Below are 72,089 nucleotides of genomic sequence, written 5' to 3'. Positions count from 1 at the left end.
TGAAATCTTTGTCTCATGGACTGCTTGTGAGAAACTCAAAATAGGACTTGATTTACAGAAGCACATGTCAAAAGCTGACTCCTCAGTGAGCTTTTATTTATTTATTTTTTTTCTTATCCTGGTTCCTCTTAGATTTGGTCAAACATGAATGAATGGGGTCTCACACACTGAAGACCTTGCTCCTTCTCTTCAGAGGATCTCAGTTGATCCTAAAGCATAGTGTAGCCTAAAAGAGAAGCAATGAAGCTCATTCTTTTCCAAAGCAGTTTCAGGGCACTGCCTTTGCTTAAGGTCTGTGTTTCTACCACCCCCACTTCCACCTGCTTGCTAGAGGGTCTCCAGGCAGAACCCAATGAGGTCTGGTTCTCACCAAGATGAAAGAGGAAAAAGTGCATTTGGGCTGGGTGTTCAGTTGGGCTGGGTGTGCAGCCGGGTTGGGTGTGCAGCCGGGCTGGGTTTGCAGCCGGGTTGGGTGTGCAGCCGGGCTGGGTTTGCAGTTGGTTTGGGTGTGCAGTTGGGCTGGCTGTTCAGTTGGGGTGGGTGTGCAGCCAGGCTGGGTGTGCAGCTGAGCTAAGTTTGCAGCTGGGTTGGGTGTGCCGCTGGACTGGGTGTGCGGCTGGGTTGGGTGTGCAGTTGGGTTGGGTGTGCAGCTGGGCTGGGTTTGCATTCGGGTTGGGTGTGCAGCTGGGCTGGGTTTGCAGCCGGGTTGGGTGTGCAGCCAGGTTGGTGTTCAGTTGGGTTGGGTGTGCAGCAGGGCTAGGTTTGCAGCAGGGCTAGGTTTGCAGCCGGGTTGGGTGTGTAGGTGGGCTGGGTTTGCAGCTGGGCTGGGTATGCGGCTGGGTTGGGTGTGCAGTTGGGAGGGGTATGCAGTTGGGCTAGGTGTGCAGTTGAGCTGGGTGTGCAACTGCCTCCATGACAGGAGCTCCAACTGGGGTCATGTGCCCAGCCCGCCTGAGCTGCTCCCCAGACCCTGACACTCTCCTGATGACTGAGTGTTTGCTTGGGCTTTGCCCCAGTTATCTTTGTCCCTTGATCTCAGTTTGCTTTTCTGGCCTCTGACCCCTCTGTCAGCCAAAACTTCAAGTGTTATCATGCTCTTTTGTCCTAGTCACCACTCTGTCCCAGCCACCTCAACTGGCCATCAACACCACACAAACACAGAATGGACAGAATGGGGGGTGGGGGGTGCTGGCAGGGATTTCATCTGGTCAATTGAGTGGCTAAAAAGACAAAAAGGTTACTTTTTTTTCTCCTTTTAAAGCAAGTAACTTGTTTAACTTGCATTGATCAACCATTTGACCTAATTGACTCACCGGTTCCAATGGTCAAGCTGATAGAAACAGGTAAATAAATCAGAAAGAGCAGAGGGGTTCAAGGCCTCCTGCCTTCCCTTCCTACTTCTGATCTGACAGTGAGAGAAGCCAAGTTTCCGGGCTTGTGCAGGGAGGGTCTACAGGCTGTCTTTGTCTCATGAAAGAGTCTAAATTGTCATGCTTAACTCACCTTTTTTGTAGTTTTAAAAACATTCTGTTTAGGAAAACAGAAACATTCTAACATTTTGTTTAGAAAACAAAAACAAATTCCTCCCTGAGGCATCCATGCTTTGGGTGGTATATTAGGTGTTCAAAAGTCATCTCAGAGGGGATTTAAGTGGGCCATTCTGAATGAGGTTAAGCCAACTCAAATTCCTGGTTTAAAAAAAAAATCAAAGGAAAATCCACCTATAGCAAGAGTGTAAGGCAAAACACGGAGGATATGTCTAACATGCATTCCATGGGTCACACGCACCAACGTGCTTTTCAATACAGACTCACAAACAAAGCTCAAGTGCTCATGACACATAAAAAAGTGGGGGGGGGGCTAAAAAGAAGAGAAACAGAAAATACTTTTAAATTAAAACATCTTTTAGTTAAATCTATACACAAAGCCTTAGTGCTGTATCTGGTAGAGTGGAGATCAGGAGATGTTTTTCATTCTCTCTTTCCAATAATGATGAAAATAAAAGCTAAACACTCTGAATATATAACCGGATTGATCGTCTTAACAAAACAGATTAATTAATATAACTTGAGAGTTTGGATAATTTCTTAAAATTTGTATCAATACTTTAATTTTTCTGAAAAGTAATTTGGTAATACTTACTAAAAGCCTAAAAAATTCATTCTCTTTAAACCAGAAATTGCTATTTTATAAACTTATACCAAGAAATTTTCAAAAATTCAGTCCCAGGTATGTGCTAAAAACATTTCCTATATAGCACGGACTGTAAACACAAACCTGGAAGCAACTCACATTCTAGTAATAGAATCGAACATAAAGGCAAATTATGGTATATTCAATGCTATAGAATATTATTTGGTCATCAAAATTATTATGAAAAAAATTTAATGCTCAAAAATTAATATTAACTAAAAATAAGATGTAAAACTGTATATTTGATATAATTCCAACTATGAGAAATACATGTGCATATATAGATACACACGCGCATGCGCGCGCACACACACACACGATCCTGACATTACAGGTGATATATCAATAATAGACACAAGGCCTGGAAATTTTTGTATATCCCTAAATTTATAATTACCCCCAGAGAATAGAACTTTTCTCAGAAAATAGGGCTGCTCATTGGTTGGCTAGGCTCATTCACTCGTTTAGCATATGATTCAAATCCACATCTTGACAATTTTACAACTTACTACATGCAGTGGATTTTCTAGATCTTTCAAGGATAAAGAAAACAAATTGGTGACTGTCAAAGACTCACTAAATACATGTGAATAAAAGAGATTGGAAGGAAATTACCCTTCAACAATGCATTTTTCTCTGGAGTGAATATATATATATATATATATATAAAAGACTATATATACACACACGTATAATTTTTTTCTCTAGTAAATCTATTACCATTCTTGTAATTAGAAAATAAACATTCCTTTAAAAATGCATTCATGTGTAAACCATTCTATCATAACTTGCTCAGTCCAATCAGAACTATCTAGTCACAATTTCAAGTTGCCAGGACCTCCAAAAGCTTCTAAATTAGTTTGTCACCTGGTATCTTGTATACTTTGGTAACTCTTAGGATGATTGGGATAATTATAAAAATTCATAGGACTTAGTCACAATAACAAATTTAAAGCCTTTTTACAGCATACAGAGAAATACTCAATAAATCATACTAATTAAAACTCCATTTATCTGGAATTTGAAATCATCTTAATCCCCAGACTAGGTCAGGCTTCCCGTTATGCATTTACCCTGGACTTCTCCTGTATAGCATTTATCACAATTATAACAATTGTCTATGTGTTTCTTTGTCATAAACAAGAGCAGGGATGGTATCTGCTTTGTGCCTGACTATATCCAGCACGAGCACCACGTGGCCTAGCAGACGCTGTCAATGCCCGGCCCCATATCACTTTGGCCCACCTTTGAGCTCACCCGCAGTGCAGGTGCACAGGCTCCTGCAAACTGGCAGCAGCCCACCTCAAGTAGCTGCTGCTTTCTGTTTAGGAGTTTGCTAGGAGTGTGCAGACAGCCAGAGGGGGGCAGAGTAAGTGCCCCAGCCCCTCCGTCCTCTGCGTGGACAATTCTGAGATGTTTCAAATGTTCTCAGTGTCCACAGGGGACTGAGCCCCACTCATTAACGTGACCTTCGTGGGCTCTCCTGCCTGGCTTGTCTCACTTTTCCCTCCCTTTCTCCTGCTTCCTGGGTTTGCCTCACAAATAAATCACCTGCACCCACGTCCCTGTCTCAGGCCCTGCTTGGGGGTGAGCCCAACTGAGACATTGGGTGTAAAGCAGATTTTCAATATTTGTTAAATGATGGATGAGTGAATACATTCTCACTGTGCCTAGTCTGGGTTTAACAGTGTGTAGCAAACCCCTTTCTCATAAATACTGTGAAATTCTTAGTATAAACAAACCCGTGAGAAGAATTAATAAGAAGAAATTTGAGAGCACACTTGCCTCTCTCAATTTTTATAAAACAGTGTGATGCTATTTACAAGTTATTCACATTGCTAAATAAAGCAGGTCTCTAAGAATCCAGGTCTTTGGATCGTGTGGTATATTCTTCAAGACCCTCATTTTGTCCAGGAAGAAAGTCACCCTTTTTAAAGGGGTTCAGTGGTCACAGCATATTTTCAAACTCCCTCGTTTCTGCACAAATTAAGGTCATGGATTCAACTAAATGGGGGTAGAGGCAGCATAATTCATTTTTTACTGGTTACACATCATTAAGAGAATATCCTCAGCTTCACTCTGCATGGGCCTCCTGCGTTTTCTTGATGGCCCCTTTCAACATCTGTGAACAGCTGGACACACTGGCTACATGGGATCGGTTCTTCTATGGCCTAATGTAAACAATCATCGGGACAATGATTAATTTCACAAGACTCAAAAATAATTAAAGTAACAATAATCCCTCACCCGCACAACCATTCAAGAGGGAGGTGGCTGAGGTCAGCCCGGAATCTCCATTACTGCCCTGAAGATTGTAACAATGCACCCCCTTGGCAGTCATCAAGGGAAAGGTCTTGCTGCCTGTACCAAGAGGAAGTGTACCCCGATGCCACATGAACCCTGAAGAAGTGTCCACCCAGTGTAAGCCACTTCCACCTCTAGTTTGTGAATTAGGGGAGATGGATATGACTCTGAGTCTCTCCTTTGGGGAAAAAATTTCTACTGTGAATCCACAGAAAAGACTATTTAAAGGTATATATCCCAAAGAATTGCAAGCAGGGTTCCAATATCTATACACCCATGTGCATAGTGGTATTCTTCATAATAGCCAAAAGGTGGGAGCAACTCAAGGCCCAACAACAGATGAATGAATAAATGAAATATGGTACAGTCATTCAATGCAATACTATTCACCTTTAAAAAGGAAGGAAATCCTGTTACATGCTACATACAATAAGGATAAACCTTGAGGACATTGTGACTGGTGAAAGGAGCCAGTCACAAAAGGACCACTACTATTCAATTCTACTTACATGACGTACCTAGAGGAGTCAAATTCATAGAGACAAAAAGTAGAGCGGTGGTGTCCAAGGGCAGGGAAAGAGGGAACAGGGATTTTTGTTAGTAGACATTGAGCTTCAGTTTGGGAAGGTGAACGAGGTCTGAGGATGGATGGCAGGGACATTATAAAATGATGTGAATGTATTTAATGCCATTAAGCTGTACACTTAAAAATGGTTAAAATGGTCAATTTTATGTTTATTTTACCACGATTTTTTTAGAAAAAGAATATTTGAGCACAGGCCTCCACACCAGGGTTCACAAACTCAATGCCTCCAGGGACCATGTGAGTATCTCAAATGATGAGTGGGACAGAGGCCACGGCATGCACTAGACAGCAGAGACAGGCCATGGCTAATGGAGGCAGCTGCCCCTCAGCTCTACAGCAATTGCTCAGGTACAGGAATGCCAGCCCAGAGTGTCAGGGACGGCCACTGTTTACAGTGTGGGAAACAGGCGGCTTAGGGCAGAGTCACCGAACAATTGCGGGGTAAACATCTGGCAATGGCAGCGTGTGCCGAAGGCTCCCGGTATGTGGAAAGACGGGGCAGCAGGAGTCACCGGGGAGGCTCAGAGAGGAAAAGGTGAGAGTGCGACATAGTCCCCAATAGGGGAGCTCTGAGAGCCCTGCTGAGAAGCTAGGGGGGGAGGACAGGCCCTAGGGGGTCACTCGCTGATGACTCGTGAGAGGCCATCAATGCATTAGATTCGGACCACACTGTCCAGACAGAAGGAGGCTGGACAAGAATCAAGAAGTCCCTGGAGGGGTCTGGGACAAGGTCCAGGCAGAGATCCTAGAGGAAGCAATGACAGATCAGTGCTGTGGGTTGAATGTTGGTTCCCGCCAAAGCTCACGTGGAACTTAATCCCTGGTATGATATTTGAAAGGCGGGGCCTTGAAGAGGTGGTTGGGTTGCGATGATGGCTCCGCCCTCATGAGTGGGTTAATCCAGTCATGGAGTGATGGATTATTACAGGAGTGGCACTTGTGGCTTTAGAAGGAGTGGAAGCAGCGTGTGAGAAAACACTTGCTCGGCCTCCTGCCATACGACAGGGAGAGAGCTCCCACTAGGAAGGAGGCCCTCATGACGTGTGCGCCCTGCCTTCCCAAACTTCCCAACCCCCAAGACTGTAAGAAATAAATTTTATTTCTTTATAAATTCCCCAGTTTCAGGTACTCAGTTATAAGCAACAGAAATGGACTAGAATAATCAGTGCGCGACAGAAACACGTTCACTTTTTCCCTGACCCTTTGATTCTTCCTACCAATAATGCCCCGTTTTCTTGTCTGCACTCTGGTTCCAGACCCAGCTTACATCCCACCTTACAAGCATGACCCCCCTGACCTCCTCGCCACCTGCTCGCTTCCAGTGATGCTGGAGCGTCCACCCCTCCACTGCCTGACCCTTATCCACGGTGTCTCTTGCTTGGCAACTGATCATGTACATCCTGTGACATTGCCCCCAGTGCTGTACTGAGCATTAATTTCAGGGATTGTGACTGCATTGTAGTGGACGTTTCCCAAAAGTATCAAGAAGCCTGGATTTCAACAGCTCTGATGTCATGTCCCCCTTCCTGCCCCTGTCCCACATCTCTGGGCCTCAGTTCCTCCATCTGCAAAATCAAGAGGTGGGTTCTGGAATCTCCAAGGGCATTTCAAGTTCTAACATCCTGCCATCCCCCCTTGTTCCTTCAACAGATACACAAGCACCCGAATGAATAACCAGGAGCACGTGCCTCTGTGTACCCTCACCCCTGACCTTGAGGTTCCCATGTAGTTGGCACCAACTAGTTGACTGATGGGCTAAAGTTCACTTACAGAGCCCATGAAAGCACATTCAAGGACGTTTAAATGATGGTATGTTTACAGGTCTACCTTGTGAAAGGGCAGCACTTCAGTTGTGGGTAAACAGTGCCAGCAATGAGTCAGCTTGGTCCTTGCAAATCCCCCAGGGCAGGGAGAAAACTGATCTTCTCATTAAATCCCGAGTAAATTCTGTCAGTCAATTCAGTGGTCCCATTTGGTGAATTACTGGGGGGAAATTAGGTAAGCGAGTCATTGGACGCAGTGGAGATCAGGTAGCTGGTTGGTTTGACACAGTTGTCTTATACACGTCCGTACTGCCATTATGCATATTCCAACCCTAGTTAATTCCAGAGTACATTAAATAATGATTGAAAACACAAACGATTATTGGCTTGATGAATAAAGACCAATTGTCTCTGCCAGTAGAGAGAACTGAGGCAAATCTGGAAAACAAGCCCAAAATGTTGTGCTTTTCAATGCACATGGAGAGTCTGCATTTGAACTGTGAGCTCGCTTAAGGGAAATAAACTAGGTATGAGGGGTTGCCTTTATTTTATTTTATTTTATTTTATTATTTTATTTTATTTAGCACTGAAGTATTTTATTTGGTGGAATATGTATAACTCTTAACTAAAAATTAAACAAATGTTTAATACCTCCTTTCATGAAACAGCAGCGGCAAGAGACAGCAAGTTGTTTGAAGGCCTCTTCAATCCACGTTATTCTGACGACTCTTTCAAAAAGGAACCTGAACCCATTCAGGTGCTTGATGACATGAAATCTTGAAGATATTTAGATGAAAGCATCTTGAAATTTGCAGGCACAAATCACTAAAGTATATCATCATATCAAACAAAGAAATGACCATTGCTATCCACAGAATAACATATTCATTTAAAAAATTATTAAAATACTGGCCTAAAAAAACAAAAGAACTGGTCCCAAAAAGACAGCATCTTGAAGATACAATCCACTTTTGGTCATGTGAGCTATCACTAATTTTTGTGTGACTTTAGCAGAGACACACCCAAACATTAGGGTAGAAAGGCAAGGATGCTTTTGGAACATGTTAGTTTTCATAGATCATAATTGCCAGTGTAATAATTAGTCCTGTGTGGAGTCCAAGTGACAAGACACTGGTGCTTGCTATAGGGGATCCATTCTTGCCAACACCACCATGGAGAATAACATGGAAATAATTTGAACAGGAAAATATCACTCCATCTACTATACCAAGAACTGTAAAGATCTTCAATTTTATTTCTAGAATGAGCATCAGACAGTCCCACATTGTTGATCCTCCAAGTGTAGACAACACAAAGACAATCACCAAAGCTACGTGAGATTCAGTTACATCCACTTTTCCAAATCTCAACTGAAACATGTCTGCTAATGGTTCAAAAAAACAATAACATCCCAGTAAAAGAGCAGAAAAACGAGCAGTCAGGATGAGTTCCTAAGCAAACAGCAGTCGAAGCTCTGACTGCCATAAATATTGTGGAAAGAGAGTCACAGCCATGGTCAAAAGGTTCCCCTAAAGGAGAACAAGAGTTTGTGCTTCTGGCTTGTTTCCTATCAATAGCATCCAGTGACTGGACATAAAGAATCCCAATCCAAACAAGTAAAACGTACGTCCACTAAGCTGCCTCCTTGGTAGCCGTTTAGATGGGGTGGTCAGGGCGGGTCTCTTGGAAACCTGAAAAATAAGACAGTACTGCTCCAGACAGAACACGGAGGAGGTGCAAATCCTAGAGGCAGAAAAGGACTTGGCCTGCTTAGGGATCAAAATGACACATGTTGCAGGAGATTAGCGAGCAAAGAGAGACTGGCACAGAGTGAGGCTGGAGAGGCTGTGGGATCGACCACATAGGGCTGTCAAGGTCAATGCACGAGGTTCAGATTTGATTCTAAGGGCAAGGGGAAGCCACTGAAAAGTTTTAAATCAAAGAGTGACATGATCCTATTTCAGTCTCAAAAATATCGCTGTGGCTATGTTGTGGCAAGTCCACACATATCAGCAGAGCAAAAACTTTGGAAAAACCTGTTTAACTCTGCCAAGTTCAGTGTTTTCCAAACTAGTTTGATCATAGAACTCCTTTTCTCCCTGCTTCCAGTCAAGATGGCAGAATAGACAGTCCCCAGTGTCAGTCTCTCCCACAAATCTGCCAATTTACAGCTATTACAAAGCAATGACAGCCAAGCTGGGGCCACTAGAGCTCAGGTGAGGAGGAGAGACCTACGGAGTGCATGAAGACAGGAGAAGCCACGATGAGAGAAAGAAAGGACCACTCCGACCATTTCAAGCCCCAGCTGCTTCAAGGCTGGAGCTGGTGAGCTCATGGAGCAAGAGCTGGCAAAAGCCACAGCTGGGCCCTTCGGATGAACGTGCTTGGAGGTGGCAGGGGAGAAAAGGGCCAGCAAGACCACTAACAGTGTTCCCGAGAACACACATAGGAGCAAGGAGCCACAACTACTGAATAAAGGACCCACTCAGAGGCCAGTGAGTCATTGCAAGGGACTGGCTCATGGCCCATCCCATGGGAAGTGTTTGGAGCATGGGCAGTGGGGGAGATGGGCCCACCAGGAGAACACTGGGGACAGCAAGGACAGCTGATCTGCCCCCCAATCAGTGCAGGACCACTCAGTAGAGACTGGTCAGGAATGCAGAACTGCAGGGGGTGCAGTTCTCAGAGAAGTCTCAGGCCCAGACCAGAGTTTCCACACAACCCAGGTGCACCAGACCTCACAGGACCCACAAGTACCTACAAAGTCAACCGTTAGAAACTGAGCTGCACAAAAAGCCTTTCACAGGGAATCAGCAGCAAAGCAGCAATTTAGCTCAACCACAGGACTCAAGTGCTGGTCCCCACAGGAGGTTCCCCCATCTTAGAAGTAAGCAAAGGACAACAAGTTAGTTCCAGCACAGAGTTTAAGTGGTGGGAACAGCAAATAATCCAACACAGAACTGGAAGAAAACACAAAACATCCACAGATCAGAGCCAAAGTCTGATATTAACTAGTAAAGGTCTCACATCACCAAAGAACACCTATAAAACCTAGAAGGACCGGAAGCCCCCTGGGCTCCCAAGCCAGGGAGGAGAGAGGGCTGGGGCACTAACCACACCTTCTGACACCTCCAACCAGCCCAGCGATGACCATTGAGCAGCTGCAAGAAGCACCGCAGGCTCCCAAGCTGGGGCAGGGGGGGCAAGGGCTTCAGCTACACTTCAGCTACACTCCCCACCCCCTGACATCTGCACCCAGCCCAGCTATGACCAAGCCACAGCTGGAAGCCCCCCGGTCTCCCCTGCAGGAATGAGGGGGGTCCCACAGGCCTCAGCCTCACCCCTCATCCTTCCTCCTTCTCCCACCCTATTTCCCTCTACTTCCCCTCTGTCCTTTCCCCCCAACTGCTCCACAACAATATCATAGAAAGTAAAAAAAATTAATATTAATAAATAAATAAAAATTTTTTTAAAAAGAACTCCTTTTCTCCTCACGGAGCACTTTGAAGTTTTATGACTCCATTCAGGTAAGACTGTGGTATAGGGTAGATCATTTCCCAAAGAGTTTTTTGTTGCTACAAATGTTTCAGGTACTCACACTGAAATCTTAAACCTTCTCCAGAGGATAGTTACAAGAAGAAAAACAATAAAGTCCAGTGTTAAATGAATACATACTTTCAGTCACCTGCTAAGGTGATTATTTTTGTCACCTTCATTTCTCAGATGAGCAAACTGGGGCTTTGGATATAGAGTAATGTTCTAAAAGTCATATAGCTAATACCTGGTACCATCAGAATTCTTAGCCACTTTATAATAAACACATCCTTGATTATTGCAATAGACAATCTTAAGACCCTGCTTTCTTCTACAGATTTTATTTGAGATTCATGGAAAATAATTATCTCCTCCTGCCACACCATCTTAATTTTCTTCTCTGAAAAGGCTCAGAGGTCCCTTGCTAGTGAGTTTACATGCATACAGTTTAGTGCATCCTTTCTAGCCTGTTCCATAGACACTTGTGAGTTACGCTCTGCCCTTGTGTAGAGAAACACACCAGCAGGGAACTGAGGAGTCCTCACCAGTGTCACCCTTGAGACTTTCACTATAATCTCCTATAGGTCATGTATGAATCCCTTCGAGACTGACAAACAGCTGTGTGCCTTGTTCAAGTGAACTGTTCTACGGATTTGTCACTGTGCCAAAGCTGTTTCATCAGACATCCTGAGGAAGCCAATGTACGGCTCTGTTTAGAAACCTAGCTATGAAAAGATCGCATATTTTTAAAAAGAACAAAACATAAGAATACATAAGTCACAAGAGATAACTAGAAATGGCCGATAAAGACAATAAAAGGTGTTCCACCCACCATTTGATCATAATGGGTAAACACAGGGGACACAAATCACTTTGCCTGCATCCAAGAACAGCCAAATTCTACTAAAAGATGCTCTACCCAACCATGTATTTCTAATGCAGATATTTCTGACCCTTCCCTGGCTCTGGGACAGGCATGTGACCCAAACTGAATGAATCAAGGTCTTCCCCCCAATTTTTTATTTTAGTGGGAGCTAGCAGGGAAGGGCCATTTAATCTCTGTTCATATCACTGAAGGTCTTGAGTCTGGAACTTCTCTTAGCCACATCTTCATACCACCCCTTCCCCATAGACACACACATTCACAGACCCACTCCCTGGTCAGCTGCGGGAAAGAATGAAGCCTCTACAGTCAGAGGCCACATTGAGAAAGTTGGAGCAGTCAGCTAATGAATAGCATTGGCGACACAGCTGCCAATGTCCTCAAATCCAACCCGATTTCTACCTTGGTGTTTTTTTGTTTGTTTGTTTGTTTTTGTTTTTTTGGCAGCTGGCAGGGATCCAAGTCCTTGACCCTGGTGTTATCAACACTGTGCTCAACCCACCTGAGCTAACCATCCAGCCCCACGCCTTAGTTTGGATACTTAAGCCAATATATAGTCCTGCTTTTCTCTAAGCTAAGTCAAGCTAGGTTTCTGTCACTTGCAACGAGCGTCCTGAAAAATATAGCAAATAAACACATCATTTTTAATCAATAAGACTGGTAGAGATTTAAGAGCAGTGAAACCCACTGTTGGTGAAGATGAGAGTTAACCGGTACCCTTGTACACTCTTGGTGGAGAAATAGGTGCATTCTCTTTGCAGGGGAAATTTCCTATACAGATCAAGCAGCTCAGTGTGTGTACACTTTGACTCAGAAATCCCATATGATGAATTTCCCCTAAGGAGATAGCTGGAAAGTATGCAAAGTAGGCATATCTATTGCAGTGTTGATTTTATGCTAGTAAAATATTGAAAACCACCAAAAGTTCATCAGTGGTGAAATGGTTAGGTAAACTCTGGAGCATGGAATTCCAGGAGATCATTAATAAAAATTCTATTGTTAGAAAGAAAGATGTTCACATTATGTTAGTGAGGGAAAGGTATATATTTCATAGAGCAATTTTTAGGGAATGATCTTACAGAATTGTATTCATACTTATATATATATATATATATATATATGCACATAAAAATATAACAATAGAGGGATATTAAGTGATTTCTACTGTTTGAACTTTTACAGTAAGTAAATAGCAGTTTCCTATTTCCTTCTATGTTCTGTTGAAACACATTTGTAAACAGCTGTTCTGAAAAAACCTACAACTCTTCTGAAAATAGCATACCTATGTTATTTTAAAAATACATTTGCAAGTGTATGTTCTGAAAGTTTATCATTTCTCAAACAAAGCTAACATGTGAAAAAGTTCACTTTAAGACCTGTGGCTCTTCCAAATGATCCAGGTTTACTTCTCAGATTACGTGCATTTCAAGGGCAAAAGTGAAACAAGAAGGAGCAAAGAGAGCATGAAACAGGAGTGGAACCCTTCACTGCCTGGCAAAGGACCATGACAGGGCCACCAGGGCTTCAGAGTGGCGCTGAAATGCCATTTTATCTCACCGTTTCATCTCTGAGGCAGCGAAGGGACAACTTAGGGTTAATTGGTAGTATTAAGAAGTACATTATTATTTTTACAAGTATAAATAATGTTATGTTCATAATGGTAAATCATGTCATTTGCACGTTTCATAAATATATATTATTTTTAAAATATGGTAGAGTAGAAAAGAAGCTAGTAATGTGTGTTCTCATTAACCGGTTTGACCCCCTTGCCCACATAGGCATGGAAACGTGGTCCACACACAGGCCCGGAGGGAGAACGGTACGGTGGGTGACTGTGGGTTCTAGGACCAGATGACCAGGATCAGCACTTGGCTCATCATCCAGGAGCCAGGACAAGTTGCTTTCATTCTCCAAGCCTCTGCATCCTCATCTGTAAAACAGAAATAATAATAAAGGTATATATTGTTCATAAGGCTTCTGATAAGAAACATAAGCTAGTGCACCTGGTATATATCATAAGCATTACATATAAGTTTAGCTATTATTATAAAAAAAAAATCCCCCAAATCATTCACCTTTGTGATAAGAGCCCACCAACCAAGTTGCTTGTTTGCACACAAATGACCATCTGTAGGCCACCTGCAGCCGCACATCACGGGTCCTGCAGTATCACTTGCATGCATTGCTTACCCATCTGCAGCATTCTTTTATCTTTCTTGTTTTTCCTTCCATCATCACCTATTTCATTCCATCAGATCATAACTCCAGTGTCCCCTACTCAAATATTCTCCTCACATCCTCAGATGAAGCCATGCCACTCTGTTCATAACAACCTGTGCTTGCTGTCCTAGTGATGGCCACATTTCATAATTGTGGGCATATTTACCTGTGGTCATCTCACAAATGCCCATCTCCTTCCAATGGAGCATCAGTGCATGAGGCCCAGGACCACACTAGTCCCGCGTGGCACTTTACAGCCATTGTGTGGAACACGCTCGGTCTTCAATAAGCATCTTCTGAACAAATTTATCAATTAAAACATTTTAAAAGTTAGGATGCTTAAAATTCTTTACTGTACTAATACAAACTTCAGTACTTTTCTCTTTAAAATTGAATGATTCTTAATCATGAATTGATCTAATCCTGGCCGTCCATCCAGCCTGAGAAAATCACATTTTAACTTACCTTGAACCTTTTGTTTGGACATGAATAATGTTAAGAAACCTTTGAGACTCCAGCACAAATTGTGTGCTCGCTTTAATAAGATGGGATCTTAGAGTCATTTGACATCAATAGAATTTCAAGGAGATAAAATGTAAAGCAATCCACCAAGTGAGTTGACCCTGAGTGCCTCTCACTTGGGTGAGAAGTCTTGAAGGATGAATTGGCACGTATAACTTTGATTTAAAACAAAAACAACTACATCAAAAAAAAAAAAGAAAGAAAGAAAAAAGTAAATCAAGAATTAAAAATAAGAGAAACTAGTGCATGCATAGAGACAGAGATGAGAACGATCGACCAGGCAGCACATAGAGAACGAGGTGGGGACAGGGGTCAGAAAACCCATCTGCGGGAATCCTTACTGTTTAAAAGTTTAAAAGTCCAACTAAGTGAGTTCGAAGAGATGATTCGTTCCTCACTAGAATATATCCTCCCAATTTTTTTGTGTGATTTTAGCAATTAAGGTAACAATGAAGACGTAATTTTATATTCTACTTTTTTCACCCAATACTATAGGAGAACCATTTTTCCCATATAACTATCACTAAAAAAGAGAGAAAACAATTGAAATCTTAATAAAAGTTACAAACTTTGATTCTGTACTCATCCTACTATTTCTAATTATATCTAAACTAAGAAAATAATCCAAAATAAGAAAGTATGTATGTGCAAAATTTTTATTAAAACATTATTTATAACTGTAGAAAACTGAAAACAGCCAAAATTTCCAATAATGGAAAAAAGGCTAAATAAATTATGGTAAATCCATGAGATGGACTACATTGAAGTCATTAAAAATTATGTTTTCTAAGAATGTTTATTGGTAAAGGGTGTTAAATAAATAAAGCAGGATATGAAACTATATATATTTTTATCCAGTTTTATAATTGACATTTATAAATTTATATGCAATTATGCAAAGAAAAAATTGAAAATATTATCCTGAAAGTATTCACCATGATTATTTCCAGGGGGTAGGATAAAGTGATTTTTATGTTCTCATTATAATTTTCTATGATGTCTAAATTTCATATAAGTAGGCATCAATTTTTTTTATCCAGAAGAGAAAGATATTATTTTTAGAAATCCCCTTGATTGAGTTAATGCAGAAAAATCATTAGAAGTTTTTTTAAAAACGAGGATAATTCTACTGCATTCATGAATGATAGCTGTAAATAAATCATAATTGTATGACAGTCCTTAATTAGGTGGAAATAGTAGTACTTAAAAAAACTTTCTTGGGTTAAGTTTTAAAGCTTTGGATTCATAAATTCCAAGCTAAGTACTAGAGCTGTCAGGCCCTCCAGATCAATCACTGCATATTCAGTACAATTTTTTGATGACATTTTGAAAGGTTATTTCACCAACTTTGGGACTGGAAACTATCAAGATGATAAAGAATTGAATTTTACAAACTCTTCAGGTCAAAATTTATTTTTTCAGAGACTTAGTTATGTTTCTGTCCTCTAAAATAAATGCAGTCCAGTCCATTCACAGCACAACAGGAAAAAGTCTCCCTGAGACTTCAGGCTGTCTATAACACAGTGACAAAGATTCTTACAACAGCCCTGTGCAGTACAGCCAAGTTCTTTAATATTGGCAACTGCTTTTTGTTTTTCATGTCAAAATCCTGGTGGGCCAAGCTGGACATATCTATGGATGGAACTGGGGAAGGGAGTGTGGTGTTGGGATTTAGAATACGGCCTGGGGGGCTACCTGGTTAGCTCAGTTGGTTAGAGCACAGTGTTGTAACACCAAGGTCAAGGCTTCAGATCTCCCTACTGGCCAGCCCTCCCAAAGAAAAGAAAGAAGAAAGAAAGAAAGTGGCTGGGCCATCAATCACTGGCTTGAATCCTGCCTTCTTGACTATGTGACCTTGAGCAAGTGGCTTGGCTTTCCTAAGCTGCACAGTCTGTCTCTGTGGGTGATAAGCCCGCATACCTCCCAAGAGTTTTAGAGGGTTAAATGAGATGATGCATGAATTTTGCACACTGCCTAATGTGTAGGAAGGACTCAACATCTACAGGAGCTATTATTTTCATTGCTATAATTGTTGAAAGTCTGCATGGAGTTGGCGAAGATGTCCCAGAGGAGGAAACACTTAAGGAATGCCTCAAAGAACCAGGAAGAGTTTGTGGAGTAAACATTTACACATTCCACACATATTTTGAGTGCCTACTACGTTCCAGTCACTGCATAGGTTCTGGGCACCCTGCAGTGAACTAGAGTCCTTGCTTGTATGCAGCTTACATTCAATTTGGGAGATATGAACTTTAAATAATATGCTTAGTGGCTCACAGACAAAATGGATAGGAACAAAGCAAGGGAAAAACCCAAATGTCTATTAACAGTAACATGGATGAATTGAATCTGGCGTATTCATGGAGTAGAAAGCTATACAGGAGAGAACAGGAAAGAACCACAGCTACACACACAATATGCACAACTCACAAGCTCAACACTGAGTGGAGGAGGCTGGGATCCATATTTATGGGGGAAACTCAAGAAAGTTGTGAAATGGTTATCACAATTGTTGGGATAATGGTAGCCCCTAGGAGGGAGGGGATGGGTTAGAATTAGAGAGGGACAAGCAGAGGGCTTCTGGGTGCTGATGATGGGTTTTTTCACCTGGGTAGATATCAACTAAACAGTTGTCAAAGTGTCTACAGATGCTTTGTGCATTTGTCTGCATGTATGCTTCACAAATTTTTTAATGTGGAGAAAGAAAAAAGCAGAAGTGAACAGAGAATGAAAGTCTATAGGGGAAAGAATTTCAGAAAGAAGGAACTGTCAAGCAAAAGCAAGAAGTTGTAATGGCATGTGCTGATTCAGAGAATCAAAAACATTCAGTGGAGCTGGGGCATGAATTAGGAGCAGAGGTGGTAGGTGATGAGGAGAGGAAAGAGCGAGAAGAGGCAGGCAGGGGCCAGATCAAGGCACACTCCATGTGACATCACATGATGAGGCATGTACAGGGATTCCTGCAAATGGTGGGAACCACCAGAGAATACTTCTGACAGCAAATCAGAAATATCCCAGCTGTGCTGTGAAGGATGGATTGTGGCAAGATGGGATCAGGGACAGAGAGACCTGGAAGGAGGCTTTTCAAGCTGAGAAAATGTGGGTCTTGCCAGTCAGAGAGCTGAGGAGGGCTACCTTAGAAGGTGGAATTGTCTGACAGAATAAACTGATGGGGGGTGGCCAATTAGCTCAGTTGGTTAAAGTGTGGTGCTGATAATACCAAAGTCCAGTGTTAGATCCCTGTACCAGCCAGCTGCCCCAAAATAAATAAATAAACAAACCAATGGATACAATTAGAGAACAGGCAATTGTACCACATTACTGTCATGGTTAATGTTATGTGTCAATGTGACTGGGCTAAGGGATGCCCAGATAGCTGGTAAAACATTATGTCTGGGTGCATCTGTGAGTGTGTTTCCAGAAGAGACCAGCACTTGAATCAGTAAACTAAGCAAAGAAGATCTGCCCTCACCAGCACTGGTGGGCCTCAGCCAATCACTGAGGGCTCGAACAGAACAAAAAGGCAGAGGACAGGCAAATTTGCTCTTTTCTTTTTTTTTTTTTTTTTTAAATTTTATTTTGTCGATATACATTGTGGCTGATTATTGCTCCCCATCACCAAAACCTCCCTCCCTTCTCCCTCCCCCCTCCCCCCCAACAATGTCCTTTCTGTTTGCTTGTCGTATCAACTTCAAATAATTGTGGTTGTTATATCTTCTTCCCCCCCCCCCGGTTTGTGTGTGTGTGTGTGTGTGTGTGTGTGTGTGAGTTTATATATTAATTTTTAGCTCCCACCAATAAGTGAGAACATGTGGTATTTCTCTTTCTGTGCCTGACTTGTTTCACTTAATATAATTCTCTCAAGGTCCATCCATGTTGTTGCAAATGGCAGTATTTCATTCGTTTTTATAGCTGAGTAGTATTCCATTGTGTAGATGTACCACATTTTCCGTATCCACTCATCCGATGATGGGCATTTGGGCTGGTTCCAACTCTTGGCTATTGTAAAGAGTGCTGCGATAAACATTGGGAAACAGGTATACCTTCGACTTGATGATTTCCATTCCTCTGGGTATATACCCAACAGTGGGATAGCTGGGTCGTATGGTAGATCTATCTGCAATTGTTTGAGGAACCTCCATACCATTTTCCATAGAGGCTGCACCATTTTGCAGTCCCACCAACAATGTATGAGAGTTCCTTTTTCTCCGCAGCCTCGCCAGCATTTATCGTTCATAGTCTTTTGGATTTTAGCCATCCTAACTGGGGTTAGATGGTATCTCAATGTGGTTTTGATTTGCATTTCCCGGATGCTGAGTGATGTTGAGCATTTTTTCATATGTCTGTTGGCCATTTGTATATCTTCCTTAGAGAAATGCCTCCTTAGCTCTTTTGCCCATTTTTTAATCGGGTTGTTTGTTTTCTTCTTGTACAGTTGTTTGAGTTCCTTATATATTCTGGATATTAATCCTTTGTCAGATATATATTTTGCAAATATTTTCTCCCATTCTGTTGGTTGTCTTTTAACTCTTTTAATTGTCTCTTTTCTTGAGCTGGGCCATCCATTTACTCCTGCCCTTTGACATTGATCCTCCTGGTTCTCAGGCCTTTGGACTCAGACTGGAACATACACCATTGGCTGCCCTGGTTTTTAGGCCTTCAGGTTTGCACTGGAACTACAGCACTGGCTTTCCTATACCTTCAGCTTACAGACAGCAGGTCGTGGGACTTCTCAGTCTCCGTACTCATGTGAGCCAATCCCTCATAACAAATATTATATTATATTTTATTACATAATATTATATTATATTATATTATATTGTATTGTATTATATTATATTATATTATACATATATTATATTATATTATATTATATTATATTATATTATATTATATTATATTATATTATACATATATTATATCATATATATGTATGTATATATATATTTTTTCTATTGTTTTTTTTCCTTCTGGAAAATAGAATTCTTATAAAACTGGAGAACTCTAATAAAAGTGCAAAATGCTAAAGTGCATTATAGGGAAAATATGCAGTAGGTGTTCAAAGAAAGAAGACAATGCCACGTGTACTTGAATCTTTGAAAGTGGATTAAAAAAATAAAAAATAGAGTCTGAGCCTGGCTGTGAAGGATGAAGGAACACTAGCAAAGGGGAGGAAGGGAAAGGGCTTCAGCTGGAGGCAGGTAAAAGAAAAGAAGGTGCATGTGAGGGAGGAGCCAACTAAGAGTGTTTCTCTTTGCAGGATGAAGGGCATCAGTTGAAGGGGACCCCCTTGTGAGGGATCAGAGTGCCTCATGTTAGTTGTTTAGGTCAGTAGTTTTTCCTCTGTGACCTCAGATTTAACAACTACCTTCCCACTTTTGCAGGCACAGATTGAGTCAACAATTGTGTCATCTCCTTACACCTGGGTGACTGGGTGACCTTCCTACCCACAATGTCCTCACAGTCTCCTCAGTGGTGAGAGGTAAGAGCAGGATGAGAGACACTGGGGGGCACGTGGGTGGGGGGTGGAGGTGGGGAAACTCACCTGGCTGGGTGCTGGTCCCACAGTGCTGTGGGTCAGGGCCTCACCAACTCTCCCTGGAGCTTAATCCCCAAGAGGGGCACTGCATGGAGCTGAGGGGCACAAAGAGCCAGGCAGCAGAATGAGGACTCCAGTGTACTAACTGGCTGTTCAGAGCTGGGTTCAATCCCGAACTCGGTGTGAGTTGCCCAGGGCATTATGTACTCAAACCAGTTGGAACCCAGTACAGTCTCTAATTCCAGAGAAATATGAAATTCTAAATCAGGTAAACTGAGGCAGAATCCCATTCATACAGTCATGGTCAATGAGGCAAAGGCAGGCGGGACTCCCTCAGCTCTCAGGCTGCTGGGGTTGGAAGGACTCACCCTGGTGCACCAAAGTCCAGCTCTATAAAAATGGGACTGTTTTCAGGTATCACCAAAAATGAACCAGTGGCTTTGGATATTTGATCCCACCCTGATCTAAACTAACTCAGGAGGGGCAAGTGAAGGAAAGCAATGCTTATCAGATGTTAACTATGTGCTGGATGGTATGGTAAGTGTTTTACAGATGAAATCTCTTTTAATCCTTATAAACCTGTTAGACCAGTACTATGGACTCCAATCTGCTAAGGAATCTTGGGTACAGAGAGGCTTAGTAATTTTCCCAAGACAACAGAACTACTGAGTAGTGATGCAGAGCTCCAAATCTGGGGTGGAATAGGCTGAATCTATAGGTAAAAGGTGTAAAAACTCAGGCTGTGGGAACTGAGACAAGAAGGGTCTGCTACTCTTAGACGGCACCTAGGTCTCATCTTCACAAGATTTCCTTTCTCTTCTCTTCTCAAGGAACCAGTGATCAGACCCCCAACAATACATAAGTAAATGGTATTTTGGGCAGAAGACAAAGACCCAAGTGGACATTCACTTCCATGTCATTAAAATGGCACTTGCAGGCCTCAAATAGAGCCAAAGAGCCTGTCAGATTTTAATGGCTACCAACTAGATGCTTTAAAATTACATTACAAGGGTACTTCAAAAAGCTCATGGAAAGATAGCATTAAAAGATAATATAAATCTTTCTGTGAATTTTTGAAATACCTTATATAATAAGGGTTAATTTAATGATGCACTGCACTAGGCCAGTTGCCAATCACCAACTCAAAACACTCTCACTTGACACTTGTGATGGTTAATTTTATATGTTAACTTGACTGGGCCAAGGGATGCCCAGATAGCTGGTAAAATATTATGTCTGGGAGTGTCTGTGGGTGTTTTTCTGGAAGAGAGAAGCTCTTAAATCAGGATGAGTAAAGACCTGTCCTCTTCAGTGTGGTCAGGCATAATCTAAGCCATCGGGGGCCTAAAGAGAGCAAAAACAGGAGGAAGGGTGAATTCTCTCTGTCTTCATGTGTGTGTGTGTCTGGCTGTAAGGGAATCTGAACTCTTGACCTTGGTGTTATAACACACTCTCATCTTCTTGAGCTGAGTCACCCATCTTCTCCTTGCCTCAGACATCAGAGCTCCTAATTCTCAGACCTTCAGACTTGAACTGAATGACACTGTTGGCTTTCCTGTTTCTCCAGCTTGCAGATGGCAGGTGGTGGGATTTCCCTGCCTCCGTAATCATGTAAGCCAATTCCCATAATTGATAAGTAAGTAAGTAAGTAAATAAATAAATAAATAAAGATCCTATGGTTCTGTTTATCAGGAGAACCCTAATATGACCCTAATATGAACCATAATATGTTATGTGTTGTTTTGATGTTGTGCAAAGGCCTGGATCCCTGGGAGCCCAAAAATCATTGAAGAACAAACACTTAAGGTGAGCATATTCTGGGGGGACATTGAGAGGCTGGTAAATGGATACCAAATTACAGCTAAATAGAAAAAATAAGTTCTATTGGTATACAGTTGACCCAGGAATCTTTAATTAACAATGATTTACTGCATGTTATCAAACAACTAGAAGAGAGGAGATCAAATGTTTGCATTACAAAGAAATGATTAAGTTTTGTAATAATGATTATACTAATTACCCCGATTAGATCATCACACACTGTATACAGGTATTGAAATAGGACTGTTTACCTTACCCCATAAATGTGTACAATCAATATGTTTCAATAAAAAATTAATTTCAAAAATAAAAACAAAAATAATAAAAATAAATAAATAGGTTGAGAAAGAAACATGCTCCTATTTGTATTTTTTTTAATATTCTTTTTTTTTTTTTTTTTTTTTTTTTTTTTTAGCAAGCTGGCCAGTATGGGGAACTGAACCCTTGACCTTGGTGTTACAAGGCTGTGTTCTAACCAAAACAAAGAAAGAAAGAAAGTTCTGCAACTAAGTGGAGATATATATACATGTATATATATGTATGCATATATATCTCCATGGGTCATTAAGAAAAAAAGCTAAATTGACATAATATCAGAGTAAAATACTATGAACAGTAAATAATTATTTTTAAAACTTATAAAATAAAACAATTTTTTCCCCGAGTCCCTAGTTCAGCTAAGATTTTCTCTGACTTCCAACAGTTCAACCTGACCTTCCAGGTTCCCAGACACTTAAGGAGTTCATGCAATCTGACAGCACCCACATGGACACATTTGGGGAAGCGAGCTGACTGGGAAAGCCAGGGTTTGTCAGCAAGTCAAAGCCCTGCCCCAGCCACCACCCCATCTAGGCTCTCATTCATAATGTCCACGTAATGTTACTGCAACCAGGTGCTTCTCCTTTAGTTTACTCTCTGACCTGTAGCTTTGATATCCACCCAGGTGTCTAAGTCATAAACCTGTTTGTCCTCCTGGGTGCCTCCTTACACCCTAAATCCCTTCATTGTGCTCTCTGTGGTTCCCAAATGCATTGACTTCCTTCCATTTCCAACCCATTCCCATGGTCCTGGCCACATCACCTCTCATCTGGGTCACTGCAGCAGCTTCGAACTGACCCCTTCGTCTCTACTCCTAATTCTTCAGTCTATTCTCCATACAGCAGCCTGCATCATCTTTCTAAAGTGCTAATCTGATTATGACTTGAGTTGCTCCCAAGTTCCACAGCTTTCCAAGTTCGTGCTTTTCTGTCATAGCCAAAAAAAAAAAGAAGAAGAAAATAAAAACAACTGCAGGAAGTCCGTGCTTATCTATTTACTCCTGAGGCTCACATCTCCTGGGGGTCCTGGAAGTGTTTCACTTCCCTCTCTTACACAGTTTCCCAAATCCTTTCTTCCTCCTCCCAGGGCAGAGCTGAGGTCTCTGGTACTCCACTGTAAGGGTTCACAAAACCTAGAGCAGTTTAGAGAGGCTTTGGGGTTGCATATTGGAGGTAATTAGAGCAACTTCCAATAATGTCTTAAGATGAGTGTCAGGCTATTGTGGGTTGAATTGTGTTCCCCAAAAAGATATGTTGAAGTTCTAATGCTCAACACCTGTGAATGTGACCTGATTTGGAAATAGGGTCTTTGCAGACGTAATCAAGTTAAGATGAGGTCATTAGGGTGGGCTCTAACCCAGGACGACTGGTGTCCTTATAAAAAGGGGTAATTTAGACACAGACACACACAGGGGCAAGAACACCATGCGAAGACAGAGACACAGAGAGAAGGTCACGTAAATGCAGAGGCAGACACTGAAGTTTTGCTGCCACAAGCCAAGGAATGCCTGGGGCTGCCAGAAGCTGGAAGTGGTAAGGTAGGATCCTTCCCCAGAAACTTTGGAGGGAGCATGCCCCTGCCAACACCTTGATTTTAGATGTCTAGGCTCCAGAACTTTATGACAGTAAATTTCTGTTGTTTTAAGCCTCCTAGTTTGTGGTACGTTGTTATGGCAGCCACGGCAAAGTAATACACAGGCTAACCACTCCTCACTTCACCACAGGGAACCTGCCCCTCACCCCCCGAGACCAGGCCTCTCTCCATATCCCTGACGGAGATACTCAGAACCAAGTTTCTGTCCATGTCTTTTTTCCCTAGTTTTCTGTCTGCCTAAATACCTATCTCTATAGTCCATCTCAAGAAAATTAAAATCTCTTAATATATTTTTTCTCTGCCTAAGGAAATCACATTTACTTATTTTTCAGTTCACTTTTAACCTTTCTTCTCAACCTTTCTCACCTAGACTGAGCCCAAAGCCTTCTCTTTTCAAAATCCACATATCTTATCATTTCCTATCCATTAAGAAAAGCTCTCTTACAAGTATTCTGCCTTAATTAAAAACTAGCTTTTAAAATTTCACTTTTTTTTCCTCCATGTGAAACTATCTCGTCATTTATCTGCTCAAAACTCTCATCCTTCTGCATTCAGGATATACTACAAACCCCTGATTCTTTCATTCTACAGGTAATTAAGTAACTCTTAGGTGCCACTGAAAATACCTGCTGGCAAATAAGAGGCCATGGTCTCTTCTTCATGGAGATTGAAGACTGGTGCTAGAGAAAGACAATAAACAAACACACAAGTACATTTGTATCTATAAATTGTGGCAAATGCTATGAAGAAAGAGGACTGGATTTTCAGGGCTAAAATAAGAAAAGTTAATTTAGATTCGAGATTGTTCCAATTACCTGATATTTGAATATCAAACTACCCCGCAACTTGGTGGCTTATAACAAATGTCAGTTATGATCGCTCTTGATTTGTCGGTTGCCTGAGCTCAGCCGCCTGGTTCTTCTGTTCCACGTAATGTTGACCTTAGCTGCAGTCAGTTGGAAACAACTGAGCTGGAACACCCACAAGGGCTGACTCATGTGGCTGGCAGTAATGCTGGCTGTCTGCTGGCAGCTCAGCTAAGACTGGCAGCTCAGTTGACCAAATGCCTGCACAGTTTGGGCCAATTTCCTCATGGTTTGGGCTACTCTTAGCATGGAAGCTGGGCTCCAAAAGGGAGCATCCCAAGAGTGAGTGTTCTAAGAGATAGGAAGCAGAAGTGGCCAGGCTAATTAAGGGCTTTTCCTGGAATGGGCACAGCCCTGTTTCTGTTGTATTCTACACAATACAGCAGTGTGGGAAAGGACTACTCATGGGTGCAAATACCACAAGACCTGGTTCACTGGGGTAGCATTCTACATAGGGGTTAGGGACAACTTCACTGAGGACGTGATGAGGATGGAGGGCAGGGTAAGATCTGAAAGAGTAAAAATCAGCCAGGCCAGGAGTTGGGAGAAACTTGGCTCCTCCCAAGAACTGGAAGAAGACTATTGTGGCCAGAGCATGAAAACAAGGGAAAGTAAGTATAAAATGAGGCCGGGTAGGGACTTCAAAAACTAATCAATGAGTCGAGTTTTATCTGAAATGTAATAAGAGGCTATTTCAGGGCTTTTTCCAGGAGGAGCGCACAATTCAATTTGAGTTTTTAAAAGATCTCTCAAGCTGCTGTGAGCTGAAGAGATTGGAAGGAGCAGGAGGCCAGCGGGGGAGGCCAGGCAGAGGGCTCATGCATGCCCTGGCATACAGGATGGCAGCTTGAACCAGAAGGTGGCTCAGAGATGGAAAGAAGTAAATGGATGTAGGAGATTTTCTGGAAGTTGTCTCGACAGGACTTAGGGATGGATTGGACGTGGGGAATGTGGGAAAAAGAAATGTCCAGAATGACTTCCAGTTTTCTAGCTTGCGCACTCCCAGGCAGTGAGACATTAACAGAGATTTAGCAAAAGAGAACAGAGAGTTCAGTTTATGTCTTAGATGCTTATGAAGACATCCAAACAGAGATGTCAGGCAGGCAACTGGACAGAGGAGTTGGGAGCTCGAAAGCAGCTGGACTCTGTTAATTTGCTTACACGACAAGCTTCTGTTGTGCCCTCCAGAGACACCCTCACCCCTTCCCTGCACACTCCAGGCTGCATCCTGTTTAATGGCCTGCGGTTCCAACAGGCTGTATTTTTTCACATCTAGATCTTTGCATGTGACGTTCCCTCTGCCTCCCTCAGCACCCTCCATCTAATCATCTGGCTACATCATACCCGATTTCTAGGTTCACCCTTCCCCTCCCCTGTGCCCCCACGGCACCTCCTCACGGCCCTTGTCACACTGCATTCGAGTGTCATCTTCACTTGTCCTCCCCCATGGAATGCTAACTCCTCATGTCTTGTTTAGGGTTGTGTCACTAGCAGCACTAAGCACACGGTAAATAATATTGCATGAATGAAACGATCTCTGATTCCAGCCTCTTCTTGCTCTGATTTATAGGGAATATCACATCCAAAATACACTTCTCTAAACATCCCTCTCATCCAACGCCTCCCTTCTCCATAAGCTCCAGAGGCTTCCAGTTATTTACTGCTTCCAAAGGAGATTTGATATCCTCTCTTCTCTTGTTGAATATATCAAAAGAGAAAGCTTGCAAAGCTTAGAGGTATCGAGGTCAGGATTTCTTGGAGGAATGGTAAACAGCTTGGACACAGCAAGGAAGACACTAGAGCAGGAAGCACCAGAGGCTAAAAGAGAAGAGTTCAAGGAGGCTGTAGCACCTTCTCATGGGTATAAAGGCAGGCCCAGAGGGGAGGAATTTCAATTCAGTTCAATTATATTCACCTTTCTCAGCAAACATATAAATTAAAGTTCTTAAGCCACGCTTAGTTAACAAAAAAATAAACTGTTGGATGGGAGAAAAAAAATATCCCAAGCTCTCAAATGGGGAATTCTGGGTGTAAGCCAACTACAGCTGACTTTGAGCAACACTGTGACAATTTTCTCATCTTTTGCACATACTAATAATAATAATAAGTGAGAGTAGAAAAATGAAACTAAGTGCTAGTAATAGGAACTGTAGGTTTAGATAAGCTTATTGTCATTGGATGGCCAAGTGGCTTTAGATATTCAACTAGGGGTTCAGTTGTGAAGGATAAGAAATAATTATCAATTATATACAAAATGATGGGAATATATTGTTAAAAATTGATTCTAGAAGGAAGGTGAAATCAGGGATTTAAAGGATTTTAGCTCTCTTTTAAAAAATCCCTTAAAAATCTATCATTCCACCTTCAGGCGGTTGCAGGAACACATTATAGATGAGTGCCCTGGGGCTGCCTGGACGGCGCAGCAGAGAGAGGGAGGCCAGGCCGTCCTGGCATGACTTAAAATGCTGCAAGAGCGACCATGCGGGGTTTCCCCTAAAGAAGATCCAGAATTCTAAGGGGTGACTGCTTCATAATTGGTGTTTTTGGTGAAAAGCATGGAAAAGAGGAAAACGTACTTGATTGGAAATCCAAGCTCGCTAGTTTTAAAATTACATGAAGTCTGTGCTCTAGTACGGTGGCTCTCAAATGAGAATCACCCGGAGTGCTCGTTAAACCCCGCGTTTCTGATTCAGCAGGTCTGAGGAGGGGCCAGGCATCTGCACGACTGTCAAGTTCCCAGGCGATGCTGATGTGGTCCAGGAGCCACGCTTTGTGAACCACAGCAACCCCCCAGCTCCCAATCTCGGCCACACATTAGAATCACTTGGGGAGCTTTTAACATAGACCAATGTTGGGGCCTCACCCCCTAGAGACTCTAGATGTCATTGATCCGAAGCATGTTCGGGTTTTGGAATTTTTTTAAGGCCTCTCTGGGTCACTTGAATATTTGCCCAAGCTTGACAACTACTGCTCTAAACTGTGCTATCAGGTTAGTAAGTAGATTTTGGTCTGTTTTATCATCTTTTCTGTAGAAAAAGCATAAAATTAATGGGATGGGGTGCAAAGTCAGGCCAGAACTCAAGGCACAGGCTTACTTCACCTGTGGCATGTTCCTGTTTGAAGTAACCGGTCTCCATAGAATGCTGGCTCTTGGAAACCTAATCTTCACAAAGACTTGTCTCCCAACTGACCAACCTGTGTCCTCCATTTAAGCCAGGGTTTTCTCTTCACTGCCTTCTCCAAATGCTAATTTCCAACTCTATGCCTCAACCCAAGGCATTTTCCTAGTGTGATTCAGTGTTCCCCAAGTGTGAGAAAATCAAGAGCGCTACCAAAGACGATGGGGGGGAGGGGTGCCCATATTTAAGCATGCAGTAAATAACGTGGAGCAGGCCATTCCCGCTTCAATCCTGCTCTATTCTCCACGGCGAGATGCACACAGCAGCAGCAAGTGAGCCTAAGGCCAAAGCTAACTCGCCTTTAGTTGGATCATCTAGTTAGAAATTAATAGCACCTCTTTGTTTGCATCATGCTTATTTTTCTATGATTGCCTCCTCCTTATGGCAAGAGATCCTGGCTTTTCACTTAAGATTGTAATACATTCTTTTTAAATTAAATACGAGAATGAGTCCAATGTTCAAAGGAGAAAATAATAATCGTACAGATGGTGTGGTAGGTCAAAAGAAAACCGAAGGCAGTTTGAGACAATAAAGATAGAGAAATGCTATCTCACCCAAGCCCTTTCTGCCTAGCTCACAGAGTAGGATCTTCACATAACATGAGAACACTGTGCAAATGGGGGAATCTAATGCCACTGTTATCCAAATCTACCCAGCCATAGTTGCTCTGTATTGCACCTGCCCTGTGACATGCGGCTGCCGACACACACCCACTTTGGGCCAAACCTGTGGCGCTGAAAGGCTGCAGCACTCGATGTTCTTGGAATCCCATGTAAAGGACAGAAATTTCTGGGTGGAGGTGGGGGTGGAGCAGCAGATAATCTTCTCCAGGAGGGAAGTCATTCACAAAAAATCCACCCCAAACATTTGTGTACTGGTTGGATTTTGGATCTAACTCTTTAAAATCTGAAAGATCAAACTGCCCTCAGAATGACGGTGCATGTGTGTGCACACATGCACGTGTGATCAGTTACTGCATAGAATAGTGCTACCTTGTCCATCTGCAATACATAATAAAACATAAAAGTACTCATAAGTTGGTAAAATATATTTTATTTGTTCGTACAAAGAAATAGTATGAATTACCAGATTTCATTTTCCTAGAAACATCTTTCTCTGTGTAAAATTAATTTGTGTTATACATAGAACAAAATACTCGATTTAATTTTTTTGCACATATTGGCTATTCTAACATCCAGGTTATAGAAGACAGACTGCTAGAATTTGCACAGTATTTTAAATTACTAGGTTGAACGAAACTCAGTCATAAATTAATGTTACAAAAGTGAAAAAAAAATCTAACCACACCTTTAAGTTTTATTGCCATTTTTCTTGATAAGCTGAAAAGAAAAATATTGACTTCTGTGTCAGCGTCTTAGATACACACTAAGTGTTTCTAGTTTATTGAAACCTTCCATTTTCTTTTCCTACAAAAATATCCTAGCAGGATCTGAAACTGTTTCTCCAAAGGTCTGAAATGTACCTGTCACTCAAAATGACTCCCAAAGAGAATGTGATGAAGATAATTTCTCCTCTTCCATTATCCAATAATTTATTCCGTAGTCACTGTACCTAAAATACCTTTCCAGGTATTGCCTACAAAGTTAACAGACTACTATACAAACACCTCAAAGAAAAAATGGGAGAGATAGGAACAATAAAAGCCTGCAATTTTTTCATTAACCATTTTGTCTGTTTTTAAGTGAGAAAAGAAACAAAACTAAGAGGAATAAAGTACTCCAATGAATGCCAGAACTTTTCCTGTAAATTGGATGAAATTCAAAACATGTGCTAGGACAAATTGCTAAAACACTGGTATTTGTCTTCTAGCAGCTAAAGAGTTAAGCTTGGTGGCCTTGCAGATTGCTACAACAGGAAGAAACCCAAGGCTTAATTTTCCCTGTTGCCTGACTTCTCCAGGAGGAAGACCTGCGGGTTGTGTAATAACTATCACATGATGGGGTGTAACCTCAGGGCAGAGGCTGAATCCGATTGGTCCGGAACTATAAGCCATCAGACCCTTAGGAAAAGATGCACGTGATGTTTGATTTATTTGTCTTACCTAGAAAAACTTGCTCTACTCCATCAGTGCTAATTATCGACATCTGTTTGGATTCAAGAATTTGACCCAGAATAGCATTTTGACCCAATTCAGCGTTCATGACTAAATGACCCTCCTCTCTGAAAATTTCCTGTTTCAGTTTTATTTTAAGGCAGGGAATCAACAACTTAATCAAAAATTGGAAAGAGGGCGGGGACCTGAAGGGGAAGGAAAGGCTCACACATGCTTTCCTATCACTTTACTCAGCCTTCTCAGAGTCTTTCTGCGATTCAGCATTGTGAGCCATGTCAGACTATGAATGTTCAGAAAGCAGGCTGGGCACAGCTAAGTGAAGGACTTGTGCATCACCTTTCAGGTCAAGCAATATTACGCTGTAACTGAAAATAGCTGTTCTCAATTTGATTTCAAATGAACCTCCTGAACAGAAAAATGCAGGTCCAATTAGCACCCTTATGCAGGTGTTTTTCACACCCAAGCAGCAAGCAGGGAGAACCATGCTATGATTATGGTGTTCCCCTGAGTGCAGGTTCTACTCTGCTTTCTAGAGACAGTAAAAAAGCTATGAAATGGACATAACATCTGAGGAATGCACAGCGCCCCCATTGGCCTTCCTCTGAAACAGAACCTACACAATGATAGTTCTGCTGCTAAACATAAGCTAGCTAGATCTGGGCTACAACTTGTGGGCAAATACAAACCAGATTATCAAGATGTCACTTAAAATCCAGTGACATCTCTGATTAGTTCCTAAAGATCAATTATCTTTTTCTCTTTTCATACAAGTTTTCTTATGCTATCAGGTAAGTTATCCCATATGATGTACAAAAGTGTCTGCTATAAATATCACAACCCAGCGACTTTGACAATATGTGTGTCTTCCCCATATTCCTTGATGATAGTATAACTCATATAATAATTCTTTTGTGATAGAAGCATTCTGGTTTAGAAAACTGAGGATAAACTAAATATGTCATGTCCTCATGTGAGATTGCTATATGATTACCCAACTGTGTGGTCATCGTAAATGACCCTCAACTGCTCTCTCAACAGAGAGGTATGGGAAATGGCATTCTGCAGAGTGGTAACAATGCTGGCAACCCCTCGGTCAAGACCTGGCTAAAACCAGTGTCAGGCTCAAGGGCTTACAGCCAACATGGGCCAGCTTTCCCAACCTGCCTTTACAAGGGCCGCTCTTGATTCTTGCTGTTTGGCCATTGGCTACAGACCATGCTGTCATTCTGAGATGAGCTAGAAATTCCAAGGAGACATAAAGCCTGGGTGCCAGGGATTCCCCCTCTGCCAAATGACAAATGCCTGTCATTTGTCTTTTCTCCCAGTTGGCGCTGTGAGCCTATTGTCCAGTACTGGCTGGCTCTGAACCTACCAGCGCCTTGAAAGACAATGATGGCACAGGACGCACCTGACTCCTCTGGGTCTTGACACTCAGTGCCCCCGGTTTGTGCCAGTGGCTCTTCTAGCCTACGGGATTCTTTGGTGTGTCAAAGCAGAGCTGTCTGCCTGGAGAACAGAGCATGGTGCATTCTCATGCAAGTTAGACAAGGTCATCTTTATTTCTAAAGCAGCATCCAGGCATCTCACACACGTGACCTAGGGAAGAGGGGGGCTACATCTGCATATACTTCAAGCTGGTTAAGGAACCAGGGAATGGGGCAGAAGAGGCTACAGGGCCATCCTTCAAAATCAAAAGCTAAAATAAGTGAGTCCTGGCATCCTGATTCTAAAAGGATGTGGATGTCTCTGTAAAGGTGGTGAATGAGTCCCCCGTGTGCAGAGTGGAGGTGGGGGGAACTCTCGCACTGTGCTGGGAGCCTACATGCTTGGAGCTGAAACCACAGCGACAAGGAAACTGCTACGTGGGGCCTGACCTGCAGAATACAGCACTGTTGAGGCAGCTTGGCGCCCCTACGAGGTACACAGGCCAGGAGAGACACGGGAAGCTGGACTATGAGACCCCAGACAGAAGGAGGCAGCGACTGGAAAACTCAGATGGCGATTGAAGGCTGAATACCCGTAACAACCAAAATCTCAAGTTGTGCTTTTCTTCTTTTTAAATATAACAGGTAGGGGAGAGACAAAAATGGGAGCGCCATCAATGGTGAGGAACAGAGCGAAATGTGAAGAGTTAGAAACACTCTGGAATGTTAACAGATGATGAAGCTAACTCTCTAAGAGTGTGGCTAGGCAGCTTAGTGAATTAATTGCTTATGAATTAAAAATAAATTATCATAAAATAGATTTCTGTACATTTTACATACATATAATCTCTCTCCATATATAAGCCGCGTGGGCAGAGACACAGGCCGGGGCCGTTCAGTCCCAGCCAAAGTCGTGGCCGGTCATCTGGTAGAACTTGCGGTTGAAGGGCCTGTAGAAGTCCCGCAGCCTCTGCAGCACCTCGCGGTCGATGTCGGGGTGCGGCCGGCCCTTGGTCTTGCCCAGGCAGTGGGGTTTGCCGCTGCCCTCGGCCTTCTTGAGGCAGGGGAAGCCCTTGGTCTTGTTGAAGTAGAAGTGCTTGTCCGTGATGATGCGCTTGAGGCCCAGGAAGTCCTGCACGCGGCCCAGCTCGCCGGCCGGGTCGCGGACGAGCCGCTCGCCGCTCACGAAGAGCATCTGGCGCAGGGGAAAGTGGCGCAGCCAGTGCTCCAGGTGGCGCGCGTACAGGCCGATCTGCAGCGCGCTCCACGACGTGTCGATGACGCCCGCGCTCCGGTTGCGGAACGTCAGGCTCTCGAAGCTGGGGATGTCGGGCCGCTTGGACAGCGTCTGCGTGTAGTCCGAGATGGCCCTGGTCACCGGGTCGCGCACCACCACGATGAGCTTGGTGTCCTTGCACATGGCCGAGATGCGCGCGGGCGCCTCCCGCGTCACGAAGTAGCTGGGCGTCTTCTCCATGGTGATCTGCCCGTCCAGGGTCCTCGGCATCAGGTCCCTGAGATAGAGCGAGAAGGCGTGTTAGAGCCGGAGGCATGAGCGGCTGCGCCTGATCTGCAGGGACAGGCGGGGCCGTGCACGTGTGACCGCGGAGAAGGCGCCTGGCCACCTGTGCAACGGGGAGCGGCGACACTGCCCGTGTCACAGGTCGTTGTGGTGGCTAAAGGAGTCACTACACTTCGACAGCTCAGAAAAGCGTCTGGCACAGAGAAAGTGCCATGTCGAGTTTTTATTGGTTGTTACTATCAGTCCACGGTGCTGCAAGAGATTAACCTGGGTCAGGTTCTTTAGGTGAGTGAGAGAAGAGCAAACAAACCAAACTCGGGTCAGAAGGTGACCGACGCCTCTGGGACCCGCGTCTCAAGGTCAGCACTGCTCACCCCGGCCCCCTTTGTATTATGACTGCGAACGGTGGTAGAAACACGCAAAAATACAAGCAGAATTTTAGGGCTGAAAGGTGCATAACATCCCACCTGCAGGCTGGAGGCCAGACACCACCTGAGATGTGATGGCACCTTCACACGGGGTAGGAAGAACAGGACACCCACCCGTGTCTCTAAGATCCTGCTGTGTGTCACCTAGCCCTTATTTTTCAGGGAATTCAGCTTTCGGACCGCCCCAAACATATGTCAAAACACAGAAGCCTTTGGCCTCTGGATATGTGCCTTTTCTAAAAAATAACACCAGGGGCTCCCAGAGATTTTGCTGCCCACGAGTCCTCAAGCTAGCCTTCCTGGACCCCTCTCCATGCCTAGGAAAATATGCCATGAGCACTGGAAGGAAAACGTCCCCCTGATCCAGCCAGGTTGTACCAGCTTTATCACAGTGACCGCTAACAAATGTCTTCACTTCAAAAACCAACAAAGCATGTAGCAGTCAAAATATCAGGTGAAATCAGGTAAATATAAACTGATACCAACATGCCCTGAGGAAACTCCCAAGATACAACTCTAGAAGCTTCCAAAAATACTTCAGATTCCATTTTAAAAAAGAAAAAAAAAAACCTTGTACGATATCTTTCACAGCATTAATTTAAACAAAAGTATGTAGACAACACTGTCACAATCTACTGTAAATACAGGTATTGATATTTGGACCAAAAAGCAGTATGTGGTGTCAAATCACAACCACATCGACTACACAAATCAATAATGTAAGACCTTGGTTACAAAAAATTAAGTCAAAAGGCGCATTCATATAGCTGACATTATAAAAGAAAAGGTTGCACATTTTATTGGTTATTAAATAAATTCTGTTACAAGACTACGCAACTATTGCTATAAAACACTTGGAGGAGAGTCCTGCGCCTGGAGTTTAGGAGTCTGTGGTTTCTACTCGTCCACACCATAGAACATTTTCAAGTAAATCCATAGGAAGGTGCTCTAGAAAGTAGAAAGAGCAGCAACCATGGCAAGCAGGGGGCAAGGTGGGAGGACTGGAGAGGAGGAACAGGGAAACCCTGGGGTAGAGAGGATGGCACGTTTTGGTTAAAAATAGGATGTAAAAATAGGTGCTCAACCACAAGAAAGCTTCTGGTTTAAGGTTCTTCTCCACCTCAGGAGAGGGGAAATGGAAGAGTGGAGAGAAAGTGACGGGTGAGATGTCCCCTGACGACGAGATGTGCAGATTTGTGAAGGGGTCTCAATAAGCTCCACGAAGGCTGGGACTGTACTGGTGCCGTCCTCTGTTCTGTCCCTAGCACCTAACATGATGCCTAGAACAGGGCAGGGGTCCAATACATATATGTGAAAGAAGAAGTGGCCAAGTGGTCTGGCTAGTCGGTAAGTCCTGCAGGAAAATATTAAGGGCTAGGAGTGTGGCCTTCAGTGCAAATGAGCCCGGGTTTGAGTCCCTCTCTGCCACTATTAGCTGTGTGACCAGGAAGCAAGTCCCTCTACCTCTCTGAGCCTTGGTATCCTAATCTGTGAAATGGGAATAATTCCACCTACTTTGTTCAGTTGTCATGAAAATTAAATGAAGTCTGTAAAGTTGAAGCAGTTTAGCTTAACAGTTATGGAACGTGGGGTTGGAAGTGAGACCACCTGGGTTCAAATCCTGGCTCTGCCACTTATGGGTGGTGTCACCTTGAATAACTTATGTAACTTTTCTGGGCTTCTTTTCCTCACCTCTAAAATGGGAATAACAATATGTACCTCATGGGAGTTTAATGAGGTTTAAAACAATTTATAATTATACTATGCTCAGAACATGCCTGACATATGGTATATTCTTGACAAATATTAGCTACTACCACTATTATTTTCATTATTAAATTGCTTAATACACAGTTTAAAGCACATGGTAGGACCAAAATTAAGCGTGTGTGTGTATACACTGGTGTAAAGACATCAAAAGGAGAGGTTTTAACTAACTGGACAATAACTTTTGGTCACAGATCTGCAATCATCCATTAGCTATGGGACAGAGATTTCTGATGGATTCCTACCTAGGCACAGGAATGAAAAAAAAAAAGTCCATTTCCACGTTATTTTTGACCAAAAAATATTTTCTTCTCAGTAGGACATTCTAAACGTCCAGTTTCAAGCCATCCTAATCTACTGAGACCACAATTCCTCTATTACACACATTTATAGAAAGATGTATAAACTGTGTATCACATGAGCCAGCAAGGGCAATTCCCTGGGGAGAGCAGCTCCTCTTCCACGACACAGCCAATAGGGAGTTAGAGAGAGACTGCTTCTCCCTTACAGAAGACAGCCTCAGCAGCACCGGAGCCATCCCTGGCTTAAGCTAAAGCTGGATTGACCCACTTGGCCCATTAACCACTTAGATTAATGTAGCCGTGTAACCAGGCTAATGTGGTCGAGGATTAGAGTCCCGGCTCTCAACTTATTCTGCATTTCACTAAAAAGCAGGTCAAGTCAGACAAAGCCCAAACATTTTCCCTGTGTTAAAATATCTGCAACTTGACAGTCTACAAAAGGTTAATATTCAGCATCAAAGTGTTATCACCAGGATGGGAGGAAATCCAGTCCCCAGAGTTCCGCAGGGCCATTGTGGATGGGTGGGTGTAGGGTCTGACAGAGAGTCAGTCTGACCCAGCACAGGCTTTGAAATCAGGCCACCACGTCGGACTCTTCAGCATCACCATTCACTGAGGCGTGTGATCCCGGGCAGGTCACTAACCTGTCCATGCCACAGTTTTCTCATCTGTACATTGGGAAAAAGATGGAGTCTGCCTCCTGGGGTATGTTAGAGGACAGTGAAGCTCACCTTGGTATCCAGCCTGGCACCTAATAGGTGCTAGGAAAATGTTATTGATTATCATCTGTTGACACAATCTCGGCAAGGATGTAAAGAAGCAAGGTTTGCACACAGAGGACTTGTCCCTCATTCAGTTCTACCCCACAGAGGTGCAATGGGGAGGCAGGGTTCCAGGAGAGGCAGGTCCACAGCCACCTCTCAACCTCGCTGCCTGCCTTTCCCAACAATCCTAAAGAAGGGCCTGTCTATAGCCAAACAAAATGGATAAATCAGCCATTATGAATAAGAAACCACAGAATAGAACTAGTCACAAGAAAATGGGAGATCAACCATAAATAAAGATTCTCCACTCTGAGCAGATTTACTATGCTTGACAGCCTGCTGGTCCCCCAAACCATATGGGGTAGCAGCCCTGGGGGACCCCTCTCCAGGACAGTCTGGGGTCTGTCCACATGTGTCAGAAAGCACTCAAAGAGCCTCAGGACTTATTTTGATTACTGTCAAAATAATGGAACAGGGGAACTACTGCTGCGACAAAGAGATTTCTCAGCCCTTGTCCTGTGGGCTCTGGGGCCACTCCACCCCTTGGGTGCGTGGCACAACTGGGTTCTCCATCATTTCTGCAAATGCCACCTGAGCCCTCTCCACACGTGCCAGGGGCAAGTCTGCAGCAGGCACTAAACTCAGACAGAGCCTGGCATTTCCCCAGCATACCCCTGTGGATCCACCTGTTAAAGAAAAAATGACTCAATGACATTTGTTAAATCACAGTAAGAAAGACTTTATTCAGGACCATCATGGTAGGTGGAGAGACCAGTAACGGAGTCTTGCAATGGTGGAGAGAGAGACTGGGCTCAGCTCCAAATACAGCATGGGCAAGGGGGAATTCACGGCCAAGGAGCAGGTGGAAGTCAGTGGATGAAAAATTACTAAGAGGAAACATCAGGGGTAAGGGGGATTCTGGTTAAACTAAGCTGACATACTAGAATAAGCCATTAGAACATTTTATAGCAAAAGCTTCGCAATTCTGCCAAAATAAAAGTTAATAAAAAATAAAATAAACTGACCCAACAGAACTCTTGTTGAAGACAAGCCAGGGTGACCAGACATCACCTGGGGAATGGTGGTGGATGAGGAGCCTGATCAGATATCGAGGGTGGGAGAGTCCGTGCTAAACTGACTTAGCAGAGCTCTTTTGCTAAAACTGGATTTTACAAGGAAGTGCACAGGTGGGCCTAAGAGAAGGTCAGGAGCCTGACTGTAAAGCTTGGTCAAGCAAAGAATCTCTGTCCCACCAAGTGGGGAACACAGCACGGCCTGAGAAGCATGTGGAGGACTCCTGGCGCAGAACCTTCCAGGCCATTCTAGGCAGCTCCCTCTTCTCCCTTCAGCTGCTCTTCTCCCACCACCCCCACCCACCTGCAGATCCTGGAGCAAAGACCTTTCCATTTGCTTTTCGGGGCCCACCTTCCTCTATCTCCTCCCGTTCTCTGGTCACGCTTTCTTGCCATCATGCTCAGAAACCTCTCTGAGCTCAACAGTGGTTCAGAGAAGAAGGTTGGGGATGTGGCCGAGGGACCCCCACCACCACCACCATGGGCCCTGGCTGCCCATCCCAGCAGGCCGGCAGCCGATCCTGCCCCAGGCTGGCCTCTGGAGTCAGCACTTTATGTGAGTTAATTGAGCTGCTCATTATGAAAGCCAGTTTCTCAAACTGTCACAGTAATAATTATATAGTGCTTTGGAGCTTGCAAGGAAACTTTCACATCCATTATCTGATTTAATCCTTGCAACAAGGCTTCAAGATAGTATTTGTAATCCCCAATTTACTAATGAAGAAACTGAGGCTGAAGGAAAGAGGGTGACTCGCTTGGAACAGGGTCCCCGGTCTGCAGGTCAGAGAGGTGGGACTGGAATCAGCTCTCATGTCACACCTCCACAGTTGTCTCCCTGTTAACCTGCCTTTGTTTCTTCTTAATATGATTAAGAGCACATAGAGCTGTACACCTGTCCTCTCTGTAAACAGATTCCTGTGTTTTTTCTTTCTCGTTCATAGATTAGGATCTTAATAGTAGGTGCGAATCAGATCACTGCTGATCATAACTGTTCAAATATGAGTCAGATTTCAAAACAATAAACCTCTTTGCTTCACATACTCCTGTTGCAAACCGCATACTATGGGGCTTGAAAAATTACCAATCATTGCAACAGCTTCTGCCCTCCAGCGCCCCTGGCCCAGCCCCCTCCTTACCTCTTTACCACATGGGCAGGAAGGGATACCTCTTTGAAAAGCACAGAAACCTGACACATGTAGATACTTGTGAAGCTGAAGGGGCTGGACAGTATCTCCAGTCCAAGACCAAGGAAGACACTGTGCTCACAACCTGTGAGAACTGGTGTCCTTTAGGACAAGCCAAGCAGATACTAACTAAGCAGGTGCACATGCCAGGAAATGTAGGGTGACAGAAAGCAGAAGAAACCCCACTTCTTCAATTAAACCTAAGGGGTGAAGCAGGCTTGTCACCATTAACATCTGGGGAGGACAAGCGCAGTGAACTTCCAGAAATACCAGTGACCTCAAAGAGCTAGGCCACACAGCAGGATCCTTAAGAAGAAGAGGGTTTGCAGGGGTATTTCAGGCTTCAGCTTGTTTGAGATACCAAAAAGAAAGTCACATGACCTCTCTGGGGCTGTCAGTTTCACCAAGTTGAACATTAGAACTACGTAGGTTATTTTTAACAAGTAGGACATGCCTGGGTCCCACCCCAGACTCACAGAGTCAGGGCCTGGGTGGGCAGGGCCCCAACACAGGAATCTTTTAGATGATTCTAGTGTGCAACCAGGATAGGAAACTATTATTCTGTGGTACCTGTGGGCCTGGAACCTGTCATTCACTCTAGTCACTTATTCCGTTGATATTCGTGTGCATCTAAGTCTGTTTTCTGTGACTTAGAACACCTGAAAGTGAGTAATTTATAAAGAAATGAAATTTATTTCTTACAGTTTTAGAGGCTGGGAAGTCCACAGTCCAGGAGGTGCATCTGGTGGGGGCCTTCCTCTTGGCAGGGACTCCCTACAGAGTCCCAGGGCAACACAGGTTATCACATAGCAAGAATGACAAGAGCTAGACAGCTAACCTTCTCACTCGTTCTCCTTATAAAGCCATCAGAACCAGCCCATGAAAATTCGTTAAACCATCAACCCATTAGTCCATGAATGGATCAAGCCAACATGATTCAATCACCTCTCCAAGGCCCCACTTTTTGAATATCATAATCAGATTTAACCAGTCTCTTAACACTGTTACAGTGAGGATCAAGTTTCCAACACATGAACTTTTGGGGGATATATTTGACCCATAGCAGCCACCATGGTGGAGAAAAAACATGAGAACAACATTGTGAACAGAACTGGTTAAGTTGGTTAATCCAAGACTTACTATTTCAGTCAAAGGCCTAGAGTGAAGGCTAGAGAACTAAGGGTCACATTGTCTCAGCTGACAGTAGACTTCTTCCTAAAGCAAATGAGGACTTAGGCCCCAGTGGTCTACAAATTGCATAGAAGAGAATAAATAAGATACAATTGGGCTTAATGCAAAGGTATCTGTTGCTACTAAACAAACACACACATGCACATGCGTGCACACACGTGCATGCACACACACACCTGACAGGTATCAAATACAAATCAGACTACCAGTAAAACAAAATGAGGCAAACTAAAGGAAACAGAAAAAAGATAAGTCCCTCTCTACTTGTGTGATAAAGAAAAGCTAACAGATGCATTTAACTCTTTCATCATCAAAAGTTAGATAATATCATCCTAAGCAGAAGAAAGAAAAACAAACAGGTAAAGAATAACACTAGTATTAGATTATCTCATTTATGCTTTTGTCAAAGTTCTTGGTTTAAAATGAAACTAAGTTCTTGTTTCTCAAGAAAAAAAAAAAAGTCCCATGAAACTAAGATAATATCAGAAATGACCACCAGGCATTTCCCTCTTTTCTAATCTTGAGGCAGGTGGGTAGGGGGATGGTCAGAATCGTGTTTGAGGATTTAGAATCTCCAGCCTCAGGTCAGAGGTAACCTCTGGCTGTGCCTGTTCCTCAGCTGGGAAGGTAAGCTGACTATCTGCTGAGCCGATTTCCCGCGGGGGACTAGCTGTCCCAGGGCGTTGGAGAAGCACAGACTTTACCACAAACATCCCACATCTTGTGGGGGCCTCTTAAGTGCTGCTGCTAGAAGCAGACTATTAAAAACAAACCCTCAAGCCTAAAGGAGAAAGAAATTAGAACGAACCAGAGAAGTTCTAAAAAGCCCTATAATTCTGAGGTTTTCCAGTACCAAATGTTGCCCTGATTTTCTTTTTCTGGTTCTTCCTTTCTTCAGTGAAACCCTACTCCTAGTCCAGCAATTGAACTCACTGTGTGAACTGATAAATTATTCAACAATAGAAAGGAAGATTATTGAAATGAGCATAACCCAACTCACTACAGTCAAACAGATGCCTGGACATTTACATGACACATGTGACGGATGGAAATTTATGAACCTCAGAGAGAACAAGCTCAAGCCACACTGAGCTGCGCAAGGCCTGTCTTCCAATCCGATTGAAGAAAATTAGGGGAGCATTCAGCCACCCCTCTTTCCTCTTCCGTTGGGAGACTGATTTCTTTGCTTAATTGCAGAAATAGCCTGCATTTTCTGAACTCCAACAAAGAGTTTTTTCCTTCTTTTTTAAAATTTAGTTTTTAACTTACATGCAGTAAAAAATCACTCTTGGTGTACAGTTCTAAGAATTTTGACAAAAGCAAGGAATTATGTAACCACCACTACAATCAAGACACAGAACAGTTCTACCATCTGCAAAAATTCCCTTATGCTGCCCTTCCAATGAAGGTTTCACAAGTCCCCTTAAAAAGAACCAAAATCTGCCCAAGTCCTTGTTTTGATACTGTTTTGGGAAAAATATTGATTGAAATGAGAAAGTGGCCAACAAGGACTTAGAAATTTTGATGTAACAGATATGTTTACTGTTGCTTAAGAAAAAAAAAAAGTTATTTTTGTGGAGGTCTTTGCTCCTAATTGGCAGGTACCCCAGCCACATTCTTGACTTTCTGGGCCTCAACTTCCTTGTCTGTAAAATTAGCTCAAAAGAGGAGGTTGCAGGGCTCTGCCCATTCTGATAAACGGTCCTGACAATAATCTCAAGGGCACAAGCCAGGAAACTGTGATACCTCATCAGCTTTAGTTTTTCCATGAAGCCCACGTCCAGCCTCTGAGAATTCATAAAATAAAAATGCAACAGAGAAATCTTTACACACAGGAGAATCAAGATTTCTAGGAAGGCTGTTTCCTCCCTCCTACCTCCAAAAAAAAAAAAAAAAAAAAACCCTAAAACTCATTCCTAGCATCTGCAGTTACAAATCTGTCTAGAAAATGAAGGTGCCCACCTAAAGGGGTTAAAACAAATAAAGTGCTGTATTTTGAGTGCCTGATAAACCCACAAACATTAGCGGCTAAAATCAAGACACTGGGATCCCAGTGGGGAGGGACAGAGGAACAGGCAGAGCACAGAGGATTTGTAGGGCAGTGACACTACTCTGTATGATGCTATAATGGTGAACACATGTCATTATACATTATCCAGACCCATAGAATGTACAACACCAACAGCAAACCCTTATGTAAACTAAGGACTGTGGGTGTGTCAACGTAGGTTAATCGATTGTGACAAATGTACCACTGTGGTGGAAGACGTTGATAACGGGGGAGGTTGTGTGTGAGTGGAGGCAGGAGATGTGTGAGAAATCTCTGGACCTTCCTCTCAGTGTTGCTGTGAACCTAAAACTACTCTAAAAATAAAGTTGATTTAAAAAAATGAAAAAACACTGAGATCTGACAAAGATTCTTTCCCTGATCAAGCCGTACCTGGGCTCCCCTGAACTTTTCAACTAGGCCTAAACTGTTGTAATTCTGTGTTTGTCTCTACCATCCAATTTTAGCAGGAATCCTGCTGCATTGGTTTTGCCAGAATCCCGCATCATCCACAGCTGATCACCCTCCATCTCTGACCAGGTTCCTCACTCCCCAGGTGATGTCTGATCACCTCAGCCCGTCTTCAGCAAGAATCTGGTTGGGTCAGTTTGGCCAGAATCCCCCTAACCCCTGGGTGTTTCCTCTTAGTAATTTTCCATCCACTGATATGCCCCATCCCCCCTTATAAATTCCCACTTGTCCATGTAGTGTTAGGAATTGAGCCTCGTCCAGCTGGCTAGTTAGCCCAATGGTGAGAACATGGTGCTGATAACACCAAGGTCCAGGGTTCAATCCCTGTCCAAAAACTGCATTAAAAAAAAAAAGAAGAAAGAATTGAGCCCAGTTCTATACTGAGGTCTCTTGTCCCCTATTGCAGTAGTCTTGGATAAAATCTGCTTTTACCACTTTAACAACTGTGGCTCTGGTTTTCTTTGACAGATCCCATCTTTCCTTGGTTTCTTTTCTGTGAACTATGCTTTTCCTCTCTGGGCAAGAATAGGGTCTCACACCCTTAACCTGAGCCAACACCATAGGTATCCTCATCCCCTGCATCTCTAAACACCCATCTTCCCCACCAACTTAGAGGTGAGAGGCAGGCCCAGCTTTGCTGGTCTTGAAATCCCCAGGGGCCACCCACACTTCATCCCACAACCACTGATAAAAGATGAAAAACCCTTCCTCCTACTCAGGTAAAACAGATTTGTCAAAGTTAGCATATGGGAACCTAAGACTGAATTGGGACTGCCCAAGCCCCTCACTCAGCCTCTCCTCCTTGGCACTGAAGCCTTAGCACCCACCCTGTCTGTCCATTCCCAAGGGAAGGTGGTGCACAAACACTGGGCTCCAGGCCCAGGCAATCAATGGCAGCTGGGGACCTTATCATAGGCTCAGTATTTGCTGGACCAGTTGCCTTAATCCCCATCACAAGGAGGTCCCGCTCAGTGGCCACCTTAAAAGAGTGCAGGGGGTGGCTGCAGACTTTTAGGTCAGCTGGTGGGGGAGGGAAGGAGACGCTTCAAACTTCAAAGCTGCCAGACAAGTCCTAAAGGTGAAAGACGCTGCTGGCAGGTTCGGGGGTGGGGACATTTGGTACCCTGGGCCCAAGTGTTAAAACATTTTGAAAGAAAATCCAGAAAGATGAAAAAGAGTAGTTCCCAAAGTCATTACAGTCCTCATCATGGGATTTTCTATAGTTGCAACCATGGATGAAACTATTATCATCTCTGAAGGCCGATCTTCCAACCCTGAGTATTCACCCCCCAAAACTCCCTGGTGTCTCTCCACCTCATGACATTGCAAATCACATGGGACTTCAGGGTTAAAAAAGACAAAGTTAATCTCTCCTCTGCCCTTTTCATCTCCTACAGAAAGATAAGACACCCAGCCAGGGATGAGAGGAGGCATATTTCCTACAAAACTTAACACAGTCACGGGGACAATGGCACAAGACAGTTGTGACTCGAGAGTCGCAACACAGGGAGGTGTTTTCTTTAAAGCAGCTTTCTTCCCAGGGAGTTCAGGTTGGCAAGGAGGAGGGTGGGAGGAAGATGCGTATCAGCCCAGCCACTCTTTATCTGGAACCTTCCTCCTTTCCTAGGAAGCTTCAAAGCTCAACAGTTCAGAGCTCGCCCTTCAAAGGGCCACATCTCCATAAATAATTATCTCCATTTGGGGGGAGATGTTTGCATATCAAAGAACTCCTTTGGGAGGGCTTAAAATAATTTAAAATGAAATTGTAAATACAATACAGATCTCAATTTCAGGTCTGTACTTCAGGGGCTCCCGGAAGTGATGTAATTATTCATTAAAAAGTTTACTGGGCCTTTTTTCTTTCTTTCTTTTTTTTCCAAGGTAATGGGTAGGAACGAAGAAAAATAACAAAGCATGAAGCCCCAAACCTCCTCTTCCAACCCTCTCTCCTTTCTCCACTTCCAGCCCCCAACCCCCACCACCAGGATCTGGCCTCCATTGTCCTAGAATTTCAATACTGCTCAGAAAATGAAAAGCCTTTGAATGCCATAAGGGGGTGGGGGCACAAAAGAGCATCTCACTGCTCTGGGTCAGCTCGAGATCCCTTTCATTTGGGCAGAATCCTCAGTTATAGGCACTGCTTCACAAAGGCCACAAGTTCCTGTTCCTGGAAGGGGCTGGGGGTGGGAGGGTGGGGGAGGGTTTCAATTAAAAGCTGATAGCCTTTTGTGTAGGAGCTCTCTGGGGTATTGCTCCTGTTTAGTGGACCTCACTGTGTGCTGGGACAAATCATGTGAAATCAGAGGGATCCTGTGTCCCATTTCCTGGAGAAAAAAAAGAAAAAAAGCCTGAAAAAAAATCATAAGAAAGAATGAAAAAAGAGTTTTCTGGGAAGCAGACTTTTTAGAAAGTAAAATTGGCCCTGCCAATGGGCAGGGGCGGGGCGGAGCTGAGTACCCAGAAAGGAGAGTAGGGCACCAGAATTTAACCACAGTTGAAGCCGTTCTGATCTTTCCTGCTTTGACAGATTCCTCTCTGCACAAACTGGGCTGACCTTCGTCGCTGATGAGCTCTGGCTTCCCCACCTGTAACACACTTCTTTTCCCTGGGGTGGCAGGAGCCCCAGCCCCCAATGGGTTACTTTCCCAGCAACAAAGGCCAGTCCACAGCAGGAGATTTGCATTCACTTGTATTTTTTACATACTCCTGTATATCCTCTCCCAGCTCCCTGGTTCATCCCAAGAAAAGCATCCTACCCTGGTGCTCCTGGCAGAGCGGTATAAGTGCTTGTAAACACAAGAGCTTCTGAAACACTCAGCAACACCATTGAACAGAGTTGATGAAAACCACTATCCCACCCCACCCTACATGCATGGGCTGGGAGAGAAACAAGACGGGGGAGAAGGCTTCCCAACACTAGAGTGAAGGCAGAGTGGGCACTGGGCCTTTGAAATCCTGAGTTCTGGTTTCTGCCCTGCCACAGACAAAAGTCTAAAACCTTGGACAAGGCACTCAAAGCTTTGGGCTCAATTTCCCTATGTATTAATATGAATGCACTGGCTTAAAAGGGTATTCCGTAGCTCTAAAATTGTATAAGATGACCCTACAATTGCCATCTCTCCCACTACCACCCCCACATTCCACCTCTTCCTACAGCCAGCAGTAGGTTGGCACAAGTTGGGAGGTTTAAGTAGAACCTCTGTAAATATTTGATGATTGACTATGTATAAAACACACCTCAGAGGCATCTGTACAGAGCCCCCCCAAGAGATATAATCCAGATGGAGGTCAGTGTCAAGTGTGCTCTATAAGAAGGCACCCACTTGTTAAGCAGCCTGGTGAGGTAGGGTTCAAGGTCAGGCCGTGTGGCCTTGGACAAGTTGCCCAACATCTCTGTGCCATCATTCCTCATCTGTAAAATGAAACCATTTGTGTCCTGCTACTTTTACAAAGAATGTTTTCAAGAATCAAATGCAGTTTGTCTGTGAATAAGCTCTGAAATCAGCAAAACCCTACCTAGGGTATGATGGCAGAATCCCACTCCTATCCTCTCTTGATATCTCCTCTGGCATATGGCTCTAGATGACAGAAATACTGTTAAGAAACAAGGCATAATAATCGGTTTTTAAATTCAAAGGCTGATGTAAAAACAAATATTTGAAAGACTTTTGATTTCCTGTAATTCCTCACTTATGTTATGAGGGATCCCATTTTTTTCTTTTTTTCTTGGTACCTTCCTTCCTAGTCCCCTGTAGGATGCTGGAGACAAAGGAAAACTGAACTTCCCTTCCTAGGTTGACATTACTGAACTAACAGGATGACCCAAGCCAAAGAGGAATGGGAAACAGGCAGCTTTTAATATAAACACAACCTACTTTGGAGGATTCTTTCATTTTTTGACATGGCAAATAATAAGGTTGATCAGGAGCAAAACAGCCACAGATTAGGGGCAGGGGTCTATCTGAGGCTGGTGAAAAGAAACAACCCAGCCGCTGAAACCAAATCTGCCTCGCAGACTTAATACGATCAGTTACCTTCCTCTCCCCTACACCCCCAACTGTGGGGCCAGCAGGAGTTGGGGACAAGAGACATTTCAGTGGACTCTTGACTTAAGTCTGAGATGACGGCTCCATGCCGTTCTCTGCCTGCCTTCTGCTCAACCAACAGAACCCATCCTGTGGTTGTCAACTGAAAAACCGAATAAAACAAGCTAGGGCAATACAAATCTTGAGAGATAAGCTTAAGTCAAACTAAAATAAAGAGAAATTAGTGCAAATAAACCTCCCTTATCACAGGCTTTAAATAGCTCAAGAACATTTTAGAGAAGAAAAGCACTTTCTAACCAGAGAAAATATCCGAGAGAGTGTGAAACCTGCAGACGCTGCTGACAAAGAAGAACCTACAGTTTCTTATGCTGTTCTCCTGGTCATCAGAACTTACTTCTTCCTGGAACTTCTTTCTGGTCTGCCCATGTGCTTGAAGCTGACCAAGAGGTGTCTCAAGAAAATAAGAGACATGGCAATGCCAACGGAAACTCTAATGGGACAACCCATCAGTCAAAGACCCCCTTCCCCAGCCTTTTTGGAGTTCTCAGCTTGTGAAGTGTAGACACTTCCCAGAGTCCAACCTCCACAAATTTCCGTCTTTTCACAGTCATGGTCAATCATTTATTCTAAAAGCTCAATAAATTTGTGACACATTACTATGCAGAGTCTGACTTGTACAGGAGAGAGGATAAGTCCAAAGATAGGAGACAGGGAACGTGTTGCAGGCGGAAGCTCTGCAAATACGTTCTGTACTCGTGTGACTTGAGTGGGTCCCATCGTTATCTGTTACATTCTATGAGAACTTTTTGGTAGATGATGCTGCCTGACTGGTGAGTCTTAAAATTTCCAGCAACTCTTCTGTGCTTTAGACAAAGTGTCCCCATCCCTGTCTCCCACTCCCCACCCCCAAAGGGACAAAACCATAAGCTCCCAGAAGATCAAATCACTAAATGGTTAGTGAGAGAGCTGCTAAGAATTACAAGTGAGATTAGCCTTTTACCTTGCATTAGCCCCAGTGAAAAACTAGTCTGGTAACTATTTTTAAGCCTAATGACTAAAAACAAAATGTTTGGTTGAATCTTATTGATTTCATGTTTTGCGTTGTATGTGATTGGACTGTGAGTTTTAAAGAATTTTAGGTCCAAAAAAACAAATGCAAGAAAAACAGCCAAAGATCAGGCATCGGAAACACTTGAAAATGTGCTGAATGAATGAACACATGAATGAATAAAAAGGAATCAATGATCAGTGCTTAAAGTTAATGCCTGGAGGTCATGGTGCAACATGTAAAGAGAATTGGGAGCAACGTGGAATAATAAATTATCACGTAGGCTAGGTTTGAAAATGGTGACGAGCTCAGTGTCCCAACACTCACTCATGATAATTTATGTATTGTCATACCCATTACATTAAGTGACACAATTGCATTAAGAGGCCATACATAAGAAGGTCTTGAACTTGAACGGTAAGTAAAAGCAAACAACAAGTACGACATAAGACCAGAGCTCCTTATTCTATCTGTGTGACACTAGCAAACAGTGAATGCATCCCAACACTGAACTTTGGATGCCCTGCCTCTGGTGACCTGTAAAAACCACACCTGCTCTGTTTAAACTAATAAATGGCCATAGTTAATAACAAAGAAAAAAATGGCTCTAATTAGCAGATTTATATTAATTATTATTTTAAATAATAAATATTACTTATTTTTAATTATTTTACTTCTTAGTTTGCTTTAATTATTATTAAAATTAGTTTGGATGCCCAGGCATCCATCAAGTGACAGCCGTTTGAGATACCCCAAGCATCTCCTAGGTAGCAGCAACAGGAAAGCAGACTAGAATTTAAATGTAATATTTTATCATGGATGATGAAGGAATCGGTGATATGGCCATTATGTATTGTTTGTGGGGATGACTCTTGCCCTCCAGGGACCTGCTGTTTATTTGGAGAGAAATTCCACACATAGGAAGTTTACAAGTAGATATTATATACTTGGCTCAAAATCAGGTATGTGGAGAAGCAGCATCCAGAAGTTGTTTCTGTCGGGACAACAGGAGCTGCCTTGAGCTAGTCCCAAGGGTGGGTGGAAATAAAGAAGTCAGGAACAAAAGAACCCTAAGTTTAGGAACATGAGCAAAGCCTACTCAGTGAGACAGCTGTCGGGCTATTTAGCCCAAATTGGAGTTTTGTTGTTTGTTTTTGGGGGGAATGGTTAGAAACAAGGTTGGAAAACAGGCTGGGGTCACTCCACCCACCTGCCTATCCCTCTACCCACTGCAGACATCATAGCCTCTCACAGTGCTGAGCATGACCTTCAGAGTCCCTCCAGAGCACATGGGCTTTCTCCAGGTGAGCTCTAAGTCCCTCCCCAGCTCCCTTTCCAACTGTCCCTCCCAACTCTGCTCCATCCCCGCTGTGAGCAAGTACCTGCGGCTCCTCCAGCAGTCAAGTTGCTTCTCACCCCCCAAGGACTTCCCTCCTGCTGGAATATTCTTTCCGGTCCTCCTCCTTTTAGTAATGTCTCTGCAGCCCTTGGTCCCATCTCATAACCACCACCCTCCCAACGTCCTCCCTGAAAACACACACACGGAGTTGTCATAACTTTCATCCATCTGCTATGACAGTCTTCAAGGACTAGACTGTGCCTTATTTGCACTGCAGCAAAAATAAATGGTTGCTAGATGAATGAAGGGTAAGTTAATAAATGAACAAATGCTAGACAGAATCTGGATTTGACCTCAAAGGTGATGGGAAGCCACACAAAATGTAGGTGATGGCATGACAATGTTGTACTTGGAGTGCGGGAGACAGTGTTTACCAGCAGCATAACTTAAACAGATTTGGGCTTTTAGCTGGTTAAAACTCAGTGAGCCTACTGAAGACTGCTATGAGAAAATGAAAAAAAAAATAAATAAATAAAATAAAAAAGATTACTGGGTGTCTCCAGTGGAAAATGTGCATTGTTTAGAGCACGCCCTTCTGGTTATCCGACTCTAGCACTGTATTGTCTTTGAGATATTTTGCAACTCTGTAAGTTATAGTGACATACCAATACAAAATAATTCTTGACCATAGACATGCAAATAAATTCTTTCTGGTAAAGTTTCTATGAACTTCCCTCTCCACCTCCCATCCTATAGAAAAAGGCCTGTTTCTCCTCTATTTGTAAACTTGAGTCAATCTTTCTTTATTCCAAGTAAACTTTGTATTCCTCTGACTTCTGTTTTGATCTGTTAAATAAAAAATTATAGGAGGCTATTGTTTTGGACTAAGTTCCTGCACTAGACACCAAAAGGCCAGACTAAAAATCAAAATGGACTCAGCCCTGCTAAGTTCCACGTCACCAAACCTAAACTAAGTTGTAGTCTCACCTTCCAAGAACGCAGGAGAGAGAGATAACAGCCAATTCCCCAAGCAGGTCAGTTTAAACCTTCAGTAGGCACGATAATGAAGGTCCTCCGCTCTAATCCTTACATGAAAAGAACAGCCTGAAGTCACCTGATGTTATATAAATAATCAGTTATTTTTCTATTGTTCTGTCTCCCTGTCCCCACCTTATGAGCAAAGTAACTTTGAAATGACCAATCCACTTTCTGTTCTTTGTTTCTGCTGTCTTCAGCCTCTTCTGTCTATTTAACCAGCCTCGCTGCTCAGCTCATCGGAACACGTATTCTATTTTATGGAATAACATGTTGCCTGACTCTAGAATCACAATAAAGCCAACTGAGGTCTGTTAAGTTTGTTGTGATTTTTTCCTTTGGCAGAACCAAGGGTAACATTTGCCTGATTCCCTCATAATAATGAGTGAAATAAGATCCTTAACATGGTCATTGTATATCTGGGTGAGAGTCATAATCTTACCTTTTTCTTTTTTAAAAAAATTTTTAAAGAAAATTATCCTTTAACAAAAAGGATTAACCATGTGCTTTTTGTAGGGGCTCATCTGTGCCAGAGGCCCCTACCCCACGGCGTCCTCTCTGTGCAAACTCCCCATCTTAATACCAAGGACAGTCATACTTTCTTCTGAGCAAACAGCTTGTTTTTGTGATGTGTGTGACTGAGGTTCACCTTCTTGCAAAGGCTGCAAAAAACCCGCAGGCCCCGTCCACAGCCATGAGAGACCTTTCTTAGGTCAATTTCTGGCTCCATTTCATATCCCCACCGTTGGTTTCCTTCTATTCTCATGATTTATGTGTTTGCGGTTCTCTATGTATCAATGAAAAAACACCTTAAGTACCTTTTTTTTTTCTTTTTAAAAAGATGACCGGTAAGGGGATCTTAACCCCTGACTTGGTGTTGTCAGCACCACGCTCTCCCAAGTGAGCCCTGGGAGCCAAGTACTCCTTAAGTACTTTTTCAATAAGGTAGATAAAAATAAATGAAATTATATAGACCTGAATGGGGGGTGGTGGTGGTGATAAACGGAAATGAAAAAGGGACAGCTGATTCAAAATACATTTTGTAGGGCTGGCCAGTTAGCTCAGTTGGTTAGAGTGTGCTGTTAGAACACCAGGGTCAAGGGTTCGGATCCCCTTACTGGCCATCCACAAACAACAACAACAACAACAAAAAATGCATATCAATGGAAAGAAAAAAGAAAAGCTGGTAACAGGTTAGATGGCAGGAAAGAAGTAGGGGTGAGGCGCACCCTCACTTTTTAATGTTGACTGAGGTGAGACCCTAATGGGTTTTGAATTCACCCACACAGGTAGCCGCTTCGCAGGAAGTTTTTGAGGTGTGGGGCAGCAGCAGAATTTAGGTCCTCATCCAGGAAATGCAATAAGCAAATAAGGGTTTGGGTTCTTAGGTCCATGTGTAAAAACAGAATTTGAGAGAAGGCAAGTGTCACCCCAGATTCTAGGCCAGAAAAGGGCCCTTGGATCTAGAAAGGCCAAGTCTGGGCACATGGGTCAGCCCAAGTTGGGGGCAGGGGCAGGGGTGGGGATAGGGGTGGGGGTTTCTGGCAGGACAGCCAGGGATGGGGCACTAAGAATAAGGGCTGCCTCTCTCTGAAGTGCTCAGAGGTGTTTTCCATTTGCTGACAAAACCAAATAAAGACCTTTAAGCTGCTACTTTCCCAAATGAGGCCACTCCCAAGTCCCCAGGCTGGTAACAAGGGCACTAAGCCCACAAGCAAACACCACCTGAAGCAGAGAACAAGAGATGTGCTCTCTATCGCCCCATTAGCACGTTCTGGAAATCAATCAAGCTCAGAGCTCTCCAAAGACAATGTTTTCCTGGTTTCGCTAAATGCATAGATTTGCTTGTCACTTGGACGCAGTCAGGACAAACAGAACAGAATCAACTGACTATATGAAGACAGTGTAAAGCTGGTGCGGTCCGTAATCAGCGTCCTTACACCCAATATGAAGATACATCAATGAATCGGGAATTCAGAGAGCTTTCTTTATGTGACAAATATGATGTACCCCCTTTCCTGGGCCCCTCCTTCCTCTGAAGACAGACAGTTCTCTTGTTCAGAGTGGAAATGGGACTTGTTAAATATCACAACAGAACGTTACCCATGCTGACTGCAAAAAAGATATGCAAGTCCCACAGCGCAGTGCCTGTGGAACGGAGCTCTTCAGCTTTTAGGAGTTGCAGAGAATCTGAGAAAAGGGATGGATCCTCTGTGCAGCAAAATGAACATTCATGACATATACACGGACCTCAGTTCTCAACCACAGGGGGTTCACAGATCCCAGGTCCATCCATGGGCCCACGTTAAGAATCCTGAAATAGCCCAACAGCTGTCCACCTGGCACTGGTCAGCTGGTCCACTGGTCAAAGTCTGGCTGAGATCAGGGCTGAATGGACAGGGCTTCTTCCTGGTTTTCTAGATTCCACCCATATGGGAGGTTAGCATCGCATGTAGGCCCCTGGAGCTTTGCTCACCAGCCAGATGGTTTGCCTGAACTACCTACACATGGGATATGCCTTTATATTTTATTAAGCATTGAAACGAAGGACAGACACAATAATGGATCTGCATGGGATTATAAAGTCACAAAGACACTGCCCAGTATAACACTCAAAGTTCATGCCCCCCCCAAAATAAGCCTGTCTCTGGTAAAGAACATACAGGGCTCCCTCTTTATCAGGAGATGGATCTCTCTCTGCCTTGGCCATAATGATGTCAACACCAAGACCTGCACAGCACCCTATCCACGACAAAGGACTGGACGTCCAGGACCTCCTCAGCTCATTGTAACAACTTTCTCAGGGATCTTTTTCCTCCATTCTAAAGATGGGGAGAGTGAGGCCAAGAGAGGTTAGACTGAGTGGCCCAAAATCAGATGTTGGGCAGGGGTGAAGCAGGCACTCAGACTCCAGAATGTCCAACTCCAAATCCCATGTTCACCCCAACTCTCTACATTTCTAAGAACCTCCTAGATCAAAATGATTGAATACATGGGTCACTTCTCACCCATCTATAATCACCCACCCACTTTCTACCTTCCTTCCCTGTCTGACAATCAAAAATACAAAGATTTAGTTTTAAATTAATTTTTTTGAAATTATGTGGGATAATAATATGGAATTTTTTATGAATTATATATTCATTATATATAATGAAGCAAATAGCACTTTATATACACATATGCTCCTGGACTTACCACAGGATTAAGTACTGATAAATCCATCATAAATTAAAAATAGCATGTCAAAATGCATTTAATATGCCTACCCTACCAAACATCACAGCTTATCCCAGCCTGTCTTAAATGTGCTCAGAACACTTACATTAGTCTATAGTTGGGCAAAGTCATCTAATACAAAGCCTATTTTATAATAGAGTGTTGCATATCTCATGTAATTTATTGAATACTGTACTGAAAGTGAAAAACAGAATGGTTATATGGATACAACTGAAAGGCTGAAAAATCGGGGACCATCTGTGTGTGTGTGTGTGTGTATACACACTACAGACATACATGAGATGACTGTATATGTGTATATCTATACTTAAATACACACATGCACATATATGTGAGAGAGATTAATTGAGAAATTGGAAGCTAAATCTCTTATGGGTTCCCTGCACTTCTGCCCATATGCTTTTATTCTAGGAGTTCATTTTTCACATAACCCTACTAAAAAAAATGATCACAAAATTGAAAATCCTCAGATTTGCCAAACCCTGGCCCTCCTTCCTGTCACAATTCCTACTATGTATTGCAGGCTTCAGCCCTGATTTTCCCAACTGTGTCAGTGTTGTACGGGAGGAAAATAGCACTTGCCCCAAATGCTGGGACCAATGTCACAGGCCAGAATTGCTCTGTATAGAGCACCCGAAAGGCTCTGCTGGTGACACAAAACCAGCTGGAATGCAGGGAAGAGTCAGAATTTCACCCCGTGCTTTTCAGGTATCACGGGCAGATGAGCTGATCTGAGGCTACTCCCCTCTGCTCCCCTCCTTTCCTTTAAATAAACCGAGTATGTAAAAGGAGAAGAGAGCTGCTTCTAAACGTACAAAGGCCAGCAGCCACAGCTCAATCCAGCCTCAGGAGAGGGGAACCTCAGGAAGCTGTGCCAGGCTGAAGAAGCTTCTGGAACCAAGAGACAAACAGGCTAATAAATTAGCACTGCTGAACCACTGAGCTGAGGGGCAAGAATCAATCTGATAGGCTGCCTCCTCTTCTAGCTCATGAACTGAGATCACCATCATATGGGGAGTAGCCTCTCAGCTGGAAATTAAATTAGCCCAGCTATAAACCAGGAATGCAGAGTGGGAAGAGTCTGAACAGGAGCAACCCTGCGGAGAAACTCCACCACTGGGTGTCCTCCCAGACTCCAGCCTCCTGTCCTGCAAGCCCAGCCCCTCCTTTGTAACTGCTCCCCTGAACAACAACAGAAGGGGGGAGACTTTCTTACTTTGGTTTTCAGATGAAAGCACAGTAATCCAGGGTTGGTAAAATAATGAAAGAGAGGGCTTAATGAGACGAAATGGTCAGAAATTCAACATTCAGAATATACCCAGAGTGAGAAATGTTCAGATTAGAAAGAAAGAAGGAAAAGGGGCTGGGGGACATAGAGAAGGGGAGAGGGGCTGGGGGGTGAACACACATGCGCTCCACCCACACACCCCTCCCTGCAATTGCTCTGTGCCAGGCTGAGCTCCGGGAGAAATTCAGAACAGGTGTGTGCCTGCAAAGCCACCGCTTAATGACCAGGTTTGGCATTTTGGCACTGGCAGCCCGGCCCTGCTCAGCTTCTAAGAATGCTGGGATGGAGCGGCCACGGGGCTGTTCCTGTTGTAGATCCAAAGAGCCGAGAAGCGGAATTTCTAATTACACGGCTTTCCCTAATGAAAGGCTCCATCCAGACAAGCAGAAAGCGCAGAGCTTGGAGGACGTGGATCCTGAAACACATCCTGAGACTTTCCAGCACTTGCCTTTTCTTCTGGGTGGCATCTTTTCTGATCACCAGCAAAAGCAATTCCTGTTTAAAGAGATTCAACAGCACTTTGTAAACCCCACTTCCAAAGTGAAACACTTGAAGAAAAGAAAAGCACAGGATAATCTGTACCAGTTACCCTCTGGGGTCATGATGTTAAGGCTCACTCACAAAAGTCCTCAGACCCCTCCTGCCATCATACCTCACCTCACTTCTCTGCTGTCTCTCTCTGCACCTACCATGCTTTTTATGGAGACCTCCTTGCCAGGATTCCCTTCCCCACTTGGCCTGGACGTGAACTCCTATTTGTCCATCAAAACTTTGCTCTGGTGTCACCTCCTCTCTGAAGCCTTCCCAGAACAGGTCCTCCTCTGCCATGACAGATTTAACCCCTCCTTCCTCGGCAGTGTTTCTGTACCTTGAACATCTGTTTTTGTGTGTATTATGCCGTAATTAATTTAGCCATCTCGCCCCCTGCCATTACCCCCACTCTACAGCCAACCTCCACAAAGCACTTGGGGTTTTTCTAAAATGTAAGGCAGGCCCTGATTCCCCACCCTCTACAGCACCCCCGCCCTCCCTTTGACCTTTCACTCTGGCCACAGTGTCTTCTCACTGGGACATGCTCCCACTCTCTGGACCCCCCAATATCCCTTCCTGTCATTCAGTCTCTACTCAATGTCACCACTTTTAAAAGGCCTTCCTGACCTCCTGCCTAAAATAGCCCTTTTCTCCCTTCACCTTCCCCCGACATCTCTCATCCCCTCACTCTGTGTGACATTATATTTTTATTAGTATACTTGTTTATTTCTTTACTGCTCATCTCCCTATTAGAATATAAGCTACATGAGGGCAGGGACCGTGCTCATGAAATAGACACTCAATACTATCTGTGAAATGAGTAAATCTTCAAATCCCCAGAGCCTGGCACAGAGTAGATGCTCGAAACATTAATAAAACTACAGGTTGAGCATCCCTAATCTGAAAATCCAAAATCTGAAATGCTCCAAAGTCCAAAATTTTTTGAGCAGTGACACAACGCTCAAAGGAAATGCTCATTGGAAAATTTCACATTTTGGATTTTTGGATTAGGGATGTTCGACCGGTAAGTATAACACAAATATTCTAAAATTTGAGAAAATCCCAAATCCAGAATACCTCTCCTCTCAAGCATTTTGAATAAGGGATACTCAACCTGTATAAGGAAAAAAACTAACATCAGTGGACATTCAAATACAGAGAAACCAAGAACTAAATGAATTCACTTGAATCCTTCCTGCTTCCCTGTGCCCACTGCTGATTTCCAAATGGATATAATACTCAAGGGCTTCCCTAATGCTGGTTTCCTCTGGAAGGAGGGCACACGGCGCCTGTGTTCTCAGTATACTCTACCGAGTACAGAGAAGTCCAAGGATTTTATAATGGAGACAAAACAGCACCAAATCCAAATCAGAATGTAACTGACAACCAACCAGCAGCTGGAAATTCTTTATGGAGCTCACACGTCAAACATGACTGAGGGGCCAACATAGAACCTAAACCCACCACTGCACTTGAACAGTGCAATCATTCAGGGAGTCTCTTCACCTGCAGCCCAGGCCACTGCTGTCTGCCAGTGCCTCATCCACCCCTGAGCTTCTGGGACTCACAATCCATTTGCCACATCTGGATCAACCACAAACGACTCACACCATGAGGCAACGTGCTCTTGTATGCCCATCCCCACGCCCACATCCTTAAAAGACACCATCTGGGTAAGATGAGGTGGCTTCGATCAAAGTCCTCAGGACGAATGAAAGCTTAAGTCTCGGGGAAGCTGGTACATCTGCTCCCTGGCAAATGCTCTTTGTACAGAACACAACATTGTCATGAGCCTGTTCTGTACTTCTGTTTCCATCTGGCACTAGAAGAAAACACAACCCTAAAAATAACCATGAATGAACAGTCTAAGGAGCAGACAGGGCCGGTGCAGGGGGCTCAGCTCCCCCTGACAGCCCCTAACCGGGAGCCCACCGGCTGTGCTTCCTGGGACCACCACTCAGCCCTGCTGTCTGTCTCCTCCCAACAGAATTAGACTGTGGACCAGGGAAACACAGTTCGAAGCCAGGCCTGATCAGTAACGACACTCACTTTTATATGCCAACATGGAAGCTTCCCGAACTTCATTGAGTTCCTCCACAGTGAGTGACAGGAATAGGGAACGCTATCTGGGAACACTGAGCCAAATCAGGAATGACATGGGGCTTCTCCAGACCTGCCTGGGATGCTGAGACAGAGGGTGAGGATTCGCGCTGCCCTGCCCAGCGTTCCCTTGCCCCCTTGCTCGTTGTGCTTGCTGAGAAGTCCCTCGGTAGGAATGGCACGGGGTCCTGCCTAGACAGAACTGGTTGAAGGAGAGAAAGAGGCCAGCAGGGAGTGGCCTGCGGTGGCTCAGACCGTCTGCGGCTCCACACCAGTGGCCTGGGGAAGCTGGCCTCTGAAGCCGAGCTGGGGGCTGGGGAAGAACAGCTCTTTCCCAAAAAACTTCAAGCCACAGAACAAAGACCCTCTGGACCTCATCCACGTTACCCAGGGAGGCGACAGGGAGGGGGTGTGTGGACTCTCCTGAGCACGCACCATCGAGACCAACGCTTATCCTGGGAACTCCAGGAGCCTCACAGAACCATCCAGCAGGACTGAGTGCTGTTCATTTTAGAAAACCATCTATGCGTTTTCTTGCTTTCTCCACCTCGAAATACCAAATTATTTCATTTTCCTCAAAAACACATGAAAAGAATTCAAATTCGAAGTATATGTAAAAATTGTGAATTTCCTTGGTATGAGAGGCTCTGCAGGTCTGCAAAACTCCCTTTGGCCTGTGGGATGAAGGGCCTTTCCTTCATGTGACATTCCAGCCTCTCCACTCTGAGCCAGCCTCCCAGCCCCTCTCCCCTAATCCCTGACATGCCCCTGGCTCCACCCAACCCCCAGTGACCTACCACGCCTGTCTGGGCCTTTTTCACATGGAGTTTCCCTGCCCCAAACACCATCTAGTTTCTGGACAATTGGTCAGCCAACTCCTATTCATGCTTCAAAGCCCAGCTCAGGAATGGACCCCTCCTCTCTGGTCCCACATCTCTCACTTTCTTCTATCTTATCTCTCACTACAGCCTTCAACCAAGACAGTGAGCCCCCTGAGGACAGTGGCAATGGCTTAATACCAAATGTTCACATACTGCTTGGCCCATTCCAGATGTTCAAACACTGCCTGGTGGGTGATATTATTCACTCCTGAGTGAATGAATGGGTGATAGACACCACATTCCTCCATCAGCAGTGCCACCGAGGTACTCCGGTCAGGAATCGGCAATAAAACTACCTTGCTGTTGCCTGGTTTTCACAAGGCCTCACAGAAAGAGAAGGCGAGTATCAAATATCCCTTTAGAAGATGCGTAACTGTATAGGAAGGGAAGTGCGATAAGAATGACAAGCTAGTCAAGTACATGCAATGGAGAAGCCCACTCCGGTGTGAAACTCTTCACCTCCAGACCACGTGAAATGCCCTTTCCAAATGGCTCCTCCTGAGCAAGGGCTCAGGGTGGAGGTGAGGGGGCGATCCAAGCGGGTGTTAGAATTTCCTCAAATAGGAAGAGCCTATGGTAAGTGTATCAGGGGATAATAAGATCATTATAGCAAGCTTAGGGTACTTGGAAGGAGAATCCAGATACTCCTGTAACTCAAGTTTTATACAAACAGGTAAATCAATCCCCATCTCCCTCTGTTAAAAGGTTTCATTTGCCTCCTTTCCTAGTGACACCTAATCTGAAAGTTTCCTTTGTTTCCAGTGCTGTGTGACTATAGAACACTTTTAAGTGTTCCCTTTGGCCCCAGATATAAAAAGGAAAAATGCACTTTTTAAAAAAGTGACTGGCTTTCTTTTCAGCTCAAGGCTGTACATGTTTATATGTGGCACTCATGTATTTAGCAAAGATCTCCACATCACATCCAGGGTGAACACTCATCCCGGTGCTAGCATAAAACATACACAGACCACAAGAGCTACGCTGTGCCAGGCGGGGTGGAAAAAAGCTTCACCTTTTCCAAAACCATCAAACATCTTGCTCTGTAAACACCGCCGACACAGAGCACTTACCTTTGAAAACAGACCTGAACTGCTTGAGGGAAAGCCGAACCTGCAATTAGCCTGCTTACAGAACAACAGCAAGGGGAAGCCTACCCAAGAAGCTTCCAGCAAGACCTGACTTGAAGTCCTGATCAGCAAGTCGGTTTCCCCTGGCCTTAGCCTCAGCAACTTTCTATCCAGTGTGCTTGATTTACTGCAACTCCACTTTTTGTTCTTTATTCTTTTTGCAGCAATCATCTTGGGGGAAGTGGGGGGGAACGTTCAGTGTGAGATGACATCACAAGCAGGAGATGTGTGGAGCTGAACTCAAAAAATAGCAAGTGGTGGCCTGTTCCAAGGGGTGAAGGTGGACAGAGACAGAGCACAGGATCAGGGGTCAAACTCTTAGAATTACAAGGAAACTCGGAGACTTGTCCTGCTACTAACATGCTCCAAATTGGAATCTGGATGAACACTATTCCTCAGGATACTAGTTGGTATGAATGAAAAGAGGATTCTGTATGCAAGGGAAAACTTGCTGAGTTAAAATTAAACAGATTTTCGTTTTGTTTTTATTTTTTTTTTTATTTTTTTATTTTTTTTTATTTATTTTTTTTTTAGTCGTTTTTTCGTGACCGGCACTCAGCCAGTGAGTGCACCGGTCATTCCTATATAGGATCCGAACCCGCGGCGGGAGCGTCGCCACGCTCCCAGCGCAGCACTCTACCGAGTGCGCCACGGGCTCGGCCCTCATTTTGTTTTTAGCCGCAGTAGTTCTCAGGGTCTTCAATACGCTGACATGGAAATATTTTTTCTACACATCACTCATTAATCTTTCCAATATTTTCTGTTCACTGAAAAAATTGGGGATAGTGCTTCTCAGAGCATGGTTGGTCAGCAGATTATCCACACACCACCCCCAAGGAGATAAATACTAAACCTGAGGGTAAGAGTTTAAAAGCTATAAGTAACTTGACATTGCTACAACATCCAACGTCCATGAATTTGATGCATAGAGCATAGGCCAGTGTGGGTGTCACATGGTAGGAGGGATATGGCATGGGCTGTGTGCTAGTCACGTGCAGTAGGACAACATATTGGCCCACATGGATTGGGGAAAATGTGGTCATATACTAGAGTTTGCTGAGCATTGGCTTAGGAAACCCTAATGGATCCAATCTCTATTGTACACGTGGAGATCCTGACACCAGAGAGAGAAAGTGACGTGCTCAAGGTCACCAAGTGTTCTTAGCAGAGGTCTGACCCTCAGGGTTGCCAATTTTGGGGCTAGATGGAAGAAGAGCAAGTTAGAGAACTAAAAAAAAATTTAAATAGGAGAAGTATGTCACTGAAAATGATTTTATGGTGGTGATTCTGATTTTAAATGGCATCCAGCTAAGCAGACCTCCACGCAGCCTCTCCTGAGATCTCTACAGACGTATGGAAGGAAAACGGAGTCAAAGAGATAATAACTAAGGCCAAACTACAGCAAGAATGTCCATGATGAGCAGAATTGAGGAAATTCAATCCTAAAATGTGCATACCTAACAAAAAAGGTAGGAAAACAGCAGCAGCTGTCCACTGAGTATGGTTAGAACGACTGAGGCTGGCAGAGCCAGATGTGCTAAGGGGCAGTGAAAGGGTGTGGCCACTGAGGCGTGTGGCCAGCCAGAAGAACACGCCCCCGCAAGCCCATCTGCTCCTAGCTCCAGCCAGTCCCTGCCATGAGAAAGGCAGGCCTGGTCCTGTCAGATCCTCTATAAAAGACGCAGGAAATCTGAATTTGTATGTGAAATTTCCCAATATTAGCAATGAATTTACGTTTTTAAATCCCTATGAATATTCACTCTACAACTTCATAAACATTAAGTTCAACAGCAAGAAAAACTAATCCATGGTGGTAAAAGGTGATGTCCTTGGGATGGGACGGTAACCGGAAGGGGACACACAGGTAGCTTTGGGGGTTCCTGGATTGCTGTTTCTTGACCTTGGCACTTGTTACCAACATGCTGATATGTTTACTTTGTGAACATTCATTGGACTGTGCACTCCTGATCTGTAGACTTTTCTATAGGTGTGTGAATAAAGATTTGACTAAAAAAATCCACAGGCCAGATTTATAGATAAAATAGTACAATGTCTGGGATCTCCTTCAAATAATATCAAAAAGAGAGAACACAACACTTCCTTAGAAATGATGGAGGAAGTCTTGGGAGAGGCATAAAATAAGGCCATGTTGAGAAGGAGGGTCTAAGAGAGTGGTATTCACATAAATGCTGTGATCCTTCTCAAGTTTCTTCCCATGTGGAAGGAGCATTAAATTAACTGATGCTTGAAGGAAGAGGGTGCCATGCCGAAGGGACAGTGCACACAGCTGGTCTTGGCATGGGTCGGGGTGGTGACTAGCAGGGTTAGCAAGCTGCAGAGCAAGAGCCAAGTTGCCCCTCTTCTCACCTCCTGAGCTCTCTTTGGAAAACTCCTGGAAAAGTAAAATACAACATCACATCTTAAAACTTTCACTGTTACCTTATGCTTTCTCTTCTCCCTAAAATGGTTTTGATTTATTAGTGATTCGACAGGACTAGTGATTTTTTTTATCAGTGCTTTCTTTAGTTCACCTACTAACATAGTCTCCTCAAGGACAAGTTCGTGGCTCTTGCACTTCCTTGGTGCCTCAAGTGGTACCGTGTACAGCACTTGAGGAGAGTGCTCAAACAGGATCACTTAGGACAGTGAAACTACTCTCTACGATACTGAAATTGTGGACACATGTCCTTATACATTTGTCCAAACCACAGAACGTACAATAGCAACAGTGAGCCCTAATGTAATCTATGGACTTTGGGTGATAATGATGTGTCAATGTAGGTTCATCGATTGTAACAAATGTACCACTCTGGTGCTGGATGTTTATAGTGGGGCAGGCTGGGGGCAGGGGGTAAATGGGAACTCTGTACTTTATTCAATTTTGCCATGAACCTAAAACTTCCCTAAAAAAAAAAAAAAAAAAAAAAAATCTATTTTTTAAATAAGTGCTCAATAAATCTTTGTTAGATATATGAGAAAATAGGTAAACATGATTTATAAGAACGTACTATTCATTAACTATGGCAAAAGATTTAAAATGGTCACCTTTGACTCTCTCCATTAAGTATTTCAAGTCAATGACAAAGTAATGGTCACTTCCCTGCCTTGCTCTTTCTACCCCACCCACTTCTACACGCACACCCACTCACCCACTTGGGGCTTCTGTAAAAGTGCTTTGGTGGGAACACAATGTTTAGTTCTTTGTGTATCTGTGTTAACTGGCAGCACCAGCATATGCTAAGTGCCTAGAGACTCCGGAACAATCAGACAGGAGGGCACCAGGGACCAGCCAAACAGCACATCAAGAGGAAGGGCTGGGCCCAGCCAGGACCAGTTTTCAGACTGAGAGGCCAGGAGGAGGCAGGGAGAGGCTGCTCAGCCCGGGGAAGGCACCAGGAGTGATGTGGAGGGGGATTACTGTTCCCTAATTGCCTGCTGTGTGTCCTCTCCCCAGGGAGACTGCACTTTAATGGAAGTAGGGACAAAATCTTGCATTTCTTTAACATCTTGTGCAGCACTGAGCAATGTCCAGTGAGGTCTTCTGCTCTTTTCACACCCGCCATCTACCTACACCCCCCCACCCCCCGTAAAAAATCCAGAGAAAAAGATGGCCTCATTCAGAGCAGAACAAAATCCTCAGTGCCATGGACTAAGCCCATCCTGAGAGGAGGCGGCTTTGGCGGGTTGAGTCCACCTTGGGCAGCACTAGAGGGGGTGAGCCTGTCAGTGCCCACAGGGCTGGAGGCTCAGAGAGGGGACTCAGAGGTGACCCAAAGGGAGCTCCGAGCAGGGGACAGCTGCAGGCCTGGACTCGGGGCCTGAGGAAAGGAGGACGAGCCCGGAGTGTGTGAGAGGGGGATTCGGGAGCAGCGGAGGCGGTGCTGGGGAGGGGACGGGCGACTCGGTGTCAGTCCAGGGGGGACTCAGGAATGGAGGCTTGAGAGTTTGGGGCCTTTTCCTGTCCCTCCTGTCCTGTCTGTCCCAGTCCGTCCCACTCTTCTCTTCGTCCCGACATGGAACTGGCCGTATTGCGGAATGAAGCTACTTTGGGTTATCTAGAGAGCGTGCTGAGTCGCCCTTTAGGGACCCAGTGCAGAAGCGGGTGAGCTGACAATGACATATTCTTCCTCGGAAGAGAGAAGGGGCGGGGCGAGGAGAAGGGACGAAACGTCGATTCCCCTCCTTGTGAGCAGGCTCCTCCCCCGCCCCACAGCCAGGTCCTGAAGGGACCGAGTGTCCGCCTCGGGCCTGCAGGGCTCACCCAGGCCCCCGTCCCACAGGCCGCGGGGCGGGGAAGGCGCGTCGCACGGTCCCCTGCTCTACTCGACCGACATCCAGGGACACCTCTGCTCCAGAAGGCGGGGCGATTTGTGCGGGAAGGTGTAGAAAGGACAAAGAGGGCGCAAAGGAGGGAAGCGAGTACAACACACGAGCTGACAGACTCGACTCCGAAAGCGAAGGCGGCCCAGGACCGGCTCAGCGGCACCGAGTCCATGCGGATGAGCCGGGACGGCCCCGCCCCGCCCCATGGGCGGGGCTTCGTGCACGCGAGACACCATTGGCTTCGCGGCATCGCCTCCGGCCAATCAGCACGGGGACGGGTCCCAGCGGCACCGCCCACCGCCAGCGCCAGCCTCTGGGCCAGGCTCAGCCCAACAGGTGAGGCCCAGGCGCGGGTCGGGGGGGGCCCCCCCCTCCGGCTGGTCACGTGGGCGCGGCCGCCGGCCCCGCCCCCAACACCGGGAAGCTCCGCCATCTGTCTCGAGGACTCAGCGGTCCTGGGGCCAGGTGCAGTGGTCCCACGCGACACAAGGGCCGTGCTCACTGGTCCCCGAGGCCTGCCAGTCTGGGAGCCATTTTCTCTGCCGTGGCAGCGCCCTCAGCCACCCTTCCAGGATGGGACGCCTACGCGACCGCTCCTCTGCTGCCAGCAAGGAACAGACACGTGGCAACCTAGGGCTCTGTCTGGGGCCATGTTGGGCACTTCTGTCACCAGACCTGAAAAGGGCCGGCTCTTTCCTCCTACCCCCCCCCCACTCCATTCATTAAATCAAGAGTGCACGTGAAAAAATCTGCTTCTCCTCACCTCTCCTCCCAGTGGTTTTTCAGTCTCCATTTGCTTCCCCAAACCTCATATTGCTCAGGACCATCTTTCAGCGTTTTGTGCGTTTCCAAACAAGAGTAACCGTGTTACGTACTGTGGGGCGAAGACTTGGGGGAAAACAGGGACCCTGAATCACAGCCCCAAGCTGCTTGGTAAACACACATGGAATCGTTCACGTGTAGTCAAAGGTGTTCAGAAGTACTGACCCCTTGGCAAGAAAGAGGCTGAAATACGAGTACAATCAAAATGATGTTAAACCAGAGTCTTAGTTTTTTTCACATTTGCCATATTTAGAAGAAAAATATTTTATTCCAACAATGTATCATGTGTGTACTTTTTTTAATGTTGAGAAAATTTAACTCCTTTCTGGCAGAACTCCTTAACCAGCTCGATCTGCACTCATAAATTTTTAAAAACAGTGCTCTTTGGGGAGGCAAAGTCTGCAGTACTACTTTGCTATTTACACGTGTTTCATTGGTGACACATGAAGTAAATTTTCTGAATGACCCAGTAACTTAGGCTATATTTCATATTTTTTTAAGCCACAGACTGCGTATGAAATGTGTATTTAAAAGAACAATTTAAGATATAATATAAAGGAAATTAATACCACTCTTATCTACATACGAAGAAAATTATTGGTGGGTTTTATTAGTATTAGCAGTATTTTAACACTTAGCCTCTTGGCTGCAATGAAAATTATTTATTATCTTGTTATTAAGATGGTAATTGCTCCTTATATCCTAAACTTTCCCCCAAATCTCTTAACAAGAAAAATCAGAAATAAAAATCAACATGCGTTAACATCAGTTTTACTTGATGTTAGTTTTATTTTGGCATAGTTTGAAAGGAATATGATAGTCATAAGAAGGTAATGTTTTAAATATAAAAAAAGCTTCATGCTCTACTTACAATTAGTTTTCAAAGCTATCAGTATCTCATTTCTTTTCAGTCATGGTAAATGTTTTCATTTGAGGTAGGCAGCATATTGTTTTCATTACCCTTGAAAATATGCCACATACTTGGGGTATTCATTTTGCTGGGATTCCTTACTATCCCAGCACTCTAAGATTGAAATTTCCTTTACTGTCTGAAATCATCAACTGTTAAATGAGAGAGGTAGCGCCCTATTTGGAAACTAACTCTATTCACAGCAAAAGAAATGCTCATTATGCTCTGCCTTTAGAGTGGGCATTTTGTGTTTCTATCAATCAACTTAATTTCCATGTTCATAGAGTGAGAACATAAAGTATTCAAAAAACTACTGACATAGAAAGCAGTCAGCAAGCAGTCCTAGTCACGTATTTCAGTTCTGAAGGTTTAAAAGAATGCCACCTCCACGATCCATAAGACTAGCTGACTGGTGGGGTTTTTTTTTTTTTTTTTTCTTGAAATTCCTGGTGCACTTTTAATTATAAGCAATTTTAGTGATTCAAAGAGTCATTTTCTAGAACTAGAAAACCTTATGTCCTCAACATATTTCAATCAAAAAAATAAATTAGCATACAAATTTGAAATGAGGTTTTGTGACATATTGATTTTTCAAAATATCAAAAAGTTTTTCTTCAAACAAAAATAAAACACCAAACTAGAAAACAGAAGCTGTGACAGGTCACTTTGAAACTTTAAATATAATTTTAACTGAGAAAATATCTGTCATAAATATTAGTCTATATTAAATTATAAATTTTCAATTATCAGGTTCCATTAAAAATCAAAATCTACTTTAGTCAGCATTTAATTCCTAATTGTAGTATTCTATTTCGATAAATGTTTTTCAAAACATGTATTAATATTTGATTCTGTACCCCACAAATATAATCAACAGAAAAATTCAATTAAAAATTTTAAAAAATAAAACATGGGCTGCAACTTATATTTTAGAGACCTGTTCAATAATAACATCATTTGGAAGACAGTAAGTATAATTTAATTCATATATTTCAGCATTTTATTTTTCTAAAACAAATAGGTTGCTATTAAATATTGACTATTTTATTAACTCAGAGCATCTGGGAAAACACTTATGATTAGGTTAATTTATGTTATATTTTCCCCTCAACTTGTAAAAGATTAATCAACCATTTTATGGTCTAATTTAGGTGCCTAATTAAAAACAGAGTTCAACACATGCTACACTGTCTTGCTAATAAATCTTGACAGCTTTGTAACATGATGGTTTGTATTTCAAATTGTTGCGTATAAATGCAGATTTTTGATCTTCACCCAGCAGCTTAGAAGTGAGCTGCATACTTGGTTTAAACTCCATGACTGAGAAAGTGCAATTACTTCAAAAGGGATTATCCCCAATCAGATCTTATCTTAAATTTCCCTTAGTGAAGACAGAAACAGTCTTTGCCACCAGGTTTTTTAAAAAAGACTAGGAAAATGTGGAGGAAATTAGTTTTCTCAGTGTAGGGAAAATTGCTATGTTTAGCTATTAGCCTTCAAGAGAGAGATTTCTGAAGTTTTAGAATCTCATACTAAAGAAATCTGCTCAAAGTTCGCTATAATTGTCTTCTAGTTAATAAGCACAAGTTTATTCAGTCTTGATTTGGGGACACTCTGTTTAAATGAATAAGTTAATTCCAAGAAATTTTGGAACATGTCCTTTAACCCTACGTTCCCCTATACCTTGCAGCCTTAAAAAGGGCAAATAGCAGAGAATAAATCTACTCCTCAGGAGGGACACTTGCTGTTTTCTCAGCCTCTATACTTGGGGGTATTTTTGTCATTTTAATGACTCCTTTGATTCCGACTGTCCTGTGCAGAGAAATGAAACTGCCACAGTGGTGTGGTTATCCCTACTCTAGTTACATACCAACTTTAGATAGAGTAACTAGCCTGTTTGGGAGTTGAAATTCTCTTAAAGTAAATGACAAAGTGAGCAATCTGCACTGAGATCACTGAAGGCACATCAGAAAAATGTCAAACTCTTTTAAAGCAAACCCAGTTTTGAATTCACCTTATATGACTAACATCATGTTTGGGCCACTTAAGCAAGGAAGCATGGCACAGAACGATCTCTGGAGTGCTACTTGGGTTGGTATACTAGCTCTGCCACTTTTCAGCTGTGAGAACTTGGGCAAGCTGCTTAACCTCTCTGTGTCTGTTTCCTCATCTGTAAAAGTACCTGCTTCACAGGACTGTAATGAGGATTAAATTTGCTAATCCTGTAAAACCTGAAACAGTGCCTGACACATAGGGAAAACATTCAGTGAGTGTGAGCTGCCAACATTGTTAACCCCCCCTCCCCCACGCACACACAATACTTTGTTTAATGATGGCCACAGCATGAAAGTGTCAGCTTATTTTGTACGACCAAAAATGGAAAAGGGAGTCAAGCTGGGGAAGGGGGTTTCTGCCACTGTAAAGTCTAAGGCATATTTCTGTATAAAAATAATAATTACACAATATTTGCCTAACTTAACTCCCAAAATAAGGTTATTAAAGTTTATGAAAATCTACCAAAACTTAAGCCAAATCAAAAAGAGAATCTTCAAAAATTACATATTTAATTGTGGGCCATTACAAGTTTGAATCAATATTCAAACAGGCAGGATGCTGTCTCTACCTGCTCCTGTGTGGAGCTCTCCTGAACCCCACAGCTACAGCCCCCTATTTCTCAAACACCATCACACCCTTGGACCAGAAGGTTTCACCAGATAGTCCCGATCAGCCACTCCTCATCAATTAAATTGGGGAGGCCTGATTCGAGACAGCTGGATAATAACCCCGAAAAGTAAACCCAGAAGAGTCTGAATCGCAGCCTGAGACAAACTCGGGTCCCAGCGCGGATACAGAGCACTCTGGCTGGTGGCGGGGTCAGCTCCGCGCCGCCACCTCGGGGTGGGGGGTAAGGGGTCATTCCACCATGACCCCTCCTGATCTGGCTGATGGTGCCTCGGTATGTTCAGTGCAAGAAACTACAACCCAATTCCAAAACGTCAAGCAAATCCGCCCAGGCCCTGGGCTACTGGTTAGGCCCTTAGCAAGGCTGTGTATCAACCGATTAAACATACACTCCTCGTCCTCCAACAGACTATGACGCTGACCCTCGGACTCAACCATCCATACCATTTTTTTTTTTTTTTTGGTCCTAAATGTCTCCAAAATGTCTCCCCTCTCTTACATTTTCTAGTTTTGAAGGGTTGCTTTAGCCACGTTTCTGAATTGCAGCTCGCTGTGGTTAATTATTATTTACGCTCTTCTGCAATTGGCTGCCCGGCTGTACGGAAGGAGCGACAGACCCAGCGCCCCTGCTGCAAAGCAGGGCTGGCCCGAGCAGAGAGGACGCGAGCGCCGGCGAAGGGCGCAGCCCGGGCCCCGGGTCTTATGGAAAGCGCTCCGGCCCAGGCATCTCCTCCCCGCGTGGTCTGTTGGAAATTGAAACGGCCCCCTTCAAAATCACTGTCAAATGCACACATTTGCCCAGACATCCAGAATATTCTTAACTTTTAAATTAAGCATATAGAATTTAAACGATTTTTTCCCCCTTAAAAAAATCCACCAGCCCCGCGGCTGCGTCGTGCCCTGCTGGGGCGGTTCGGGGACGCAGCGCTTGGCACCGGTTGTGGCATTTGCAGTTTGCTTCTCCCGCCCCTCCGTCCGCTGCATCACCGCCCCGGGCCCTGGGCCTCCTGTCCCGACGGTTTACGGAGACGGCTCGGGACTGGGATGAACCTGGCGTCCCCCGCGGGTCACCAGGTCCAGCCTCCCGGGCTGCACTCGCAGCTGCCGGCGCGCAGCCAGGGCTTCCAGTGGGACTCGGCTTTCTATTCAGTGCTTGTGAGTCCATCCAAAGGAGCGTGGCAGGTGGAGACGGCCGCCCTGAGACATGGCGTGGATCTTCCTGTGGGGCTTTCCACTGCCTGCCCCAGGTGTTTCTAAAACCGCCTGACATGGTGGGTTCCCTTATGTTCCCGCCGTCTCCTCCCAATCCGGCCCCACGTGTGTCTGATCTCAGAACACTCCGGGCTGCCTCCGGGCTCGGCGGGATCCACCTGGAAGGGCGCTCGTTAAAGCCTGCCACCCGGCCCCGATCCCCACCCCAGGAGGACGAGGGCTGGGGGAATAGCACGACCGATGACGACAGCTAACGATGACAGCGGCCCCCACGTGCCGGCGCGGCCCCTGCCCGCGTCCGTGCACTGACCCTCGCCCGCCTGTGCAGAGCCCGCGTGCTCCCCACTGCACGGATGGGAGCACCGAGGCTCACGGGGCGAGCCAGGACCTACATCCAGGCGGCGGTCTCCGGAGCCCCGGTCCTCAACCGCCGGTGTCCCGGGAACACAACCCCGCCCGGGAACGACCTGGGCAACTCCTGGCAATAAAAAACATTAAGGACAAAGGGGAGAGGGGAGGCCTAGGTTGGGAAGGGAGCGGCTTCTCCATCCCATCCGGGTCCCCAGAGTGGGCTGGGGACAGGGCTGGGGTTCGGTTCGCGTCTCCCCTTTTGCTTTCCGAAGCCTCGAGTTTCTCTGAAGCTCATCAGGCCTGGAGGGGGGCCGGAGACTCGGGGGAGTCGTGCTCGCGGGCTGGGGTGGGGGTGACCGGGCCCCTGGTCCGAGGAGGTGTTTCGGAGGCTGGAGTCTGGACCTGCCACCGCACCCCACCTGAAGCTCGGTCAACCCAACAGCTCACCCCAAAGACCAGTAGCTACGGGAGGCGGTGGGCAGAGGTCACGGTTATGACCAGGGACCGCTATCCCTTTGCCACCGGACACACGACCTGACTCGGGGACAGAATTTCCGGAAGCCGCGACCTCTAAGTAACTCTCATTTCTCAACGAATGGGCCTCGAATATTCCTTGAATCGCAGTGTGTGAAGGGCCATCGGCGACACGCGTGCTTGTCCTCGCCCACCCGCACCCAGGCTGGGGAGGAGGGACCCGGCGGGCTGTGACCGGCGCGCCGTGAAGCCTTCCAAGCTGCGCGCGAGTCCCGCCCGCTGCAGTGCGCGCCTTTGCCCGACAGGGACCAGCACCGCTCCACGCTCGGCGCGCCGCCCGCCCGCCCGGGCCACCCGCCCAGCTCACCCTCCCGAGCCCAGGCGGCTCGCGAGCAGGCGGGCGGGTCTGACCCGCCTTTGGGTTCCGGTAACAAGAAGGACTGTGACAAAAACGTGAACAGACTGCCGGCCCGGCAGGACGCCGTCGCCCCCACCCTCTCCCCTCATCTGGTGAGCAGAAGCTGCTCGAGAAGTTGGTCTAGGGAGGGGACCGCGACCACAGGGGCGCAGAACACGCCTCCCAGCGTCCCAGGCTCCGCGTGGAAAAATTAAATACAGGCGACGCAGGATCGATTCGTAGGGAACACCGCCACGGTTAGGGGAATCCCGCCTCGCTGAGCGCGGCTCCGCTTCTCGGCGGCGAGGTCGCCGGATTAATTCTAGGGCACCACGTCCTACTGGGCCGCCAGCGCTCCGCGAGAAGTTTCTGTGGGCTGGCGAGGAGCAGAGCTGGGAGCACTCTGGACCATGCCGGGACGGGATGCTCGGCCCTCAGCTGCTGGCGTGCACCGTGCGTGGTTCCTCGGCCCCTTCCTGCCCCCGGTGGTCCGAAGTTGTACCCCTGCCACTTCCCCCAACAGACGCCACGTGTGCCTTAGCTCCCGGTCTGGATCGCGGCCGGCGCCCCTGCCCCAGGCGGGGAAACTCACCGGTACCAGGCGAGGCCCTTGTCGTAGCTGCGGTCGAAGAAGTGGGGCTCCGCGCCCACGGCTCGCACGTCGGGGTGCACCCGCAGGAACTCCAGCAGCGCCCGCGTGCCGCCCTTCTTCACGCCGATGATGATGGCCTGCGGTAGCTGCTTGCTCCCAGACCCGCTAAAAAAGCTGGAGATGGGACTAGGGGAGTCCGGCGCCTCGGGACTCTGCTCCTCCTGGCTCGTAGCGCCCTCCGCCAGCTCCTTGCCCGCAGCCAGCGGAGTGGCCGGCGGCGCCCGGAACAGCAGCTTGGGGGGCGTCCCGTCCGGAGCTGTAGCCGGGGCTGGCGGGGAGTGTGCGCCACGGGACCCCGAGCCCAACAGCAGCAACCCGGGCGCGGCGGCGCACGAGCCGGCGCACGAGTATAGGAACATGTAGAGCCAGACGCAGAGCATGGCGAAGAGCAGCGCGAGCTTCCTCTTCACCAGCGGTGAGGGCGGCGGCGGCTGCGGCAGGAGCCGGCCGGGGACATCGAGGCAGGATCGGCCGCCGCTCAGGCGCTGCCCCATGCGCTGCCCGCGGGCGCGGTCAGGGGCATGGCTCAGCACATGGCGCGGGTCCCGCTGGAGCAGTGAGCGCGGAGAGGGTCCCCTGGCCCGCTGGACGCCCGGGCGGCTGGGTTTATTGCCCCCGCGTGCCCGCGGCCGCCGCCGCCGCTGCTGCTGCTCTTTCCCAGGTGGCGGCGGCAGCTGTAGCGGCCGCGGCTCTTGACATGTTGCCCAGGAGGAGCCGCAACTGGAATGGAAAGTCGGGGCGGCAGTAACTGCTGGCGGAGGGGCTGCTCCTGCTGCGCCGCGACCCGCTCCGGGCCAGGAGCACGCTGCACTCCCGCGCCCTGGCTACTCCAGGCGGAGCGCACGGCCGCTGGCCGGGGCTGCCTCCTCGCAGTCCTGAGAGCTGAGCCTTGAGCGCAGCCCCGGCGCTTCCCCGCAGAGGCTGCGGAGGAAAACTGCGCAGGAAGAGAGCCGGGGACCGAGCTGGAGTGGGCGGGCCCGATCTTCCGGAACGACGGGCGGCTCTACCTACCAGAACCCCGGAGCTCCATGCAAATACGGCCGCTTCGCCGGGGGCTCAGCAGCCAACCAGCTCCTGGGACGTGGGGGTGTGGAGAGGGCTCGGGGCGGTGGCAAGCGTTCGGGGGTTGCTATTGGCTGAAGTACAAGGGGCGGGTTCGGAGGGGCGGAGCCAGGGGCTGGTGACAGGAGCAGATGGTGGGAAAGATGCTGCAGTGACCCAGCACTGGGAGAGGCCCGACCCCACCGGGGGCTGCGCTCCGGCACCCGCGCTCATTTCCGCACTCGCGCCCCAGGAGCCAGCCTTAGCTGTAGTTGCCCAGATGTCGGGACGAGTCCGCATCCAGATGTTTCGCGGGCTGGCTTGCGGTGTGTTCGTGTGCCGGAGTGGGGGGGGGGGCGGTGTTGAAGGAGGGAGAGCCGGGCCGGAGATGCACTCAGACCCCGAAGCCGTCCATGCCACTCCGGGGACTCAGAAGGGGGCCCTTCCGGGACAGGCGCCGCTTTAGGAAGTTTAAGTGGCAAGCATGTTTGCAGATCGCTGTCAACTTTTTTTTTTCTGTCTTTCCTTCTTATTCTTTGCCAGGAGCTGATCTCCCTCTGCCTGCCGGTTAACTGAGATCCATATCATGTATCCTCCAGAAAAATCTTCTCCAGCCTTCCCAAACAGCAAGGAAAAGTTTGGGGAGAAGGGAGAAAAGAAGGGAGAAATTAACCGGGAGACTGAGTCTGGTAAAATGTTTCCTGGTCGAAACATGTGTGAGTCACGTGCAGGAAGTTTTGTCTGGATGTGAGTTTGCTGGAGATGTTAGGTTTGAGACAATTTTCTATCCACCCTTTTTCCTGGGGAAATATTAAAGCCAACATTCGCCTTCCTTTAGGAGACAATTTCGTTTGCTGCCCTGTGACACTGATTATTAGTTGTTTCCGCCACCGATTTTTTTTTTTTTAATCAAACGTCAATTTGGAGCAAATCCATCACTACGTTGCCCTTATTTCGTAGTCAAAGTCCACTCGAAGCCACTTTCCCCTGCTCTCTTTGGCCAAATGACCCACCAGGGGCGG

At 45.1% G+C, this 72,089-nt stretch overlaps 1 protein-coding gene and 1 pseudogene across 1 annotated transcript; both read right to left on the bottom strand.

Annotated features, from left to right (window-relative positions):
- Positions 1–7,550: 7,550 nt before the first annotated feature.
- On the bottom strand, positions 7,551–8,499 carry LOC134387350 (cholinephosphotransferase 1-like; annotated as a pseudogene).
- A 19,911-nt stretch (positions 8,500–28,410) lies between these two features.
- HS3ST3B1 (heparan sulfate-glucosamine 3-sulfotransferase 3B1) lies at positions 28,411–70,885 on the bottom strand. The gene is made up of 2 exons (XM_063110444.1): positions 69,967–70,885; positions 28,411–32,333 (listed from the first exon to the last, which is right to left on the bottom strand). Exons 1-2 carry the CDS (start codon positions 70,518–70,520, stop codon positions 31,715–31,717), a joined length of 1,173 nt encoding a protein of 390 aa, XP_062966514.1. The 5' UTR covers positions 70,521–70,885; the 3' UTR covers positions 28,411–31,714.
- Between the last annotated feature and the right edge of the window lie 1,204 nt (positions 70,886–72,089).

Source organism: Cynocephalus volans, chromosome 10 (genome assembly GCF_027409185.1).
Source record: "Cynocephalus volans isolate mCynVol1 chromosome 10, mCynVol1.pri, whole genome shotgun sequence".
In the NCBI taxonomy this organism is placed as follows: domain Eukaryota; kingdom Metazoa; phylum Chordata; class Mammalia; order Dermoptera; family Cynocephalidae; genus Cynocephalus; species Cynocephalus volans.
This window is presented reverse-complemented; position numbering and strand designations above follow the sequence as displayed.

Coding starts and splice junctions, on each gene's coding strand:
- HS3ST3B1 (XM_063110444.1), bottom strand. CDS start 70,520: ATGGGGCAGCGCCTGAGCGGCGGCCGATCCTGCCTCGATGTCCCCGGC. Junction 32,334..69,966: donor AAGGGCCTCGCCTGGTACCG/GTGAGTTTCCCC, acceptor GCTCTATCTCAG/GGACCTGATGCCGAGGACCC.